The following is a 72,089-nucleotide window of genomic DNA, read 5'->3' as shown; positions in this document are numbered from 1 at the left end:
CCAAAACATCACAGGTGGGATCAGGTGCCGTGTAGGAGTGAGCATGCCCTGCCGACCGGTCACACCCGACGTGTGCTTCTTGTCATGATCGGGAAATAACGGGAAAATCCGTCGTCAATTCAGTGTATAAATAAAGGACTAACAATTAGTATGAAAAACGTCAGTCAGCATTTGACTCAATGAAAAATTGTATTTGCTAACAAGGTCATTGTATCGACCATAGAACTTACGAAATGATGACTTTAAACGAGCTGAAATTCTTGTTGCGTCAACTTCTTTGTCAATAATTAACTCGTTGTAGAAATTGTTCATACGTAGAGCATGCTCTTGCGATTCTAGTCAACTGAGATATGTTAAATCCGTATGCAGGTGATGAAGGTATATTGCTGCATAAGTAAGGGTAGGTGAAGATAGAAAAGTTAAAGTCATCACGTTTATCATAGAGTTTGGTTGTTAGATTACCATTAACGTCTTTTTCAAGTAAAATATCTAAATATGAATCAGATTTTTCAGACCATGCGGTATTTTTCATCTCAAGCTCACCAGGATATATCATTTCGACATAAGAATGGAAATTACCATTGTTAATTGACATTACGTTGTCAATACATGTATATCTAAATGTCGAGTTGAAGGCCACAGCAAGTGTTTTCTTCTTTTCACGCATAAGATTTTGCACAAATTCTGCTTCATATGAATACAAAAATAGGGCTGCTAATAACGGGGCGCAATTGGTACTCATGGGAACTCCAATAGATTGTTGGGAGACCTGGTCTCCAAAAAACAACATAGATATTGTCAATCAGAAACTTAAGCATCTTTTTGATGTCGACTTCAGAGTACTTGTGTGTACAATCAGAATGTTTTTTAACAAAATAATTTTGCAAATGATCAATGAAAAGGCAAGTAAATTTTCGAGTTCCATTTTTATTGAAAAAGCAGCTGTCAATGATATCGAAAAGATTGCAGGGACTTTAATTTATCATGGGGAATGGTTGTGTATGAAGTTGAAAAGTCGTAAGTTTTTAAGCTGTTGATTTTGATAAAATCTTGTGATTTCAAATTGTCCAAAAGTTCCTTGGAATTTTTAAGTAACAACACTTCTTGAACATATTGTTGCACAGTACTCTTGAAGTTTCTCCTTCATTACTGTTAATATCTTAATGAGGAGTAAAGAAAGAAGTTGAACAATTACTGGAACCCACTATGTATCTTTGTTTTTAAGGATTCTTATGAAGTGTCGGAATGCAATATACGAGGACCAGTACGTACTGATCGTGTAATCTATCGAATTCTTTTTTTTTCACTTCTGGATTATTGAATATAGAAGGAAAGATGGTTTTCATATTTCCCCTCAGTCTTTTAATACGCGATTTTAACATGGATCTGATGCATGCATTTAATCCATTCTTACAAAGTGTCAACGTCTTCTTTTTCATACATCGCCCATCTCCTGGCGTCATCTTCAACATAATCCATAATATTTATTAAATTCCGACGCCAGTGGAAGGATCAGGGCTCCCTATATTTACGACCTTTTAAAATGAGTGATCTAAGGTCCTCGTTATCAACTATATTTACATCGCCTGTAATAATGTGTCCAGCAGGACTATAGGTATAGGGTGAGGAAGAACATAAACACGATGGAGGACATGTAGGTGTTAATATACAGTTGTAAAGTATATCATTGAGGGAAGTCGGTCGTGCCTCGGGAAATAGATTTGCTCTTGGGGAACTGGATTCTTGCTGACTCCCCCAATTATACACTTTAATGTTTTATTATACAGATACCAATATAAGGCTTTTTACACTATCCGTAACTGCAATTTTATTTTGAAGGCAATGCAATTATGAGGTGTGCAATGGAAATATTTATTAGTCAGATAGTAAAAATTATTATAAATTCAGTAGACAGTCTTTTCGTTTGAGTCATTGGTTAACATAAACATATCTTTTCATATGAATAAAAGAGATCGCTAAATAGAGGGACTATGAAGACTCCTCTTTAGTATGATTTAATATCATAATTGTTACATTAAATGAAGTTAGATCCATACGTGCACTCTATACAAATAACAAGCGAAAATATAATTTGCATAATTGAATTATTAATAGAATAAATGTGTTACTATTGAAGTCAAAAGAAAGGGATATTGTTTTGAATTCATTAAAAAGAAAAATATTCTTCCCTTGTTTTCAGACGAAAGAATACTTGAAAGTGCTGACGACATGTTTGGATACAACACTCTGTTGACACTGTTTCCAGATCATGATTTGGGCATTTTCATAGCAATGACTGGAGAGGATAAAGACGATCTCTTCCGAACAGCCCTTAGTAGTTACATCTCGGATCTTTACCTTGGTAAACAGGTTTGGCTGAACGCAACTCTTCTATGCAGCTTCCCTGCACCGTTCATGCCTGCTCCAGCAGAAGATACTCCGAAAACACACCCAGAAGTCCCGATTGGTAGAAATTTGGATGATTTTGTTGGTAACTATACAAGTGACATTTATGGAGCAGCAAGAGTAGTTAGTGACAATGGAGCTTTAAAATTTATATATGGCTTTGGAGAGTTTAATTTGAAAAGAGAAGAAACTAAGTCATTGAAGTTTAATATGTTTCCAACGGGATTGATTGAACATATGATTCCTGTGGACGATTTGCGGTTCAAAGAGGACTCAAAAACAAATCAGATCGAATCTTTGAAAGTAGACAGGTTTGATGGCGGTGAGTTTACAAGAGAAATGCCGACTCCACCTACAACCACCCCCGCCACAGCACAAACCCCAGCCTCAGCTGGCGGTTTAGCAATACCGCTCTAGTAGCTGCCAGGAACAATCCAGAATCAAATGTTTTACTTTCCATGTTCTGTTATATACTTGATTTAATTTGAATTATGATTTATTGCTATTACAGACAAAGTCTACAGTTTTATCTTAATAAAAGCAGTAAACCTTCTGTGAATGTGAATTTTGATACAGAACATGTCAAATTCAGCCCTGAACAAGCAAATTCAAAGAACTGTGGTCCCCCACTTTTGGTGTCTTTGTGGGTGAGATATCACCATTTATGGCATATTATGTCAAAGATGAATGCCTTATCCTATGTCATTCAAAATTTATCATCAACATTGATTTTTTTCAATTAGGTCAAACATGAAGGTCAAGGTTAAGGGGTCAGAAATCATTAATGGCATGCTCGGAAATATCTTGTCATAGGTAATGCACCTGTCAAATATGAAAGCCCTGCCTCTATTCAACAAAAGTTATCAAGAAAAAATGAAATTTTCGAAAATTTAGGTCATGCACCATGGTCAAGGCCACAAGGTTGGAAATCCTAGTATATTTAGAAAAGTCTTGTAACTAGTAATATACATGTGAAAGCCCAATCTCTTCTCATTCAAAAGTTGTGGCCAAGGTTAAAAGATTTGATAAGTAGGTCACATTTCAATGTCAAGAGGTCAAAATTCATAGAGTATCAAGAAAGGGCCTTGTCCATAGGTGCTTGGGTCAACGATACTGCATATTTTCTATATAATGTATTGTCGAGGAAATTCGAACTACATGTATACTCGTAACTTTTTTCCAGTGCGAAGTGTTAATTTTTAGTTTTTTTGTAAACTTTCTGCTTCTTATACACTATAAATGTCACGGAAATTTGATTTTATGCACGCTTTATAAATGACATATCCCACTGTATACTAAAAAGAAACAAAGCTTGCAACTTCATTTGCCCCTTTCCGTGCCCCCGACACGATTTTTCTTTTAAAAGTTATATGCACCACTTACCAGTTGAATTCCAGATAATTCCAGATATATAATTCTTATATAATGAAAAAGAAAAAAAATTACTTCCGTTTGGGGTTATAGATGTACGATAAAACCAGAGACCTCGGCATGAATACTCGGAAGTCTCTGGTTTTATCGTACATCTATAACCCCAACCGGAAGTAAATGTATCTTATAAGATGTCTTACTTTGTATCGAGGTAATTTTTGAAGAATAAATGAGTGGTTTACGATAAAGAGTTTCGACCAGAGACTTCTGAAATGATTCAATTGACAAGAATAGAGTCTTCCGAAGAGAACGATGTCATTTTAAAGTAGGTTAATGATAAATATATAATACAAAATACGAACTTGAAGCGGGGTGCCTGAAATTGAGTTAGGTACCTTGTGGTAAATATAAGTAGGGGGTACCCCGTATACGAAACAAGTACCAGAATTACATATTACGTTGATATTAACATAAAATAAAATGATAACAACAATGTCAACATTATACATTTATTGACTGAGTTCGAGGACAACATGCGTTTTGTCGGACCCAAGAACCAAACTGTCTGCCTGCATGATGCCGTTAGGCCGAAGGCAGACAGTTTGGTTCGAGGGTCCGAAAAAACGCATTTTTGCCCGAGAACTCGGTCAATAAATGTTTTGTTATACCTTTGATTTTATTATTATTTTTTTTATGTATATGTATTTTGTATTGTCTTTAATGAGATTAAGCTCCACCCATTCTGTGACGAAAGCTATCCAACATCTCACCGACCGGTTCAACATGTCACTCAGCGGTCAAATATCGATTTTTTATGCCCGCTCAACAAAACATTAGAAATGTTACACTTTTTATGGATAGATTTGTATAGGAACAAATTTTCAAAGGTATTACAATAAAATAGTGTTGTTTGCTTTCTCCAGACTCAGGATGAAAAAAATTGGGTCGGTAAGTTGGTGACTTTTTTATCTCAGAAAATGTGTGATGGTACATGTAAATCTTTTATAGAATCTGCAAATACTCCAGTATGTCTCCAGTGGAAACTATACAGTCTTTCTATTTTTAATATGAACTATTTGTTTGATACCAAAACTGAGAATCTGAAGACTGTAAATATGACATTATGTCAAATAACCTGAGGATTATCCGAGGGGCACCGAATGAACTATCTGAGTCTGCGTCCCTTATAGACTCAAGAGTGACACCTTTTTTATACTGGGCAATGCGTCTGCCAGTATTTTATCGTTATTCTTTGTGCTCATGAATGAATAGGTACCGAACGACAAATATCCTCGGGGGCAGACTACCAGTTCGGTGGTTAAAATGAAATTTATGGAGATAATGAACAGTATCCGAGCTCAAAAGTCCCTTAAGGACCCTCTCTACACTGCACCCTAATTTCAGGGTACTTGCGTGTAGTTAGACTGAGCCACCATTTGACATAAAAAAAAGAATAAATTGTAATCTGCACTGTATGACAAAATTTTAAATAAATACATGTATTCTAAACATTATGTTAGACCAAGATAGAGTAATTGAAAACTTTATTTGCGTGTATTTTCTCCATTTGAATAATCAAAAGCAATTTTTCTTTGTCATTACTTCACTGTCTTCAAAGATTTTTCCTTGATAAAGAAGGCACGCTCCCTATACTAGAAATGGATTAGTTTATTTCAAAATAGCCTCCTTTACACTATATAATTTTCTCAAAGTCCAAAAAACATTTTCCGTCAGTGTATAGAGGGTTCTTAAAAATAACAAAATAGGAGTGAAGCAATCATGGGCCTGCAAAACATCAGAGGTTAAATCAGGTGCTATGAAGGAGTGAGCATCCTCTGCCAACCGGTCACACCCGCCGTGTGCTCCTTGTCATGATCGGGAAATTTATAACGGAAAATTCGTGGACAAGCCAGGACAGCCCAGGCGCAGTGGTAAGAGGGTTGGGCCACAGTGGGACGATCAATGTTTTACATAGGAATATATTGAAAAATCTTCTTCTCAAGAACAGCAAAGCCACGATTTATCATATTTATATGGAAGCATCCTCAGGTAGTATAGATTCAACTTTGTTCAAATCATGACCCCCGGGGGTAGGTGGGGTCACACTGGACAATCAAAATTAAACAAAGGAATATATAGGAAAATTCTTTAAAAATCTTCTTAACAACAAGTCGCCCGTGTGATGCAGTGGTTAGAGAGTCTGTTCTAGAGTCACGAAGTAAGGAGTTGATCCTTACGTCGCGGGTTCTAATCCGACTGTGGGACGTGGAGACCGGTCCTTCGAATGAGACCGTATAAAGCGAGGTCCCGTGTAGGTGCTGTCACGAAAAGATCCCTTAATATTCAATGGCCCTGAGTGCCGAGTATAGGAAAAAATTTGCGGCTATCTCCTGGCAAGTGGTGGCGTGGCGTCTCCATATGAGTGAAAAATTCTCGAGAGGGACGTTAAACAACATACCAACAAACAAACATACATGTAATATTAATTTCGCACAAGAGGTTCCTTATATTTTTCTTGTGTAAAAATAAGCTGCCGAATGTAAAAGGCAGTGATTCTTGCAATAAAGTTCATAAGTAGTAGTACTAATCAAAAGAGAAGCCTTTCGGCTTCTGTCGAAATATATTAATATATGTAACAAGCTAATAAAATGCCTCTATGTTCCCCTCTTATGGAAAAAAATAGAACAAGCGCGGTTCGGGCGTTGGGGTCAAATGGGGGGGGGGGGGCACACTTTAAGAAGGGCAGGTGGGGCCATAAGGAGTTATGGTATAAAATTTCATTTCAAAAGCTTAAGAGCCTCTTCTAATATCGCCCGAAAATGAAAGTTTTACACACACAGAATTTATGAATTTACTACCTCAACCTTTGACCTTTTGACCTCAATATAAATAGGGTCTTTCCGAGGCCAAACGGAGTTGTGTAAAATTGCAAAAGCTAGAAAATTTCTTGAGATATCGCACGGAAACGAAAGTTTTACAGAAAGACAGAAAAACGGACAGACGGGTGGAAAGACCGATATTTATATCGTTTACTTTCAGTGAAAAAGGGGGGGGGGGTATGCTTAAGACACAAAGGAAAAGTCAATATGGTTCCAGACTTCGTTTGAGGAACATATATAACTGCTCGAGGAACGTTCGTAATCCTGAGCAGTGATTTGACGAAAACACTCAAAACAGGACACTAGTGTGCTTAAATACTGTATTTTACTTATTTTGTAACTGAAGGTCTTTTTTTTATTATAAGATTACCTATTTCATTTGACATATAATAACAAATTTAAAATATTAAATAGGATATTCGCAGTAAAACATGCAGTGCAAAACCAAAATGGGGGCCATAAGAAAATAACTAATCACTGTGTACTTTCTAACCGCCATCTAGATACTTTTACGTTTGTAGTCTTTTTAATTTTTATTTTATTTCTATTTATAATCTTTTCCATCTACGTCGTACATGCATTATTTGACAATTCTCTGGCTATTTATCAAATAAATGTACATATGAAAATTGAAAACATATACTCGCCTATAAGTCGGTTGTGTTTAATAAGCTTATATATCAGAGGGACTGACCTCATATAATACCATTCATTTTATAGCTCGCATATAAGTCGGATATAGAGTTTTGGACAAGAGATTAAATCCCAAAAAATCCGACTTATAGGCGAGTATATACGGTAAGCTAATTTTATCTGCTTAATATTCTGCCGGCTGCCACATCATGTTCTGGCGGAGGAGGGGGCTCCGCTTTTTTCCAACCGTAGCATTTTGCTATTGAAAATGTTGAAAGAATAGTTGCTCACTCCCTCATTTTTTGCTGTATTACCGTTCAGTCATAGTAATTTATTTGGTAATGTTTTAGAAAATGATTAAAATGAGTGAAGTAAAACCCCCCTCCACCATCAAATAGGAATTCTAATTGTGAGTCCCCTACTTTTTGCTTGTCAAAGATTTTAAAGATGTCGAACAATTTTTTTCCCTGGTTACCCCACCCCCTTCTTTCAAAAATGTTCTTAAAAGTCCTGGTTGTCCCAACCCATACAGGGAACACAATTATTTGGCGGTTATGGTTGGCCATTCCACTGACAATTATAAATTTTTACTCCACTAAAATTATTTTTACTGCAGTAAAAATAAAACACTGGCCATTGCTACTGGCAATTTAATATTTTTACTCCAGTAAAAATAATTGACTCCTTTATTGGTGTAGAAATGCAATGTGGCCATTTAACTCAATTTACTTTTACTCCTGTAAAAATATTATTACTGCAGTAAAAACTGAACACTGGCCATATCTACTCACAATTAAATATTTTTACTGCAGTGAAAATTAACTAATCACAGTCCATGTTAGAAATTCTGTGACCCACAGGTCAACAAAGAAATTTCCCGGGCTGCTTACACATGACGTTTAGAAAGGGAGAGGTTTTGTGCACTTAGTATATGACATGACCTAGAATATACATGTAGTTCATTTACAAACATCCAAGTTATACTTCAATATGTTAATCTAGCTATAAACAAATACAATTTTCACCAATACATTACAATTTTTTTTTCATCTCAAAGAAGACCACTTGGTATATGTAGAATTATTGAGTATATACCTGATTACAGATTACTGGAAAACAACAAAGAAATCTTGGATAAAATACATAGTTATATAAGAAATTCCTTAGGTTTAACTTTGTCTTTATATACTTGTCTTTCTTTATTAGCTCACCTGAGAAGAAGGCTTAAGTGAGCTTTTCTGATCAAAATTGGTCCGTGTCTGTCGACGTCGTTGGCGTTGTTGTTGGTGTCGTTGTCGTTAATTTTTCACATACTCATCTACTTCTTAAAAACTACTGGGCCAATTTCAAATAACTTGCAACAAAGTATCCTTGGGTGCAGGGGATTCAAGTTTGTTCAAATGAAGGGCCAGTCCCTCTTCCAAGGGGAGATAATTATGAATTAGTGAAAAATTATTGGCATCCTTTAAAATCTTCTTCTCAAGAACCAATGGGCAAGGAAAGATGAAATTCATGTGGAAGCATCCTCAGGTCGTGTAGATTTTAGTTTTGTTCAAATCATGACTCCCGGGGGTAGGGCGAGGCCACAATGGCTAATCAAAGTTTTACATAGGAATATAAAAAAATCTTTGAAAATCTTCTTCTCAAGAACAGCAAAGCCATGATCGGTGATATTTATATAGAAGCATCCTCAGGTGATATATATTTAAGTTTGTTCAAAATATGACCCCCGGGGGAAGGGTGGGGCCACAATGGACGATCAAAGTTTAACATAGAAATATATAGGTAAAATCTTAAAAAATATTCTTCTCAAGAACAATGAAGACATTATTGGTCATATTAATATGGAAGCATCCGCAGGTAGTGTAGATTCAAGTTTGTACAATTCATGACCCCGGGGGATAGGGTGGGGCCACAATGGACGATCAAAGTTTAACATAACAGAATATGGGAAAAATCTTCTTTTCAAGAACAGCAAATTCATGGTTTGTCATATTTATTTGGAAGCATCCTTAGATAGTGTAGATTCAAGTTTGTTCAAATCGTACCCTCATTACCCTTACCCCTTCTGCCTTTTAGAGGTAGGTCCGGAAAACTCATGCTTTCAAGCTTTTTAATACTAATATAAACTGATTTTTGCTTTTTTCCTAGCCACTGTACTACGGTGAGTGATGTGGCCCCTGGGCCTCTTGTTCAATTTTCCTAAAGACCGCATGTACAATGTAGCATGGAATGCATAATTTTTTATACCCATTAGACACAGTATTGTGTGCTAACCCTAGAGGTGTATTATCATTGTATAATTTTGAATATATATATCAGAAAGTAATTGATATATTGATCTATATCTTATTGTTCGAACATACGTCTACAATACCTACACTGTATATGATACATTCGACATTATCTGGACTAAAAAAACTACTAAGTATTACTCTGGAAAGAAAAGACACATAAGGAGGAAAAGGCTGCTAAACGGCAAACGCACACAGTCATTGAATGTGTGTTTATTTCTTCCTACAAATTCCTCTTTCATATGTTCCGTTTCTTTGTGATGTCCTATTTTTGTCATGCCTTTATTTCCCTTGTTTTAAGTTTCATCTGTACCATACTTTGTTATTGGTTGATTTTTTCTTCAGAAAAAATATTTAATTTTTTAATTTTGTAGTAGAAATGGCCAGTGTTATATTTTTACTGCATTAAGAATTTGGATGGCTTTTACATTATGAGGTTGACAAAAGTTATAACATTAAACTTGCAAAATTTGAACGTTCAAAGTTTCGAAATGGCTGAGAAATCGAGGTTAGAATCTGTTAAGACAGGATCGGCATTGTTCGAAAAAGGGACGTTTTTGGAAAAGTTGGAGCAGAGAACAGTGGTAAAATTCTGCGTTGACATCGAAAATACACCAACATAGACCCATAAATTCTGTAAACAGTCGGGAAAACATAGCAAAGGAAGCTGTTCTTTAGTATTCAAAAGACATAAAAGATTTTTAACAGAAGGAAACAGTTTAAACAGGATGATATGCGCGAAGTAAAACCAACATTCCAAGATTGCAGTGCTGTAAAAAATGAATTTCGTAACGTGACTTTGTCGTATTTCCGTAAAAAACGTCGTTTTTTACACGGACAGAGGATTAATGATTTGCAGGGTCTTTGAAAGGAATTGTTAAATATTATTTTACTTATGAAACCTGAACAGTTTGTGCACATGATGACTGATTAAAGCGACTTAAGAAATGTAATGAAATAAACGGACACTATATTGAGAAAAGTTACATGTTTTAAGCTTTTGACGTCGGGTAACGTCAAGGATTTTCGTTTTTGATGCGCCGAGTATGAGTGTGTCTTTTTTTTATATCTGATAAAAATATTACTATTTGTGATTTGTTTTTGTTTAAAATAAAACATGAAATGAATGAAAATAATAGTTTCATTTATTTTATAAATACTTGTCAGTAATTATCAATGTTGTCCACGAACTTTACGGACAACCCTCCTAATAATGGATTTCAAAGTGTAACAAAAATTTGAAATTTGATGCGGATTTATTTATGGGTTAGATGGTCAGTGTTATGTTTACTGCAGTAAAATGAATTATTTGTGAATAATGCGGCCAAAAAGTATTCTTACTTCAGTGAAAAAGTAAAGGATTTTTACTGAAGTAAAAATAATTTTACTGGAGTAAAATATTTTGACTGGGGTAAAACTATTTAATTGTGAGTAGCAATGGCCAGTGTTTTATTTTCACCGCAGTAAAAAAAATTAGTGAAGTAAAAATAAGTAAATGTGAGTAGAACGGCCATCCATAGGCGACCGCCAGATATAATAGTTTTTTTTTTACTTAGCACAAACCGGCTTCCGTAAAAACACGTTTTCAGGATAAAAAAAATATTCTTCTATTTTAAAATAGGTGCCTCTTTCAACTAAGTTGTCGTACCTGTTTAGTTATATGTCTTTATATTTATTACAACTCAACAAACTTTTTAAACTCACATGGTTTTTCGCACAAAATAAAGTCACATTTTTCTTACAATAAAACTTAAAAGTTATCGAGTTTCAGTGCGAGACATAACCGTTATATCATTAAATGTTTCATGTTAAAGGTGCATATTCTCTAAAGATCATTATCTTATGTTTTAAAAGTGAATGTTCTTAAAGGGAATTTGTTTATAAATTGTATGATGTTAAATGTGTATGATTCTATCACAGGTATTAACAAAGTAATTAATCAAATATTCTTTGAAACAATTTGGTTGAAATGTTCAAATTGACTTCTTACAGGTGCATATTTTCCTAGGCACTTCGCACATTTTCCATACTTTCCTTGGTTTTGTCGAAATGCAGCGCCGAAAAATGATAAAACTGCATAAAGAAATCATGTGAGAGAATAGGATAATAAAGTATTGTTTATCTTTCAACACAGTAAATTGTAAATATTGAACAGAAAATTCTTTTACATTTATGGTCTGAAATTTTGGAAATTTTGCGTTGGAAGGGATCTTTCATGATGCTAGATTCCAAGAAGTTTAACTGAAAAATGCCATCTTTTTAACATGGAAAGCAGCCTAACAGATGATATATACTTCTATCTTCTCGCGCCTTAGTGTCATGTTTATGTACAGAAAATACAGAAGTTACACGAAGTGCACTGTTTATGTATTAAGGCAAGGCAAAGGTATGCTAAAAAATAAGCGGATACAAAGACGGTTGCATTTGAAGAGAAAACGTGAAAAAACCAATTGGAATCTCTCATAATATATCAGCCAAGAACATATCAAAATTCTACCAAATATTATATGTGAATTATGTTTTAAGTAATGGAATATGATCAAAATTAAGTTATAAATCAATTCTAAAATATATTTTGTTGTCACAATACACAGTTTTGCAATATAACTATGTGACCTTAATTTGTGCGAAAAACTATGTGAGTTAAAAAAGTTTGTTGAGCTGTACATTAATATTACATTGTATTTGATGAAAAATGGGAAAATGAAACATAACAGCAAATTAATTTTGAACAGTCAAAATATTCAGAGTATTTTTACGTAGAGTTTTCAAAAAGATTTGTATGATAATTTTTTTTCATTAACAGAAATGACTTTCAATTAATTTTTTTCTTATATGTAACTTTTCTGTGAAAAGGATAAAAAAAAAATATTCCTTTGCGATAAATACAAATGTATCGTTAAAGAAAAATCACAAATTTCTTTTTATAAAAGTACACCAGAATGAAGTCCTCTTCCTTGGCAACGTCCAAAATTTGTTGATAATTAGGAAGGGAGGGGCATAATTTTAAAAAAAAGCATAGATAAGGAAAAATATTTTTATATTGTTTAGACATTTTGATTCATTAAAGTAGGAAAATGTTATGCTAATTGTATTCAAAAGTAATGTTCGGTTTAAACCATTTAAAATTTTTACGAAGTCTTTTGAAAGATTTATATCTTCATGTCGAGACATCAGGCTTCAAAATAACCACGCCTATGCAAGGGAGTTCATATGCTAATAAATGCGTTTATTTTGAAGATGAATTTTATAAAGCTGTTCTGTTTTTGTATGATTTACTGATGTCATTTTCCTTCAAAGAATAATTCTTTGGCCAAATCTGTAAACTGTTGACAATAGAAAAGGTCATTTATAACTTTTTACATGAATAAGCTACAGGTGGAACAAGCCTGTTTAAAATAACAACTAAACCCTAGCCTAACCAGATAAGAATTATGTGTTTTATTGTCGTATGTCATTCCTTAATAGTCATACTAATATGGAAGCATCCTCAGGTAGTGCAAAATCAAGTGTGTTCAAATCATGACCCCCGGGGGTAGAGTGGGCTTCAACAGAGGATCAAAGTTTTGTACAAAAGAGGAACATTTTTTTGGATCTTACTCTAAAAAACAAAAAGAAAAGACAACAAAGAAAACAACAATCATAACAAAAATCAGGACAATGATTAGTCGTATAGATATGAAAGCATCCCCATGTTGTCTAGATTCAAGTTTGTTCAAACCATGAAGTTGGGGTGGGGGTTGGACTACGCAATAGATCAAAGTTTTACAGAGGAATCCAAAGGGAAAAAATCTTGAAAAATCCTCTTTTTTGTGAACAGCAAAGCCATGGCTGTAGAGTGGGGCTACAAATCGGGATCAACGTTTTACACAGGAAAGGGTATGGAAAAAATCTCATGTATTGATTTTTTTTTTTGGGGGGGGGTGCTTTATTTTATAATTAAGCAGCTATAGAAATAAATCATTTTCACCAAAAATATCATACTAGTATATATGCACGTAATAATTGACAGATTTTATAGTAAATTATTCAAAATGACGGATAAAAATCATAATAAATATGTATTTCCGTTTGATTTATTTTTACTACAAGCGCTTCTAAACCAACATATCACTACTGACATTATACACAATGTAAACATTTTAATAATGTCTCCACAATACGTGCTACATGTAACACTCAGATTACAAGTCTCTTATCATGTTTGACATTCTGTAGCAAAAAATAAAAATCAAGCATTTGGCTTGTTTAGAATCTAGATATCATTTTCACAAATATTTTAATCATTTAAATACATAGGTAAATTTAAAGAAACGAGAAATTCCCAATGAACATACTTGCATAGCCAAAAAACGTCCAAGTCATCTGGCTCGTCTTACCCCCCAGATTATTTTCGCTCGCAAAAAGTTCAATTCTTCAAATGTCTTTTTTTTTTTATATTTTCTATAAAATTTAAAAATGTTAATAGAAAATCTAATCAGAAGGCGAAATATTAAATTTGTTTTAAAATTGATCAACCCTAGATTTTTGTCCTTTACATGCCCCCGTATATGAAGTATATAGGGTGTATAGTTTTTGTCGTGTCCGTCCGTCTGTCTGCATGTCTGTCTGTCTGTTTGTCTGCAAAAAAACTTTAACCTTGCCCATAACTTTTCATATTTCACTTGTGTATTCCTTGTGACAAGACCCTTTTAGGTCACCTGAGTAAATTCAGGTGACCTATTGCTATCCGTTTTCGTCCGTCGTCGTGCGTCGTGCATTAACATTTGAATATTTTCAGCTTCTTCTCTGCAACCACTCAACCAATTTCAACCAAATTTGGCATAAGGCATCTATGGATAAAGCGGAACAAAAATGGTGAATTTCATGGTCCCTACCCCCCTGGGGCCTGAGGGGTGTGGCAAAAACCACTAAAATTAAAGCAATCTTTAAAAATCTTCTTCTTTACTCCTGGACATCAGGCAGTCAAACTGTTTGCATGATTGTAATCAGCATTGAGTCCTCTACCAAAATTGTGAAATGGCCCTGGGGTCAGAGGTTCTAGTGCTAGGGTGGGGCTAAATATATTATATCGTGAAAATGCATTATTTCTTTGAAAACCTTCTTCTTTGCTCTTGGGTATTGAATAAACTAAATAAGTACATAGTTATGTTGAATAAGGCTGCCTCTTCCAAAATTGTGAATTTCATGGCCCCAGGGTCAGGGTTTCTTAGGTGCTAGGGCGGGGCTATATAGATTATATAGTGAAAATGCATTATTTCTTTGAAAATCTTCTCTGCTCTTGGGTATTTAATAAACAAACCATATACATAGTTATGTTGAATAAGGCAACCCCTTCCAAAATTGTGAATTTCATGGCCCAGGGTCAGGGGTTCTTAGGTGCTAGGGCGGGGCTATATAGATTATATAGTGAAAATGCCTTATTTCTTTGAAAATCTTCTTCTTTGCTCCTGGATATTAAACAAACTAACCAAGTACATAGTTATGTTGAATAAGAGTGCCTTTTCCAAAATTGTGAATTTCATGGACCCAGGGTCATGGGTTCTGGTGTTAGGGCGGGGCTGTATTGATTATATAGAGAAAATACATTAATTCTTTAAAAATTTTCTCTTCTGCTCTTGAGTATTAAACCAATGAACTATGTACATAGGTATGATGATGAAGGATGCCTCATCCAGATTTGTGAATTTCATGGCCCCAGGGTCAGCGGTTTTGGTGTTAGAGGCGGGGCTCTAATGATTATATAGTGCAAATGCATTATTTCTTTGAAAACCTTTTCCTTTGCTCCTGGGTATTATGCCAATGTTCTAAGTACATATTAATGATGATGAAAGGTGCCACTTCCAAAATGGTTAATTTCAGGGCCCCTGCGTCAGGGTACTTGGGGTGGGGTGGGGGTTACATAGTCTGAAAATAAATTAATGCTTTGAAATCTGCTTTTTAGTATTAATCAACCATTTATGATGTAATAAAATTTATGATAAAATTTCCAGAATTTTGAAATATGTGCCCCCAGGGTCAGTGGTTCCTTGGGTGGGGTGCACAACTGGTTATAAAAAATGTGGAAATGTATATTCTCATTGTTAATCTGATCTACCTCTGGGTATTAAGTAACCAAAGTAAGCATGCTATTTGGTGTATGGTTATGATAAACAATGGTGCCTCTTTCAAAATTGTGAATTTCACGGCCTCTGGTTTTAAAACATGAACCAAATTCAATTGTTGGAAAGTTGTTACATGATACTCAGGTGACCTATAAGGCCCAAAAGGGCAAATTTGCTGGTACCCCCAAAAAAGGAAAGGTACATACTAGGACTTTCATACCTCATGTATTTTTGTGACAAGACCTTCCACTGGATACCAACAACTTTGACCCTTTGACCTTGACCCTGGAGATAAACGTATTTTAAAAACTTTAACCTCGGCTATAACTTTTGAGCGGAAAGGGCTAGGACTTTCATACTTCACACATGTAATTCTTGAAGAACTTTACCGCTTTGACCTTGACCTTATACTTTGATCTTTTTAAAAAGAAACCTTGACAATAACTTTAAGGGTCAGGGCTAGGGCTTTCATACTTCACATGGGTAATCCTTTTGACAAGACCTTTCATTAGATACAACTTTGACCCATTCACCTTGACATTTGAGTTTGTCCTACTAGTACTTTAAAAAAAAACCTTTAACATTGTTCATAATTTTTGAACGGTTAGGGCTATGGCTTTCATACTTCAGATATGTAATCCTTGTGACAAGATCTTAATTTAGAAACCAACAACTTTGACTCTTTGACCTTGACCCTGAGTATTATAAAGGAATCAATTTCTGTCTACTCTTAAGTACTTTTATTACATTTTTAACAGTGAAATACTGTAATTTATTACACCATCTAAATGTAAATACAACGTTTTAAGCGCAAGAATTTTGAAAATCTGTCTAAAACTAGAGGTACTGTGAGCAATGAGCCCACTAAATGATACCCCCGCCTCCCATATGTATGAAATGGCAGTGTCCATGTTTTGGTATGTGAAACCCAAAATATGTGTCGGATCAAAAAGTAAAATAGGAGGTGCACAATGGCAATATGAAATAAAGATTCTGTGAAAGTTTCATCAAATTTCATTCAGTGGTATAAGAGTAGTTGTGGATAAGAGATTAAAGTACCCCAAAGCGTAACAGACAGACGGACGGACGTACAGACAGCTAGACGGCTAGACGTACAGACGGACGGACGTGCAGCTGGACGGACGGACGGACATACCGATTACTATATACTAGTACCCTCCCGCTTTTCAAGCGGGAGGTATAAAAATGAAATAATATGCTGAGCAAGCGCAAATACCCATTCAGTTTTTTTTTGATCGGGCTCGTCAAAGCGCACGTGACATTTGCTAGACTCTGACGGCACATGGCGTCGTATGTATGTTGCATTACCAAACCGAAGTTTGGACAGTGGTTATAATAGTATACCCCCGCTTGAAAAGCGGGAGGGTATATAGTAATCGGCATGTCCGTCCGTCCGTTTGTTACGCTTTGGGATACCCATCTCTTATCCGCAACTTCTCCCATACCACTGAATGAAATTTGATGAAACTTGTACAGAATCTTTATTACATATTGCATTGTGCACCTCCTTTTTACATTTCGATCCGACACAAATTTTGTGTTTCCCATAACAAAACATGGTTACTACCATTATATTCATATGGGAGGCGAGGGGGGTATCATTTAGTGAGCGTATTGCTCACAGTACCTCTAGTTTTAATCAAGAACGTTTAATTTATTTTTTTTCTTTGCTACATATCAAGAAAATCAAGTTGAATTTTTTTCTTGCTACCGTGAGAACGTAGTTTGTGGTGAGATGCATTTCACGGAAAGTTTGGATCAATGTGCAAAATCCGAATTTTCTCTCCGTCCAGATGTTCACAACGCTCGCCATAAAATTATTTATTCTTGTATACCATACTATTGAAAAGAGACCTGTCTTTCAGTAGGACTGTCTTAAAAGGGAATACGTTGATAGTGACACGTAATTACGACATTTACATGATATAAATTTTTGAATAAGGTTTTCCTATTATGTCAAAAATGTAATAAGTTTCACTGTAAACCCTGAAAAAATGCTGAATCACACCAGAATCAGTTATATAACATTTGTTAATAAGTTTTCCCATTATGTCACGAATGTAATAAGTTTCAATATAACATTTTTGAAGATGTTTTCCCATTATATCACAAATATAATATTTTTATCCATATGCCCTGAAAAACTGCTTAATCACGCCGGATATAGTTATATTTCACCGGAAACAGTTATATATTGCCCTCCCGATCACAGTTATGTTCCCTCATGTGCAATCATTCTGCATATAAATACGTCGGACTCGAAATTCAAAGAGGCAGTTGCTACGCAAACGTAAACAGTTCCGCGAAATTGCGATTTGTTTAAATTAGGTATTTTAACTGAGGAGAAAAATTTTTTAAATACAACACAGGTTATCAATAAGAAATAAGGTATCATTTTTAAACATCTGTCGGGATATAAATACGGGTTGGTCAGGAGATCAAATTCCATGAAGCCCGAAGGGCTTTATGGTGAATATCTCATACCAACCCGTATTTATAGCCCGATAGATGTTTTAAAATGATACCTTATTACTTATTTTTACATTTGTGACTTATTCATATTTTATATTTGCCTGATTAAGACTTTTAATGCGTGAAATGTTTTATTTTTCAAACCCAACAGCATATATGTGATCGCTTTCAGTAGTGTTATGTAAAGGAAAACATTTGCAAATGTAAATATTTTGGATTATTTGTCTAAACTTCAACGATTTTAATTTTAAAAATGTTATCAAGCGGCTTCTTGGGACACTATACCAGAATATTTGCCCCTCGGTGGCAGGAAAGCCTTTGCCTTCGGCATCGGGTGACATAACACTCCAGGGCTTTCCTGTCATCTTGGGGCAAATATTCTGGTATGTCATCCTCGAAGCCATGTGTATGGTGTCCGGATAGGGCCATTTGCTAAAGCTCAACAGCGCGTTCAGAAAAACACGCTGTCAAGCTAACACGAGTTTGCACAACACGCTGACGCGCTAACACAAGTTCGCACGACACGCTGTCACGCTAACACGAGTTCGCACAACACTCTGACGCGTGTGTGTTAGCGCTTCAGTGTGTTGTACGAACTCGTGTTAGCGTGACGCGCTGTTGAGCTTTAGCATATGGTCCTATCCGGACACCATACATGTGATATATTTACAAAGCTTTGGTTCAAATCTTGAATGATAATTTCTATTAATATATTTCGTTAGAAATTCAATGTACTTGGTTGAAATTAGTTCAGCAGTTCCAGAGAAGCTGAAATCAAAAAAATATAATTATCATACAATCATTGTTGTTTTTGAGCTCAATACGATAATTTAGCCAGCTGAGTGGTACAATATTAACCGAGCCCGAAAGGCGAGGTGAATATTGTACTTAGAAGGTGGCTAAGAAGAAGAAAGCAGAGTTATAATGTACACAAACATTACCAGTGGTATTATTCTAAAATCTTTAAATGTATTTTATGAAAAAAAAATATAATGGAGGATTAGCAGAGAAAACTGTCAGCTGATAAAAGGAAAAGTTAACGTTAAAAGTGTCAGAGGGGGAGGGAGGTGCTCCCCTGTGCCCCCTCTTACCACCCCAATCCCAGATTATGACATTCCCTAATGTTAAGTTCACATGAGGAAAAGTCAGTAGCAGGTCAAATAGGTTTCCAGAACTATTTGTATCAATTTGGAATTCCCTTATCTATTTTAGATCAATATAGAGAAAAGAGACCTTATATTCGCCTGAAACGTCACGTGCAGGTCAATATAACGTAGTATTTTTTTTTTTACATTGCTGGATCTCAGCCAAGCAGAGAGATAGGAATTATTAAATCATATAATAATCTGTATTATTGTGTATATTTCACGCTATGAATTGTCTTCTCAAGCGCCAAAAAAAAAAAAAAATAATAGAACCTTTCCATAACACCTCCAGTTGTATTCATTCTGTATAAAAAAAAAAACATTTTTTATGGAATATATTTTGGAGAATGGCTTTTTACACCCTGGTACAGTAAACATAAACGTAAACTTTTATTGAGTGCATGTGTGCATGTGCTGATAGACAATTCAATAGGATTTTTTCTGATATTGCTTAAACTGTTTCTAGGTTACCACTCGATCTTGAGTTTTTCTGAAATGCTTTTAAAAATGAAAGAGATATTAGTATTCAATAATCTTTTTTTTTGTTTTGGTTGTAAACCCTCAATTAAGATGTATACCAAATGACGTTTGCTTCTCAAAATTATGGTTTCATCCAGTTTACGTATATATCGCAAAGTTTATGTAAATTGAAGGAATAATTTTGGTTTAAAACCGCAACATTTCTGACAACCAACAGACAGGTCGACCGAGAACAGGCCCTCGCCTGGCAATTTAATTTTATCTCTCTACGTAAATATTCTGTATTTTTATATTTAAAAAAATAAGTTTAAAAATATTCACAGAATTCAAAATCAAAAAAACGCATTTGAAGGAAAAAGACAACATGTCTGAAAATTTCTTTTTCCTTCGAGTTTGTATTGTTTATTAGGAAATCTCTCTCTCTCTCTCTCTCTCTCTCTCTCTCCCTCTGCATATAACATGTATAATTCAAAAGTTAACTCTTTCTCTCACTCCTCTCTCTCCATCTCTCTCTCTCTCTCTCAATGAAATTTCTCATATCATTTTATGGATACTTTACCTCATTTAGCTGACAATGTGTAACTTATTGAAAGTTTTTCGCTTCAAGAAAAAACAAAATCTTAAGGCACCCTACTACCTATTAGAATTCGTTAACCAAACCAAATCTTAAGCCATGAAGATTCATATGTATGATTTAAGTTTAATTAAAAAATTAATAGGAAAAGTATGACTTCATTTAGTGGGTGTGGTTAGAAGCATATCTTCAATATTTATTTTCAAGAACACGTATGAGAGTGTTCTTTGCACGACAGAAAAAATAAGCAGATTCCTGACTCCTCATCCCGACTGTCAAACTTAATGGCTATCTCACCAGTTGTCAAGTTTTGCAGATATGCATCATCATAGAATATATTAAAACTAAGTATATATTTACAATTCAAGTAAAACGTGCGTGGAAAACACTTAAGCAAAATCTCAGCCATGGCGGCTCTGCGATTTTTTCTGATTTTTGCTTCTGTTTGGATGTGTCAAAGCCAGCAATTACTTCAAATGTATTTGAAAACGACTCTTGAAAATGCCTACAGAGCATGTCGTGCCGGGGTGAATCCTGGATTAGCCGTGGCCGTTGTGAAGGATGGACAAGTACAGTTTACTCATGCACTTGGGGTCAAGGATAAAGCTTATCCGATGACCTTAGCAAATAGAGTGACTACCAACACAAAATTTGGAATTGGATCTCTTTCTCAAGTTTTTGCAAACGTTTTAACGTTGACGGTAATGAATTCAACTGAAAGATTGCGGTAAGAACTTTTGAGCTCCGAAAAATCATTAAATAGACATTGAATCTGCCATCTTTACATTAGTTCATTGTGCCACAAAATATAATCCAGTAAGAAGAATTTTTGATAATTGATATTTTGATTCGAAATTTTTCATTTCAATTTGAATTTAAAGAAACCCATTTAAATAAAAGATAAGAGTATTATTTGTGGGGGAAAAAATTATTTTCGTATAAATGAGCTTTAATGCTTTTCCTAACGTACAGGATAAAAATTCCATTTCTAAATAATGACTGAAGTATCAATTTTATGTCAATAGTAATTCATTACCTTTTTAATTTTCTTAATTTATTCGAGTTTTCGCGATTCTTGAATTCAGATAGTCTGCCCTGAAAAAGATTTGTTGTTACCTCACAAACTACTACAAAAATTCAATGAACCAATAAGAAGACTTTCCAGCATTTTAAAACATGTGCTAAGAAAAATGAATGGTATATGGAGAAAGATTATTAAGTTTTGAGGAGTTTATGAGTTCATCATTTACTCGAAAGTTCTTTCTATAAATACTACATGTAATTGCAATATAATAATTCTACATAAATTCTATGTCATTTAAATGTAAAAAGCTGAACACTTGATGTTTACTTTATAGAGGTTTGTCTCTTTGTCTTAACTGTCATACTACAAAACACTACCCTTTGAAAAAGAAAAAAAAAATCACAATCCCTCAGTAAAAAAATTCAACTACACATATTTGTAACCTTCTAAATTTTGCAGCCAATTGTAATAGTAATGTCCAAATTGTAGAGTAAGAATTTCCCAAAAATACAGAAGTATTAATACAGACTGAAAGCATAACCCACATTTATTTTTTTTCAATTTTTTTTTATTTCAGGCTGTTGTCTTTTAAGATAATGTCAAAATATTATGATTACAAATAATGCGAAATAACGACTTTCTGCATCTACCAATATTGCAGGGTATTTTTATGGCTGAATGTAGAAAAAAAGTAAATGGTTAACCTAACAAGAAAAAACTTTATGACAAAAATGATTTAAACTTTTTCCTTGTCAAACTTTTTTAAATTTATCTACACGTAGCACTGTTGTCATCTGTAAATGGAATTTTCGTCGCATAGTTGATTCGATACGCAAATTGCTTTTTTAATAATCATAGGTAATTTTTTGCAAACAAAATTAAGAGGAAGGGGCCCCGAAACTCCTTTCTATGTCTGCTAGAGTTATAATAACAATTCACATCCAGGAAAATTTGAGTCTCATCCTCAAGCTTTAAGAAGACAATGGCTCCAGGGGGAGGGGGGATCAATGATTAATTTGATAATTTCCTTTACCCATAAAATAATTATCAATTAATGTGGAATATCACATTTATATACAATTTTATATAAAAATTCTGATCAGTCAACAATTTTTGTTTATTTTACATGCTCTTTAATGCAGGAAAAAGGGTATTGATACAACGCTAAGGAACTATTTCCAACATAAAGGACTCTTCAAGCACTCTTACCTGCGTTCTCGATACGCTACCTTGCTAGATCTGATGACGCACAGAATGGGATTTGAGAACCACAAATACCTTCGTCTAAACCTAACGATGACCAGGGACAAGATCATGATGTAAGTTGATTTGATATATAATTCAAACTTTTGAATGATGCAGTCTCATAAATGCAACGGTATGTGTAAACTTAGTAACGCGCGTCGCCGCTGCAGTTACGAGACTACATGTACGTCTTCCAAAAAATATATATACATATATAATCACCTATTTTCGTGGGGTCAAATTTTCGTGGTTTTAGTGAAAACTCTTTGTTCGTGAGGATTTGAATTCGTGGATGAAGAATTGTTGAGTAGTTATGTAGGCCTGTGTAAAAGAGGGAGGGCGTACTAGGCGTGGACAATCCCCCCATCTGAGAAAATATGTTTCTAAATTTTCAAAATTCACGGGAAAGTTATATTTTTCTAAAATCATGTTCTCAGTAATGTCATCTTCAAAACAGTTTATTATTTTATTTTACTGAACGACTTACTATTTGAAAATCTTTTTTTCAAAGTTGACAGTTAAGCATGGTTTTACTAGAGCCATACAAAATGAATTTTGAACATGAATGGGTCAAGTCTCCATTCTTCGTTGACGCTCAAATAATGGAAACGTAAATGTGAAATCTATTTCATCTGTCCAAAAATGGAATCTGAACATATTCTATATGAAAATCGAACATTTCTTTAAAAAATGTATGCTTCAACAAACCATTTAAATCACACTGACAGACATTAATAACCCAAATACTTCGTAGCGTTTTGGTTAACGCGGTAAGTCTAGCACCAAAACCTGCGCTATGGAGAGAGAGTTTGAATCATATGTGAAGCTTTTTTTTTTTGTTTTCACATATCTAAAAAAAATGAGTGAACAATAAATTATTAATAAAATATTAAACAATGAAATACAGAATTAAATGTGTAAAAGATGATATGAACCATATAATTTTGAAAAATAAAACTTTCAGAATTGAGAAATGTCTTTTCTCAGAGCGGGGGATTGTCCTCGCCTTGTACGCCTCCCTTCTTCCAGATTTAATAAATGTACCTTTAACTTCAAACAGTAGCTCGATCTTACCTCATGTAAACAAACATCATGGCTGCCATAGCTTTCATGAACTTTTAGAATTGAGAAAAATGTCTTAATTCTCAGAGCGGAGGATTGTCCTCGCCTTGTACGCCTCCATTCTTTTACATTTCGTTGTGGACATGAACTCATGGGTCTTTTCATACCTTGAAAACAACAAAAATTAGCCCCCCACGATTTTTTTTTATTTCACAGTACACATGTTTATATAAAATTCAGTGGTTATACGAGGGTTGTCCCAGAAAATTTTGAATATTTCAAATATTAGTCAAACAAAACTAATAATGTTTTGTATGCTGTTGGAAAATGATAATTTTGTTATTTTGAAAAATGATACAGGCCTGTGATGTCATATGCATATAAAAACAGCATTTAAAGTGTGTTAAATATCGGTGGTCGGTGCTGGATAATTTTTTGACCTTTACTAATAGCATTGTCAATGAAGCTTTTTTTGTTATCAGGCGATACGGAAATATCGTCATAAAATTATTGTACTAGTGATTTTTAATTCCCTGTCTTGTCTGCAAAGGTAATTCATATTTCAAAAACTCTGTGTTGCCTTCATGTGTTACAAATGGAAATAAAGAACATGTACTTTTTATACCTTAGGACATAAAAGAACGTAATATTATCCAATGGGAAATAAAGAACATGTACTTTATGCAATAGAAAATATAGAACATTCATTATTTTAAAATGGGGAATGAAATAACCTGTACTATGATACAATGGGGAAAAAAACATATACATGTACTTTTATACAATGGGGGAAAAGAACATATACTTTTATACAATAGGAAAAAAGAACATGTACTATTATACAAAAGGAAATAAAGAACATCCATATTATGCAATGGGAAATAAAAGAATATGTACTTGTATAAAATGGCAAATAAAAGAAAATGTACTATTATTATACAGTGGGAATTAAAGAACATAACAATTATACGACAGGAAATAAAGGAAAATGCACTATATAGGGCACGCCAAATTCACAAAAATGAGCAAAACATAGTTTCACAGTCGATAAACTAGGTTTATCGGTTGTAAACTATAGTTTACTGACTGTTAACTATAGTTAACAACTTTAATCTATATTTTACATCTGTAAATCATTGTTAACGCGATAATCTATGTTTCACAACCGTAAACTATACTTAACACCAAAAACAATCGTTTGCGATCGCAAAACTTAGAGTATCTGATAAATACAGTTTCACGATTTGTAAACTTTGGTTTACAACTCTTAACTATAGTTAACGATCGTAAATTATAGTTTACAGACGTGAATCTATGTTTATCAACAAAATCTATTGTTAACGTTTTATTACAGACAGATAAACTTAGATTAGCATTCGTAAACTATAGTTAACAACCGTTAAATATAGTTTTACAGATGAAAACTATAATCAACGAATTGTAAACTATAGTTCACGGTTTGTAAACTATAGTTTACAGTCGATAAACCTAGTTTATCAATTGTGAAACTATGTTTAGCACGCCAAATTCACAAAAATGAGCTAATCATAGTTTCACAGTCGATAAACTAGGTTTATCGGTTGTAAACTATAGTTTACTGACTGTTAACTATAGTTAACAACTTTAATCTATATTTTACATCTGTAAACCATAGTTAACGCGATAATCTATGTTTCACAACTGTAAACTATACTTAACACCAAAAACAATCGTTTGCGATCGCAAAACCTAGATTATCTGATAAATACAGTTTCACGATTTGTGAACTATGGTTTACAACTCTTAACTATAGTTAACGATCGTAAATTATAGTTTACAGACGTGAATCTATGTTTATCAACAAAATCTATTGTTAACGTTTTATTACAGACAGAAAAACTTAGATTAGCATTCGTAAACTATAGTTAACAACCGTTAAATATAGTTTTACAGATGAAAACTATACTTAACGAATCGTTAACTATAGTTTACGGTTTGTAAACTATAGTTAACAGTCGATAAACCTAGTTTATCAATTGTGAAACTATGTTTAGCTCATTTTTGGGAATTTGGCGTGCCATAACTATAATACAATATGGGAATTAAAGAACATATGATATTATACAATGGGAAATAAAGAATATATACTATTGTCCAATGGGAAGTCAAATGTACTATTATACAATGGGAAAAAAAGAACATATACTATTATACAATGTATCATACTATGGGAAATAAAGAACATGTACAATTCTACGATGGGGAAAAAAGAAAATGTACAATTATACAATGGGAAATGAAGAAGATGTTCTACTATACAATGGGAAATAAAAGTACTAGAATACAATGGCAGATGAAGGAAAATGTACAAATTTATTTAAAAACGTGTCTAGAATTAAGGAAGAAAAGATAGTTGATTTACCAAAGTTGGAAATTGGAGAAATTCTTCCAAACAGTGCGCAATCTTGCGCTGTAAATTGCACTTTTTTGCATTACGGGATCTGTAGTGTTATAGTCAAAGACTAATATATATAGAGAATAATACATACCCTTTTCCATATCACATCCTGTATCAGCCCGAGACACCAATATCAGCCAGAGGGCCGAAGGCCCGAGGGCTGATATTGGTCGAGGGCTGATACAGGATGTGATGTGGAAAAGGGTATGTTTTATTATATTTATTACATACTTAGTAATAAAATACAGTTGAGAAGAAAATAAGTAAATAATCATGCATGGACTTCTTACATACATGTACATAGTCTAATGTCTCATAAGATTTGGGTTTGTTTCTATTTCTATTTCAATGCACTTGATTCGTAATTTGAAAATATTCTATAGTATTACATGTATTTGTAAATCAAGATTAACCTTATTTTCAAAAAGTTAAAATTAAGAGAATATGAACCCACCAAAAATTGTGTATGAGTACTGTTATTGTGGTTTAATTTACTAAGGGTGTGATATTGACGTCACAATAGCCGTATCAGCCCTGCAGGGCTGATATGGATTTGCAGGGCTGATACGGATATCAGCCCCGCAAATCCATATCAGCCCTGCAGGGTTGATACGGCTATTGTGACGTCAGCCATATCGCATATGCAAAAAACCTGTATTTATTACTAAGTGTGTAATAAAAAACCATAATGCTACAGTTCTGCAGTTACTACTGTGACATGGGACCCGGTTTTTAAGGTCTCATCGAAGGAACTGTTGCTTGCTACCTATTTTTAAGGGCGGCGAATTCAAAAATCTACGGAGATATAACATCGCCTGATTGGCTGTCACTTTAGATATTTTGTTTCTGTATTATTCGGAATTTTCCGTAGCCTTTCATCAGTGGGAGCCAAAGTATCTTAAAATTTCATGTATTTTGAGATATGTTACAATAAGTGGTGACATTTACACTGTTTGTCAGACTATATAAGTATATCTTTTTGTCCTTCCTGACAAAAATAATATTCGATTAAAAAAAAAATCGCAAATAAAAAGATTTGATCTTTGCATTAACTCAAAATAATATAGTTGCTGTTTCCTACAATAAAATCAGTGTAATATAATTTTCATATCATTTTTTCATTTGTAGGAGAGTGCATCATATGAATCCAAAAGGCCGTTTTCGTGACAGTTTTTATTACAATGATTTGATGTATGGAATCATCGCTAAAATATCAGAAGATATTGATACTCTTAGTTTAACGTGGGAGGATATGTTAAGAAAATATGTGCTTAATCCTCTTGGAATACCGTCAACCACTTTTTTCACAACTCTAAACCCACTCATGGAAGATGTGGCCCGAGGCTATGTTGAGGACGAGGGACTTCTGTACCCCGTACCGTACGAGTTTCTAAAGTACGATTCATCGATACTTACTCAAGTTTTCTTTCAGAATTTTAATGTTATTGACTTTTGTTAAATCTGTTCAGCATTAATGTTGCTAAAGTGTTCTTTCAAAATTTCAATTTCTTCATCCTGATAACTATAATTGTTAAAACGATGAATAATAACCCAATTAAAGCTGAAACTCAGCATACAAGGATAAGAACAGTTTATATCGTCAACATTTGTTTTATTCTCATACTCACAAATTCAATTATTTTTATTTTTTATATTTTACAATGGCTTGTACAAATTTTAGGGTGTGGACTCGTTTCTGTGGAGATTCATGCGTTCTGAGTAGTGCAAATGATATGGCGAGATTCATGATCTTCTTACTCGGCAACGGTACTATCCCGGGCTCATCTGTGCCACTCATCGATCAGGAAGATTTTAAATATATGTTCAAGCCATGGAATAGAATCCAGTCACCAAGCGTTGAGGACTATTTTTCAAAAGCGGAGGGTGTCCCGGTGACACGTACACATTCAGGGGTCGGTCTTGGAGTAAAAACTGGAATTTACAGAGGTAACAGTTCTCAGAATAAATATTTACTGATTTAGATTGTAAGTACCTATCCTTCAGATTTTCCTTAATTTGAGCATCAAATCTTAATTTACTTGAAAGATTTTCTTGCTATATTTTAGGTTGGAAAATAGTGGAACAAGCAGGGGATCTATTTGGTTACAGCACAATTATGACATTATTTCCAGAAACAAACCTAGGAATTTTTATCGCCATGTCAGGTGAAGATAAACATGACTTTTTCAGAACAACCCTCGCTTCTTATATTGCTGATCTGTATCATAAGGAGACGCCCTGGCTAAATTCTACCTTACTGTGTGCCTTTCCTAGTCCATGGAAAGTTCCTCCTGCACCAAAAGCACCACTCAATATGACGGAAGTGCCGCTAAATCGACCTATTACTGATTACGTTGGTACTTACGTAAACGAGCTCTATGGTGCATTGGAAGTTAGAGAAGTGTTCGGAAGACTTGAACTGAACTATGGACTAGGTCAATTTGACTTAAAGCGTAAAGATTCCACGAAACCGAGATTTCACATGATTCCAAAGGGACTTAGTAAACACGTCATTGATATAAGCTCAATGAAATTTAGAGAACAAAGAGGAACAAATCTAATTGAAAGTGCAAATATAAACATGTTTGAAGATGCTGATTTTATGAAAGTTGGCGTTCCTGCACAACCATAATCGCTTGTGTAATAAACTCTTTACGCTTTTTTGAATTATAGAGCAAAACTTTGGAATTAAAGAATGAATAAATTTGCGATGATTTTCTCGAATAAAACACTTTTTTGCGTTTTAATGCATTTCGAATAAACTGGGTACTTTTATAAGTTTCATGACCTGTTCCCCAACATGGGCGTGAATAAGAAAAAGAATATGTGGTTGTAAAACACTTATGACCCCCCCCCCCCCCCCCCCCCGGAAAAAGGCATCGTAATTATTGCGAAAGTTTACAACTAAGTTTCTCAAATGCACGTCAGACTCCAATGTCAACGTTAAAATGTCAACAAAATGGTATTAGAGGAAGGTCTTTTCACACGGAAACACTTGTGAAATATGAAAGCTTTTGTACTACCTGTTCAAAACTTATTGCTAAAGTTAAAGAATTTTTTCAAAGTGTGTCAAACTTTAAGGTCAAGGTCAAAAATATTTATACCCATTGACGGATCTTGTCACAGTGAAAACTGATGTAGAGTATGAAAGCCCTAGCACTAACTGGTCAAAAGTTATGGCCAACGTTAAAGTTTGGTTGATTTTTTTTGTCCAAGGTCAAGTTCAAAAGGTCAAATTTGGTATACTAAGAAAGGTCTTTTCACAAGAAATACACCTGTGAAATATGAAAGCTATAGTCCAATTCAGTCAAAAGTTATGGGTAATTTTAATTTTTTGCGGACAAACAAAAAAGCAAGCAGACAGACAAACTGACAGGGCAAAACTATATACACAAGAATCTTCGATTAATCTTCGGGGCATACAAACAAATCGTATCGATTTTCCGGATGTGAATGCTATACAACTTACAAAGGGCTTTACAAGAATATGTTTTTCTATAAAAGGTTAAATATGTAGTTTGAGCTTCAAGATGTGGTCACGCCTACACATATTTTTGCGTCTCTCATTCCACCTAACTTCGTTGGCGGTGGTTGTCATTTTCAACGGACAACCATTCGGCGGTTTTTCGAGACGCCTTCCATGATATAAGTATTTTTTTCACAACTTCTGCTGAGTATCTGCTAACACAGTACCAGCTTAAATGTTGTCAGTATTCAAATCTTCAGGACTTGATAAGGATAAGGATACAATGTTTATAAGAATAAGGATATAAAGTTTATAAGGATGAGGATAAAAGGTTTATAAGGATAGGGATATAAGGTTTATAAGGATAAGGATATAAGGTTTATAAGGATAAGGTTTATAAGGAGTTATGTTATAACGATTAATAAAGTATATATTGTATTATGTAGGTCGTGGCCACAATCGCCAAATCAAAATAAATGATTTTAAGAAGTTATATTTGTCTTCATCGTCTTTAATAATTGAGAAATTGGAATCAGAATTGAATTTTTCATTAGATATACTGCAGTTTCAACCCAAAAAAGATGTGTTTGTGAAAAACTGATGCCCCTGTATGGCAGCATATGGCGAGAGTTGACTTTTCTCAAATGCATGTCAAACTCCAAGGTCAAGGTCAACAGTGTTGGTACTCAAAGGAAGGTCTTGCTACTTGCAATACACCTGTGAAAATTAAATGAAAGCCCTAGTTCTAACTGTTCAAAAGATATGGTCAAGGTTTAAGTTTTTTAAAAGTGGGTAAAAACTCTTTTGTTCAAGTTCAAAGGGTAAAATTAGTTAAAGCCTTATATATTATTTTTTTAAGCTTTGCATAGATCTATTTCATTTGCTGAATACAGAAACAGTCATGTTCCAATTGTACACAACTGTGAACACTGAGAAGTACGAACCATTGAGACCATAATGTAGGTGTTGAATTTTTACCCTAGTCCGTTGAAAATTGAGTCGCTTTGTGGAATTTTAATCATGAAAAATGTCCTTAATTCAAACACATAAAAAGAACACATACATTGTAGTCCACCAATTCTTTGAGATCACAATTTGAATATAAATTCATTATTAAATGTATGTGTTCTTTTTATGTGTTTGAATTAAGGACATTTGGTTCAGAACTAGATACACATTTACCGGATTTCAAAAAAAATGATAACATTTTCGAGTGGTCTTTCTAGGATATATGCACAAGGAAGTTAAAAAAGAACCATGTGACCTAACCAATGTGTCTTTCCTTGCAAGAAATTAGTTCGTAATATGAAAACAGCTTACATGAAAGTAATGAAATAGTGCAACTGAAATCTTAAGGCTATCATACATGAAAATAAATTCTGGCAAAAACTTAAAGCTCAGGAAATAGTAGTTTCCGACAAAAAATGCATGTGATTACTTTTAATTAAATCTACTAGACTAGAGTACTTGAAGCTTTGAATAAACGATTTTAACAATGACTCCTTTGGAAACACCAAATCTTGTTCAAAGTTCGTTCATATAATTAATTCGATGCAGGTGTCTTTGAAACGCTTCAACGATACTGCAACATAATATTAATGCCTACAGATAAAGAAGAGAAACGAAAGAAAAAATTCCAATCAAAAATTTACGGTTTCAATACTATTATAAAAAACATAAAGAAAGCATGTGCATACAGCACCATTTATATATTGTATGCCACAATGTAACAAAATAAATTACAGCAAAGTAAAATTCATGAACTTATCAAATCCATGTAAATGCACATGGTCCTAAGAAGCATTAAATGTTTTTGGGGGTGCAATTTCAGTTGGGAGGGGGCACAACCAAAGAAAAATGTCTTGAAATGAATAAAGAGGAAAAACATAAATTAGGTACATTTTATTTTTGCTATTGTATATTTTTGGCAAATTATTTGGGGGGGGGGGGGGGTGTTATTGTTCTGACTGGCCGGATATAGTCCAAAGGATTGCTCCATCTCTAAAAACCGTTTTCTATAAATATACTTCGGTTTTTAGCCAAAATACATACTGTCGCAAGTTTCACTTTAGACTTAAGACAAGTATCTAGTTGTCTTAAGATTATGATAGATCTTAAGATTATCATAAGATATGACAGTTTTGTGAAACGGCTAAGGTGCGATCTTACGATAATTTTCGGTCTTAAGACAGATCTTAGTCATAAGATAGTTTTGTGAAACGGGTCCCAGGAATATGCATATCTTCTGTCATCAAAAATTAAATCTAAAAACTTTTTTGATTTGTCTAAAAGACAAAAGCCAGACCATAAACGATAAACGATAATGTTTACACAGTCTAAATGTATATGTATTGATTCTAAGAGAGGGGCTTATGAGGTGAAATTTCTTGTATTTTTTTTATCTCAGAGTCGTCCTTTGAGATAAGCAGGATATTTTAAACTACATTCATGTTATTATTGGAATGCTTAAAAAATTATATAAATATTTATTTTCATCAGGTAAAAATGCCTATCATCGAACAGCAAGGTATGCAAGAGATAAAAAGAGAGGTTTTTCCAGTTCCCTTATATAATGAAGACTTTCAAATTGTTTTAGAATGTACTGAGATAGCCTAAGAAATTATAATAAAACATGTTTCAAGAAAGAAAATGTTAATACCCTCACCCCCTACTGACACAAGCAAGAAAGAGAGGGGGAATAAGTGGGGAGGGAGGGGTGAGAGAGAAAATGGATAAGATGGAGAGAGGGGGAGAGAGAGGGGGGGGCGGGGATGGAGAGAAAGACATACAGACGGGAGAGGTAGAGCGATTGAATTCTACTTCTGAAAATTGCGTATATACATGTACACAGCTGAAATCAAAAGGATGCTAGAGTTTTCCATTGACAACATTGATATAGTGTTCGGAGACAAAGTTATCCAGCACACAGATTAAGATATATAATTATATTGTGAAAGTCTATACAAAATTAACCCCGCCTCAAATTTCCTGGTTTTATATTCCACTTAAATTATTTTACACCTCTCTCTCTCTCTCTCTCTGTGAGAGTGTGAGGGAGAGGGTGTGTGTGTGAAGGGAAAAGAGAGAGTGTGTGTGTAATGTTTACAGAAGAAAAAAGGATATAATATTTAAAAAGGAAATAAAAAAGATAAAAAGTTGCCCTCAAAAATGTGCGGGCAAAATAATGTGGAACAATAACAAGATTTCATCCTGCTTTTCTTTGATGACATTAACAAATTAAGACCTACAATTTACTTACGCTCAGCTATAAATTTGAATGTGAAAGTAATTTGTTAAAAGACAGTAAAAGTCGAAATGCTGTAATCAAAAGTTGTCACGGTGCTTCATTAATTACCATCAACCCACCTCGCAATTAAATTATAATCTCCATAAAATTATGCTTATGCGAACATTACCAGTTTTGTTCCATGCGACATTAACTCTGACAAATACCTCAGTTAATTTTCATTTTATAAAAATTACTTTGGAACAGTAAACCTCATCTTTTGCATGGTGATTGAGTATTACTTTAGACCTGAAGAGACATAATGAAAATCTACAGCTGCGGTAATTCAATGAAGTTTTGTTCTTTCCAGTCTGACACTGTCAGGAAAATGACACGAATATGCAAATTAAAATAGCAAGATTTATTACAAATCATACTAGCTCACTGTTTTATTAAATTATTGACAACATAAGAACGAATGTATTCGATGGAATTCATTACATCACATTGTTTGAGGAATTTTGTGTTCCTTCTGGTATTTTCTTCCGTTACTTCGGCAGAAATGAGCACGAAGACCAAAATCTATAGCTTGCTGACACCGGTTTTTACAAAATGTCGTCAACAAGTAAACCCAGGCATGGCTGTTGTGGTGGTCAAAAATGGCAATGTTGTTTTTGCAGAAGGATTTGGTGTCGAGGACTTAAAGACTAAACAACCAGTGACCACAAGAACCTTATTTGGTATCGGGTCACTGACGAAAGTGTTTACCAACTTACTGATCCAAAAATACTTTGGCGAGAATTCCAGGTATGGAAAAATTGGAAATACATAACGATCAAGCTGATCGGAAAGATATCTCAAACAGAGGAAATAAAAATGGAAAAAATCATTCACGAATAATACCGGTAGACATTTGAGATAAGCTTTTTATATCAGTGCTGATATAGGGTAAAGCACAGGGCTTTAGATCGCTTAGAAAAAAAAATTGAGGTGTTGAAAAAAAAAATAATTTTAACACACAATTTTTTTAAGCGATCCAAAGGCCTGTGGGGTAAAGTATGTATTTCTGAGGGTCAGATTTTCAGCTTAAATATATCATAAGAAAGACAATTTTGTATTTGTTTTATATACTTTACATGTATATATAAGAAAATCAACAAGGTAAAAAATATTAACTTGTCTAAAAATAAACACATTTATTGTCCCCCGCTTTCGCGAAAACGAGGGGACAAGCTTTCGTAAAAGCGAGGGGCATTAAATCTCATTTGTCTGTCCGTCTGTCATTCCGTCCGTCCGTCACAAAAACCTTAACCTTGGTCATATCTTTTGAATGAGAAGAGATAGGACTTTATACATGTATATCACCTGTGACAAGGCCTTTATAAATACACTATGATTTTTTGTGCCGCAACCTTGACTTTCAAGTTTGATCTACATTCAAAAAAATTAAACATTGCTTTGAATTGGCCATTATTAAAATGTTTTATCTGTGACAAGACTTTTCTAAAAACACTGATTTTTGACCTCATGACCTTGAAGTTTGACCTACTTTTCAAAAACTGAAACCTGGGTCATGAATTCTGAATGAGAAGAGGTAGGGCTTTCATATTTTACCTGTGTATTGCCTGTGACAAGACTTTTCTAAATACACTATGACTTTTGATCTTTTGACCTTCACCTTGAAGTTTGATCTACTTTTTATGATAAATTTTTCCTTATAACTTTTGATTGAGATGAGATAGGGCTTTCATATTTGATATGTGCATTATGCATTACCTGTGACAAGATATTTCCGAGTATGCTATGATTTCTGACAACTTGACCTTGACCTTCAAGATTGACCTTATTTTAAAAAAATTCAACTTCGGTGATAATTTCTGAATGACATAGCGTTCATATTTGACACAATATATCATATCAATGACATCTCATCGTCAAAGACACCGAAAGCGGGGGAATCTTTGAATTTGCCTGTTATCATTAATTTGTATTTATTTCAATTTCTTATACGTTTAGAATGTGAAGTCACTTGTACTTCTTATAAAGAGTTTGGGTATATTGCTGTTACACTGTCCACCTATCACACTTTCTTTTTCCTCAAACCCCTGTTTAACTTAAAGCTATCATTTATTTATCACTTGGAAAAGGATAAATATGGTCCTGTTAGATGATTCACCATAGGGGTCAAATGAGGGTAAAAGGTGACTTTTTTAACACAAACCGTCAGATTTGTGTTCCTGATAATATTTCTTCTTACGGTTTGCATAGAAGCAAAAAATGACCAAATGTATATTTATCAACCCACACTAAAAATACAGGTAATGAAAATTGATTCTATGTCTCAGCATATGTATTTAAAAATGTCTAAATTCTCGTACCTGCCAAATATCTCGTTGATATCTCAATTCACAAAAAATGTTATGCCCAAAAAGGCTAAAATTGTCAGAAGCGCAACTCCTTTTTGTGACATTTTGAAAATTCAATATTTTTGGAGATCTGTGAAATAAATAAAAATGGTTTATGTTGAAAATACAGACTTTCCTGATAATATTAAAGTATTGAGCTTTAAATGTGAACTGTAGTAACTTTTGTTTAATCAAGTTTATATTTAACAAAATGTTATACCATGTCAGGAGGGCAATAGAAATCAAAGTACTCAGAAGTACTGAAAGCCGGGCTCATTTACAGGGTAATGAACAAAGACCACGATGACAGTTTAAAATCAAGCTGATTCAGCCATTGAAAAGATGATTATATATATCTATGCCATATATATAGCATTAAAAAGGTTTAAAATTAATTAAAATGTAGCTAGAATTTAACAGCGTAAAATATTTGTCACATGTATTATTTCGGGGTTTTACATACCAACAAAAGTAAATAAACACTGATGCAGCAAGATTATTTAAGGTCACACAATTATGCACAGATGGGTCCTCAGCGGGGAGTTTTGCATTAAAGCGTACATCAAGTCATTAATGATGTTCCCCGCATTTGTATCAGCCTGATAGTACACCCTTTATTTATAGAATATGACGCAGACAGGGATACCTGTTGAATACCTTTCGCATACCGGTATTTTAACCAAATAGTTAATCAGCGAAAACGATAGAAAGTATTTTACAATAATTATTTTTTGACAATTTCAGTTAACTATGAAAGTTTAATTCAGTGTCTGTATTGCCTCAAAGGTGATTGCGCAGACGTACTATATTCTAACTCGTAAATTTAATTTGGCGGTGAAGAAGCAGCATTTTCTGTTGCTCACCGTCGCAATAGCCGGGCATTTCTCTACGAGAAATGAGCCCGGCTAAAAATGTAGTGTTGCCAAGAACATTAACTAGTAAATTCTGAAAGAAAATTAAGACAAACAAGATTTGTTTGTGGAACACTGAAGCCCCGTATGACAGCTTATGGTGAAGGTTTAATTCTCTCAAGTGCATGCCAAACTCCAAAGGTCAAAGTTAAAAGTGTTGGTACCCAGAGGAAGGTCTTGTTACTAGAATACCCTCTATTTCTAACTGTTCAAAAGTTATGACCAAAGTTAATTTTTTTTTTTAATGGGTCAGACCTTTAGGTCCAGGTCAAAAATATTTATACCATCTGAAAGGTCTTGTCAGAATGAATACACACGTGGAGTATGAAAGCCCTGGCTCAAACTGTTAAAAAAAATATGGCCAAGGTTAAAGTGTGTTTTTTTTTTAATAAAAGAAAGTCAAACTATAAGGTCAAGTACAAGAGGTCAAATTTGGTGGTACCCAAGGAAAAATCTTGTCACAAGGAATACACTTGTGATATATGAAAGCCCTAGTTCTAACTGTTCAAAAGTTAGACAGTGAAAATGATGTTCATCTGCCTTTGGGTCAATATTGCAGAAGTAGCTAGGACATTTGAATAATTTTCAGTACTCGCACTCTAACAAACTATTTTCTCGACCGATCTTGGACCTGCCTTTGGGTCAATATTGCAGAAGTAGCTAGGACATTTGAATAATTTTCAGTACTCGCACTCTAACAAACTATTTTCTCGACCGATCTTGGACCTTGTTAAACCCACCTTACATTAAAGTATCCCAGTCAAATATTCGAATATTTCAATAAATTATATGTACCTGATCAATTAAAAAGTTTTTATAGATTCTTGGAAGGTAGAGGAAACGAATTGCTTTGCAGAGCAGGTTCTATTTTCGCAACATGACCCAAGACCCTAATCAAGTAGCGTTTCTCCATTGCAATGGGATTATTGAAATTGACATGGGAGACCTCGTGTAATTTAAATCTATTACAAGGTGATCTACATTTTTAAAATCTAAATTTACAATTTTATTTCACAATATAAGGAATCACTGTCTAGTAAGTAGTGTATTCCAGGGACATCAACGTTATGCAAATTATCCCACTTTTCCAACCATCGTTGATGTCCTGACATACTCTACTAACTAAACAGTGATTCCTTAAATATTAAATGAGGTAATGAATAGTACACGAAAAAAAAACATTTAATTAAATAAAATCATGAAATAAATGATAAATCATATGTATTCAAGAACAGGTTACTAACGTTGGTAAAAAAAAAATTCCTTCCACACATAAAAAGAAAAGTTCTTCTACACATATTGCAAGTAATCATTTCACGATGTTGACAAGTCATTCAAGTGTATATAGCTTTATTCTTTTGAGAATATTCCATTATTTGTTTTAGATAAGTTTCATGAATCTTTTTTTTCAGACACAGTTTGACCACAACATTAAGACATCTCTTTAGGAGAAGCGACCTCTTCAATTACTCGGAAATTCGAACGTTTTATGCGAACACACTAGATTTGATGACTCATAGAATGGGCTTCCCGAGTCATAACTACCTGCGGCTTGATAAAACATTAAATAGGAAGAATGTACTGGAGTAAGTGGCAGTGTAAGCTATTCTTTAATATCATGCTCAGGCACGTTTACAGGCACGTAGCATCAAAGGGAGTAGGGGGCAGGGGCAAATTAGCCCCCCCCCCCCAATTTTTTTTTAAACACAATTTATTTTTTTTTTTATTTTGAAAATGATTGAAAGGCCGGTTGGCCTCATACTTTTGTATTAGTTTATGAAAAAATACGAAGAAAATTTAGTTCGGAAAGAAGTTGGAACCTAACACTACCCCCCACCCCCACCCCGCTACAAGTAGGATTTTTGAGTTCAGCAAATTTCCTTCTTTTTCTGGCTTGTCAATTTTCGCGGTAAGTTAAGCAGATCCCCCCATCCACTTTCAAAAACGATGCTACGTCCCTGGTATATAATTTCAATGTTTAAGTGTATTAGAGCTTAACTTGATATGATATTATTCATATGTCATCTTATCTTGTTCCTGCATTAGTGACAGTTAATTATTACAAAACAGCATTTCAACCCTGTTTTAATGAATGACAGTGACTTAAATATGCTTTTGTCTTGTTTTTGCATAAGAAAGTTACCTTAATATGATCATATCTCGTTTAAGCCTGTTACAATTTACTAAATTTATAATCTTATTTTGTTTTGACGTCAGTGAGTTAAGTTAGTTATGTTTTTTTTTTTTTTTTTTTTTTTTGTTTTTGTTTGTTTGTTTGTTTGTTTAAGCATGAGTGACACTTGATAACTGATTAATATGATTTATAACTTGATTTAGTGAGTAACAGTTGGCTAGTATGATCCTATCTTGTTCTCGCATAATTGACGGTTATTACCGTAAAATACGTCAACGTCGTACAGCCTGTGACAGTTAATTTGATATTTGTTTTTGCTTAAAAAAGGATGATTTCGTAATAACAAAAGACATCAATGTTAATTCAAAACATTATGATTTCATTTTGTTTTAGCGACTGACAATTGCATCTAACTTTATATAATTTTACCTTACTGAGAGTAACTGTTCATTAATTAAAAGCCTTTGGATCGCTTAAAAAAAATTGTGTGTAAAAAAAAAAAATAATGGTATGGAACTCTTACACTGGGTACCCAATTTCGCTAATAAAATATTTTTTATTCTAATGCTCTAAAATTCTACTTTGTATCTAAATCTATTCATAGATTAACATTCTTCAATTCTACCGAAGCTCATTCCAAAATTCCATATATTTCTTGAGATATTCTGAAATCAATTTCAAAAATGACCTACTTTCTTTTACTCGACATTAGCTTGGGCCCCTGGTCATTCACATGTAAACAGACTGTGTTTGAAGTGTAGCGAAGAGTTGCATGGTATTTGCAAAATCTTTCAACAATTTAAAGTGGATTTCTTAATCCAGATTGTAACGTTTATTGCGTAATAATTCCTTTCGCGAAAAATTAATTTGAAAACGTCGACATCAACAACTGCACCGCCATGTTGATTATGAATGTAAATGAAGCCATGATAGAACGAATTTTCCCCGGAATGCATTATATACCATTCGATTTTCAAAACAATTAGACCGCTATTTATTTGTGACTTAGTAAGATCATATGATCAAATTAGAGAATATCTTGTAAAGCTCGAATGTAAATGAGCAAATATTCACGAGTATAAAATAAATTCCGGGGAAAATTTGTCCCGTCGTACCCGCTCTACATTAGTGAAGGCCCAAGCTGATGTCGAGTAAAAAAATTAAGGCCAATTTGGGAATTGATTTCAGAATATATCGAGAAGTATAAGGAGTTACGGAATGAACTTTGGTAGTAATGAAGATTGTTTATATTTTAATAGATATGGATAGAGAGTAAAATTGTAAAGCATTTGATTTAAAAGAATTTTATTGGCGAAAGTAGGTACCCTATGAAAAGAGTTCCATACCTTTATTTTTTTTTCAACACCTCAATTTTTTTTCTAAGCGATCTGAAGGCCTGTGATTAAAAGTTAACTTCATTTGATCCTACATGTATCTCATTTAAACTGTGCATCATCTTCTATCCTTTAAGTATATGACACCTGTAGATCCTCTTCTCTTCTTTATGCCTGTGGCACCTGTATAAATCATTTTCTGTCCTTTATTTATTTGAAACATGTACATCATCTTCTCTCCTTTATACCTGTGACACCTATGAATTATCTTCTCTCCATTAAGAATGTGATACCTGTACATCATCTTCTCTCCTCTAAGCATGTGACACCTGTACATCATCTTCTCTCCATTAAGAATGACACACTTGTACATCACCTTCTCTCCATTAAGAATGTGACACCTGTACATCATCTTCTCTCCATTAAGAATGTCACACCTGTACATCACCTTCTCTCCATTAAGAATGTGACACCTGTACATCATCTTCTCTCCTCTAAGCATGTGACACCTATACATCATCTTCTCTCCATTAAGAATATGACACCTGTACATCATCTCTCCATTAAGCGTGTGACACCTGTACATCATCTTCTCTCCTTTAAGTACGTGACACCTGTACATCATCTTCGCTCCATTAAAAGTGTGATACCTGTACATCCTTTTCTCTCCATTAAGAATGTGACACCTGTACATCATCTTCTCTCCATTAAGAATGCCATACCTGTACATCCTCTTCTCTCCATTAAGCGTGTAACACCTGTACATCGTCTTTTCTCCTCTAAGAATGTGACACTTATACATCCTCTTCTCTCCTTTAAGAATGTGACGCCTATACATCCTCTTCTCTTCTTTTAATATGTGACACCTGTACATCATCTTCTCTCCATTAAGCGTGTGACACTACATCATCTTCTCTCCATTAAGAATGTGACAGTGTAAATCAATTTTTCTCCTGTAATTATGTGACACCTGTATATCATCCTATCTCTATCAAGAAATGCGACACCTATACATCATCTTCTCTCCTTTAAATATGCGACACCTGTACATCATCTTCTCTCCTTTAAGTATGCGACACCTGGACATTACCTTCGCTCTATTAAAAGTGTGACACCTGTACTTCCTCTTCTCTCCTTTTAGTATGCAACATCTGTACATCCTCTTCTCTCCATTAAGAATGTCACACCTGTTCATCATCTTTTCTCCTTTAAGCATATGACACCTGTTCATCATCTTCTTTTCATTAAGAATGTGACACCTATACATCATCTTCTCTCCTTTTAGTATGCAACACCTGTATATCCTCTTCTCTCCTTTAAGAATGTCACTCCTGTTCATCATCTTCTCTCCTCTAAGCATTTGACACCTGTTCATCATCTTCTCTTCATTAAGAATGTCACACCTGTACATCATCTTCTCACCATTAAGAATGTGACACCTATACATCCTCTTCTCTCCATTTAGCATGAGAACCTATACATCATCTTCTCTCCATTAAGAATGTGACACCTGTTCATCATGTTCTCTTCATTATACCCGCACTTTCTAAAGAAAGTTCGGGTATATTGTTGTTACTCATGTCCGTCCGTCTGTCCGGAGATGGTTGGTGCTGTCATGTAGATGTGCAGTAAGGTTTCGGAATTTTGATTTTGCCCCAGGGGGTCAAATGGGGGTCGAAAAATGACGTTTTTTATGCTAAAAGCATCGTCTTCCCGGAACTCCTCTTACATTTTACTCAGCAGCCTAATCATCTTTTGGGAGATGATTGATGGGGTCATGTAGATGTGTAGTAAGGTTTCGGAATTTTGATTTTGCCCGGGGGGGTCAAATGGGGGTTGAAAAATGATGTTTTTTATTCAAAAAGCCCCGTCTTTTCTAAACTCCTCTTACATTTTACTCAGCAGCCTAATCATCTTTTGGGAGATGATTGGTGGGGTCATGTAGAAGTGTAGTAAGGTTTCGGAATTTTGATTTTGCCCCGGGGGGTCAAATGGGGGTTGAAAAATGACGTTTTTTATTCAAAAAGCCCCGTCTTTTCTAAACTCCTCTTACATTTTACTCAGCAGCCTAATCATCTTTTGGGAGATGATTGGTGGGGTCATGTAGAAGTGTAGTAAGGTTTCGGAATTTTGATTTTGCCCCGGGGGGTCAAATGGGGGTTGAAAAATGACGTTTTTTATTCAAAAAGCCCCGTCTTTCCTAAACTCCTACTTCATTTTACACAGTGGCCTAATCCTCTTGTGGGAGAGTTCACTCTTTTGAAATTTTGGTTAAACATCAAGGTCAAGGGGTAAAAAATCATAGCATGTTGGGAAACATCTTGTTATGGGTAATGTACACGTGAAATGTAAAAGTCATATCTCTTCTCAATCAAAAGGAAATACAACATTATTGAAAAGTAAGTTAAACTTCAAGGTCAAGGTCACAGATCAAAAAGACATGATACATTTGGAAAGGTCTTATCACAGGTAATATACATGCACGTATAATATGAATGCCCTTTCATTTATCTTTCAAAATGATCAATTTAAAACAATTAATTTGTTTATGACAGTAGGTCAAACTTCAAGGTCATGGGTAATAAAAATCATAGTGTATTTAGAATGGTATTGTCCCAGTTAAATACTAATACACATGTTTAATATAGAAGTCCTGTCTCTTCTCATTCAAAATATATGACTATGATGACCAAGGTCAAATTTATTGTGACAGATGGACAGGCTGACAAACAAATGAGATTTAATGTCCCCTACCTTTAGCGAAAATGGGGGACAATAAATGTCCTTGCTGTTCTTGAGAAGAAGATTTATGTTGGAAAAAGTCCCCTGCATATTTACATGTACATTGGTTGAAATTGGCCCAGTGGTTCTTAAGAAGTTAAGAATGTGAAAAGTTTGCAGACAAACAGATGGACAACAGAAAACAGTACATTTCAGAAACCAGTATGCTTGTAAATAGTTAATTAAGGTGCTTTGGGTAGCAAAATAAAGCTAAACTGGTATATCTAATTCATCCGCAGAGCTTAGTATATTTTAATATGCACAACCTTTTCAACTCTTATAATAATTATTTTTAAAATATTTATATCACCATGTCTGATTCAAGGAAGAACTAGAGATATGACCAGAAGTATATCTGTTGAATATAAAAAATGTGCATATATACTGTGTTTTTCTTAGTAATTTGTTTGTTTGTTGTGACAGCAACTGTTATGGCAGCTTTTGGCAAAGGTTGAAGTTTCTCAAATGTAAGTCAAACTCCAAGGTCAAGGTCAAAGGGTCAAAATTGTTGGTATCAAAGGGAAAGTCTTGCCACAAGGAATACACATGTGAAATAAGAAAGAAATCCCTAGTACTTCCTCACCTGTTCAAAAGTTATTGCCAAGGTTAAAATTAAACTGGGTTCAACTCTAGGGTCAAAAATATTTATGCCTGTTTAAAGTTCACAATGTTTACATATGTTAAGCATGAAAGTTCTAGCACCAACTGTTCAAAACTTAGGCCAAGTTTAAGGTATTTTTCTTGTAAAAGTGGGTCAAACTCCAAGGTCAAGAGATCAAGAGGTCAAAATTGGTGGTACCCATTAAAAGGTTTTGCCAAAAGAAATTTACCTATGATATGTGGAAGCCATGTGTGTAGCCAAATCCACTTAAAACTTATGGGCAAGGTAAAAGTTTCTGTGGACAAACAAACAGACATAAACACAGGAAACAAAATATGTATATATCGTCAAATGGAAAAATTTTCTACTATTATGGAGTCATAATATCAGGCACAGGGAGTCAGTGGCTAGGGAGATCAGAACCCCCCCCCCCCTGGAATTTGCAGTTATTTAAATAAGACTATTTACTGAAAAGAATAAAAATGACTTTGGACAACCTCCCCCTTAGAAAACATGGACCCCACCATCATTGTTTTCATTATTTTTTTTTATTTGCTTCTCAGGAAATCTTGGGCTGGATTTTTTTGTCTGAGGTGTGACCCCCCCCCCCTTTCCGAAAAAAAAAATTCTGGATCTGCGCCTGTATATACTGAATGTCCGCAACGGGAGATAACTTGACAATGTGAAATTTGTCGACTGTGGCATGCGATGATCTTTGACCCTTTTTGAACTTCAACCTAACCATTTGTTTATGCAGTCTATACTAAATCTTGTACTTACCGAATGTCATAGGTCTTGTCAACGAATTCATGAAATATAATCCATATAATCCAATTAAAAACAAATAATTTTAACTGACCACGCTGCACCGTCAGCATACATGTGCTAATAATCTCATTCGACAAACCTTTGCTGATTCCGTCGCCTTCATTAGATGAAGTATGAATCGGCCGAGGTGTGCCGAGTGTTGATATCTAAAACTATGATAATGGGTGACGCAAACCCAATGTGAATGTAGAAATTTTCAATAAGATGTTCACACGTAAAACTGTTTAGTACAAGAACAAATTTCAAACTATCATAATAAACGATGTTTTAACATAACTTTGCCATCTAGGTCTATTTTAAAACATGTGAGGGAGAGAGAGAGTGTGTGTGTGGCGGGGGGGGGGGGGGGGGGGGGGTAGGCATTGACAAATTAATTGGGTTGTATTTTTAATGGGTTTTTTTTTTCCTGACCAAATACTAAAACCAGTTTGCACATTTTGATAAATTCATCAAAAACGCTTTGTACTAAAATAATAATTTATGTCGTTGAGTAGGTAAATTTAAAAAGTTCCAAATTATGGGCAAAATATTTATCAGAATCTAATTAAGTAATTTACTTCATTAATTAAAGTCTGTTATTTCAGACTGGTAATGAATTAAGTATACAAAATACATATATATATATGAGGCTCATAGATCATATGGTCACCTGAAAATTTTATGCTCAATTTGAGGAATACATGTACGGTGATAATTATAGAATTATTTTGACTTTTTCCTTGGAAAGTCCCATATGAAGGAGTGTGTATTTAGAGGCAAACACCTTAGTGCGGGTATTACTGTCTCATGACAGCATCTAGTTAAGAATGTGACACCTATACATCATTTTCTCTCCTTTTAGTGTGCAACACCTGTACATCCTCTTCTCTCCATTAAGAATGTCACACCTGTTCATCATCTTTTCTCCTCTAAGCATGTGACACCTGTACATCCTCTTCTCTCCATTAAGAATGTGACACCTGTACATCATCTTCTCTCCATTAAGAATGAGACACCTGTACATCATCATCTCTCCATTAAGAATGTGACACCTGTTCATCATCTTTTCTAAGCATGTGACACCTGTACATCCTCTTCTCTCCATTAAGAATGTGACACCTGTACATCATCTTCTCTCCATTAAGCATGTGACACCTGTGCATCCTCTTCTCTCCATTAAGCGTGTGACACCTTTTCTTATGTACAAATTCATGATAGCAAAAATTTATTATAAGTCAAAACAACACAAATGGCAATATTTTATTTCTTATGCAACTTAAATGAAGAACTCTCCTAGAAATTTGATAGATAATTTATCTTATTACAAAGTTATGCTTTAGCCCATTTTTATTTTATGTTTCATCCCATTTAAAAAAATCAACATTTATTTTTCCAGTAGCGAAATATTTTTAAAGGTAATGACATAATTTGGCCATGCTTCTTAATAAATCAACAATATCCAGGTATAATTTAAATCAAAAAGTTCTAAAATAAAGCTTGAAATTGAAATCTTTTCATGCAACAATTTTCATTTTATGCATCTTTTTGTGATGCAATGTTCTTTGAAGTTTTTAACTTATAAAAAATTGATGTTTGTACCTCATAGATGTATTTTAAAATGACATATTTTAAGAAATCAAAGTTCCTTTACTCTAGCCTTTGATGTTAATGTGTATTAGTATAATATGAAATTTTTTTTAAAAACACGTCTGATTAATGGTGTTTTGCAATGAAATGAAACACTTTATAAATATGCATAATAAAGTGATTGAAGCGAAAAGGAGAAACTTAAGAGGGTTGGGCGGTTATGACCATTTTTAAGTTATATTGATGTCCTTTAGGTGAAGATATCCAAATAAAGATATACAAAAGTGAAAATTTTTAAAATTACATTGATTTTTTCTTTGCCAAATGATGGTAGACAGAGTAAAATACCATATCTAAAAATTAAGTTATATATGATGGTTTATTTATTGACCCCAAGCCTCCTGAATACCATATATACCGGTAAGTATAAAAATAAAAAATCATCACAAGCCGATACTTATTATTTATTTATTTGTCGTCCTAAAATCTATTGATTAACACTTTTCAAGTTTTCAATTAGGATATGCAAAGTAGGTGATTTTATTCGCATTTCCTGAAAATTTATTACAGATGTACTATTTTTCCATATATAATATATGATTAACTTTAAAGATGATGTTTAAAAATACCATGGATAAATACACATTACTTTGAGAATTCATAAGCATTTCAATTATCCATTGCCTGATTTTCTAAACCTGAGGATCGGACTACCTCAATAATTAATAGTGGTTGTACAGATCCGCGCTCTTCATAGGCTCTCGTGATTTTTTCACAAAAATTAGTCTAAAAAGGAGCTTTCACAAATTAAACTGTATCTTTCTTATTGGCTAAAAGAATAATTTGAAATTCAAAACAAAGGGATTAGGTGTAGCGTTTGAGGAACATCTGTGACGACAAGCCTTACAGTACGATGTAGTTTATTTTTTGGTGGTGATCTTCAAAACTTCTTGAATTTTTTTTTACGAAACACATTATAATAAAAGTGATCGGGAGAACCACCGTCAATACCTGTTAAAGGGGCATGGACACAGTTTCAGCCAAAAATTTTCATTCCATTTTTTATATTTGCAAATACTTAACTAAGATATTTCCAAAGATCATCAAAATTTTGAATTTCAGTTGTCAAGATACAAAACAGATTTAGAGCTCCAAACCTTTGTTATGTAAACAAGGCCCGTGCCATGTTTTTGTTTACATAGGTTAAACATGCTGATATATGTTCTTTCAAAGCAGATTTTTTCAATGAATAAGTTAATTCTAAATACAATCAGACAGTTTCTAGTGATTTGCTGAATCATGTTCTTTTATAAACATAATATTTTTTATATGTACACAAAAACAAGGCACGAGCCTTGTTTATATTATGAAGAATTCTTAGTTCTGAATCTCCTTTGTAAATCAACAAATGATGTACAAATTTTTGCTGATCATTAGAATAGCCTTAAGTATGAATTGTAAACATTAGATTTGGTAAAAAAAAAAAAGTTAAAACTGTGTCCATGCACCTTTCAAAGTCTGATATTTCACTGCATTATCGGACATAAAATTTGTTCCTGGTAAAGAAGAGAACACAACAATTATTGTCCCCAGCTTTCGCGAAAACGAGGGGACATTAAATCTCATTTGTCTGTCCGCCTGTCAGTCCGTCACAAAAACTTTAACCTTGGTCATATCTTCTGATTGAGAAGAGATAAGACTTTCATATTAAATATTATATTAACTGTGACACATCTTCGCTAGCCAAGGGCTTCCAATCCGAAATTTACTCTACAACCCTTGGCAGATTTGGCTGAAAATTTTAGAACTCGCACAAACGAATTTGATTGGCTGCGAAGTCCCAGTCTACGCAAGGTTTTTACTAATCGATGATTTCCGGCTGACTTAAAGTCTGTTCGTGTTTTATGCAAAAGAAGAGTATTATTTACAAGGGATGAAAGTTAGGACGTGATTGATGCTAAAAAAACAATGGAGTAATTAATTTGAAATGTTTTCTTTTGATTATATCTGTTTTCAAGAATTATTGAAAGGACCACGTAAGTCCGTGTTCCGCATTTTAGATGCATCAATTGAAGCCAATCAAATGTCACTGCTCTTTGATAATAATTGATACGGCAGCATGTAGAAAGCGCTGTCAAACTCTTGACAAAAATCACGAAGAACGATATTTTCTACCACTTTTGAGGTGTGCCAACAGCTGTATGGGCTGTTGGGTTATATTCCATATCAAATTGCATGGATGTCGCCATATTGTTTCAAACGTCATATTGATTTACGTCTCTTACAGTTATTTTCATTGGACGAATATTAAAGAGCTTCAAGGGACTTAACTCAATTACGGCGATAGGCGGCGCAATTAAAGTTCCCGTTTGATAGGACTAAATCTGCCAAGTGTTGTAGAGTAGATCTCGGATGGGAAACCCTTGGCTAGCGAAGATGCCTGTGACAAGGCTTTTCTAAATTTATTATGATTTTTTGACGCTGCAGCCTTGACCATCAAGTCTGACCTACTTTAAAAGAAATTAAACATTGTTTTGAATTGGCCATTACTTTTGAATGAGAAGATATAGGGCTTTCATATTAAGATGCTTTACCTGCAACAAGACCTTCCTAAAAACGCTATCAATTTTGACCTCATGACCTTGAAGTTTGACCTACTTTTTAAAACTTTAACCTTGGTCATGAATTCTGAATGAGAAGAGATAGTGCTATCTTTTGCTTTTGACAAGGCCTTTCTAAATACACTATGATTTCTGATCTTAAGACCTTGACCTACTTTTCACCCACTTTTCAAAATTGATTTATTGTTTTTCAAATCCAATTTCTATATAAGAGAGACAAGGGTAAAAAGAATTTGTCAGAAGTGAAAACTATAAGGAGGATCATGACAGATCCTTTTTGCTACAGATATAGGTATGTTGACCTAACGGTAAAAGACCCTCCCCCAGCTTTGTCCGTTTGAATTTCATTGGCAATGCATCGAAAATATTTTGATGTAATATATTTAGACACAAAGTGACTTATACCGGTATTAAATTTGATTTACTGGGGCGAGCGAAATGCATGAAACCTGCAGAACACCAAGACATATACTAGTATATAGAAATAGCATTCTCTTAAATTTTGTATAAACAAATGATTTTAAAATTTAGAAAAAGAAAACGTCTTAAGGGCCAAAATGCAAATCATGACAAGGCCAATGATCTGATACTCGTGACTTTTCTGACCGTTATCAATATAAAAAGACAAACCAAAATCGGAAACCGATGGAAAGGCATATTCACTATGTGTACCGTTCATTTCCTGACAGAATCATGAAACATTCTCTCAGACATGATTTTGAAATTGTAAATATATATTTCATGCATGATCTTGGTTAAGAAAAGGGCGTTGTTAATAAACAATGTCTAATTTAAGCCATGTTATCTTTCGAGATTTGAGTGGCCTTTAGAAATGTACTGTTGGTTTGACAAACACTTTGATACAATGTTGGTGAGTCGAACTCAGTATAACAAAGTTCTTGATAAGCACTCATGAGGCTATTTAATCTATACTGATTGACTAAAGCCTTATATAGTACATAGTCTGAGCCTAAGTGAAGTTTAGCGAGAATTTGCATAAAATCATTGAGTAGAAGGTTAGGGGGAGATAACTTGAACATTAATGTTAGTAATATGATGAAAAACTCAAGACTGTGCTTGTGGATAAAAGAAATCATTTTCCTTAATTGATCTGCGCATTATCATTTGTTAAAAATTTCTATCAGAAAACAACTTGTTTGTAAATATTGGAAGCTTTTAACAGAATAATAAATATGTGCAAAAGATATGCGACATGTAAAGGGAAACTGAAGACGTTTCGGGGTTAAGATAAATTTACTTTACTACACTTGGTCATTGGTCAAAAAATATAAGAGACGAGTGTTGCTTCCTTTGATTTAAGATGCTGGTTATTAAAGAAACTTAGTTTCAAAAGTGATAGTTTACTGTTAATGACAAGTACTCAAGGTATATTTACTGCTCTTTTATTGACTGAATAAAGCCTTCTATAGGGAAAAAATGCCGATTCATGAGTGATGTTGACTAAGAAATTATATAAAACCAAGAAATTGGAAGTTGTGGAAGATAATTTTCACACTTGAAATATCAATATTTAAAAAAATAACCTTCCAACAAAAGCAGATAAATATTTTTTATGCATGTAAATGTATTTAAACAATTTCAAGGCTTGTAGTTGCAGGTTTAAAATCCTTTACCTTTAAAAGCTTTACTTAATTATGAGTGGATTATAGATTGAGATAAGAGGGATGCATGATTCTGCACAGGATAAGGCATTAATACCGGTATCAAAGTAGATTAATACATGGTAGTTGTATATCATTAAAAATGCTTTAAATAGAAGGCATCCCCTCCCAGCGAGTGAATTTTTAGAATTTACAACAGGCGAAAGACCATTTTGATTGATAAAATAAGAGGACTGTTCTTTGATTTAGGAGGATTCCAATATAATTGACTGCACTCTCACTTAGAAAGTCAGAAAACTTTATAACCCATGATTGTATGAATTGTTTTTTAATCCAATTTCTATATAAGAGAGACAAGAGTAAAAAGAATTTGTCAGAAGTGAAAACTATATGGAGGATCATGACAGATCCTTTTTGCTACAGATATAAGTATGTTGACCTAACGGTAAAAGACCCTCCCCCAGCTTTGTCCGTTTGAATTTCATTGGCAATGCGTCGAAAATAGTTTGATGTAATATATTTAGACTCAAAGTGACTTATACCGGTATTAAATTTGATTCACTGGGGCGAGCGAAATGCATGAAACCTGCAGAACACCATTACAAATAGATAGAAATAGCATTCTCTTAAATTTTGTATAAACAAATGATTTTAAATAAAATTTAGAAAAAGAAAACGTCTCAAGGGCCAAAATGCAAATCATGACAAGGCCAATGATCTGATACTCGTGACTTTTCTGACCGTTATCAATATAAAAAGACAAACCAAAAATCAGCTCATTATTTACAAGCACCGGAAACCGATGGAAAGGCATATTCACTATGTGTACCGTTCATTTCCTGACAGAATCATGAAACATTCTCTCATTTATTTTGAAAATGTAAATATATATTTCATGCATGATCTTGGTTAAGAAAAGGGCGTTGTTAATAAACAATGTCTAATTTAAGCCATGTTATCTTTCGAGATTTGAGTGGCCTTTAGAAATGTACTGTTGGTTTGACAAACAGTTTGATACAATGTTAGTAAGTCGAACTCAGTATAACAAAGTTCTTGATAAGTACTCATGAGGCTATCTAATCTGTACCGATTGACTAAAGCCTTATATAGTACATAGTCTGAGCCTAGGTGAAGTTTAGCGAGAATTTGCATAAAATCATTGAGTAGAAGGTTAGGGGGAGATAACTAGAACATTAATGTTAGTATTACGATGAAAAACTCAAGACTGTGCTTGTGGATAAAAGAAATCATTTTCCTTAATTGATCTGCGCATTATCATTTGTTAAAATTTCTATCAGAAAACTGCTTGTTTGTAAATATTGGAAGCTTTTAACAGAATAATAAATATGTGCAAAAGATATGCGACATGTAAAGGGAAACTGAAGACGTTTCGGGGTTAAGATAAATTTACTTTACTACACTTGGTCATTGGTCAAAAAATGTTAGAGACGAGTGTTGCTTCCTTTGATTTAAGATGCTGGTTATTAAAGAAACTTAGTTTCAAAAGTGATTGTTTACTGTTAATGACAAGTACTCAAGGTATATTTACTGCTCTTTTATTGACTGAATAAAGCCTTCTATAGGGAAAAAATGCCGATTCATGAGTGATGTTGACTAAGAAATTATATAAAACCAAGAAATTGGAAGTTGTGGAAGATAATTTTCACACTTGAAATATCAATATTCAAAAAAATAACCTTCCAACAAAAGCAGATAAATATTTTTTATGCATGTAAATGTATTTAAACAATTTCAAGGCTTGTAGTTGCAGGTTTAAAATCCTTTACCTTTAAAAGCTTTACTTAATTATGAGTGGATTATAGATTGAGATAAGAGGGATGCATGATTCTGCACAGGATAAGGCATTAATACCGGTATCAAAGTAGATTAATACATGGTAGTTGTATATCATTAAAAATGCTTTAAATAGAAGGCATCCCCTCCCAGCGAGTGAATTTTTAGAATTTACAACAGGCGAAAGACCATTTTGATTGATAAAGTAAGAGGACTGTTCTTTGATTTAGGAGGATTCCAATATAATTGACTGCACTCTCACTTAGAAAGTCAGAAAACTTTATAACCCATGATTGTATGAATTGTTTTTTTAATTCAATTTCTATATAAGAGAGACAAGGGTAAAAAGAATTTGTCAGAAGTCAAAACTATAAGGAGGATCATGACAGATCCTTTTTGCTACAGATATAAGTATGTTGACCTAACGGTAAAAGACCCTCCCCCAGCTTTGTCCGTTTGAATTTCATTGGCAATGCATCGAAAATATTTTGATGTAATATATTTAGACACAAAGTGACTTATACCGGTAATAAATTTGATTTACTGGGGCGAGCGAAATGCATGAAACCTGCAGAACACCATTACAAATAGATAGAAATAGCATTCTCTTAAATTTTGTATAAACAAATGATTTTAAAATTTAGAAAAAGAAAACGTCTTAAGGACCAAAATGCAAATCATGACAAGGCCAATGATCTGATACTCGTGACTTTTCTGACCGTTATCAATATAAAAAGACAAACCAAAAATCAGCTCATTATTTACAAGCACCGGAAACCGATGGAAAGGCATATTCACTATGTGTACCGTTCATTTCCTGACAGAATCATGAAACATTCTCTCAGACATGATTTTGAAATTGTAAATATATATTTCATGGATGATATTGGTTAAGAAAAGGGCGTTGTTAATAAACAATGTATAATTTAAGCCATGTTATCTTTCGAGATTTGAGTAGATTTAGAAATGTACTGTTGGTTTGACAAACACTTTGATACAATGTTAGTAAGTCGAACTCAGTATAACAAAGTTCTTGATAAGCACTCATGAGGCTATCTAATCTGTACCGATTGACTAAAGCCTTATATAGTACATAGTCTGAGCCTAGGTGAATTTTGGCGAGAATTTACATAAAATCATTGAGTAGAAGGTTAGGGGGAGATAACTTGAACATTAATGTTAGTAATATGATGAAAAACTCAAGACTGTGCTTGTGAATAAAAAAATCATTTTCCTTAATTGATCTGCGCATTATCATTTGTTAAAAATTCTATCAGAAAACTACTTGTTTGTAAATATTGGAAGCTTTTAACAGAATAATAAATATGTGCAAAAGATACAATGTATGCTACATGTAAAGGGAAACTGAAGACGTTTCGGGGTTATAATAAATTTACTTTGCTACACTTGGTCGTTGGTCAAAAAATGTTAGAGACGAGTGTTGCTTCCTTTGATTTAAGATGATGGTTATTAAAGAAACTTAGTTTCAAAAGTGATTGTTTACTGTGAATGACAAGTACTCAAGGTATATTTACTGCTCTTTTATTGACTGAATAAAGCCTTCTTTAGCGAAAAAATGCCGGTTCATGAGTGATGTTGACTAAAAAATTATATAAAACCAAGAAATTGGAAGTTGTGGAAGATAATTTTCACACTTGAAATATCAATATTTAAAAAAATAACCTTCCAACAAAATCAGATAAATATTTCTAATGCATGTAAATGTATTTAAACAATTTCAAGGCTTGTAGTTGCAGGTTTAAAATCCTTTACCTTTAAAAGCTTTACTTAATTATGAGTGGTTTATAGATTGAGATAAGAGGGATGCAGGATTCTGCACAGGATAAGGCATCAATATCAAAGTAGATTTATACATGGTAGTTGTATATCATTAAAAATGCTTTGAATACAAGGCATCCCCTTGCAGCGAATGAATTTTTAGAATTTACAACAGGCGATTGATAATGCGTTAGGATTGATTGATAAAATAAGAGGACTGTTCTTTGATTTCAGAGGATTCCAATATAATTGACTGCACTTTGACTTATAAAGTCAGAAAAATTTATAATCTATGATTGTATGAATTATATTGTTAATTTTTTATATTTGACATGTGCATTACCTGTGACAAGATAAAAATGACTTTTGACCCACAAAGACACCAAAAGTGGTGGACCACAATTCTTTGAATTTGCTTTTCTTAATTTAATTTTTTTCCTTTAATCTATTTTAAGACGTATACAGAAATTCGAACCTCGTGGAAGTTTTCGAGACAGTTTCTTCTACAATAATATTTTGTATGGGCTTCTCACGAACATGGGTGAACGATTGGGTGGAAAACCTTGGGAGGAGCTGATAAAGCAGGAATTCTTTGAGCCTGTTGGTATGACTGATTCTAGTTTTTTTACAACGATGAATCCGAATCTCATCAACATTTCAACTGGATACATACAGGAAAATGAACATCTTTATCCCGTTTCTTTTGAGCTATTAAGGTATTCATTATAAACGCTGAAATAAATTCAATATTTTTTCTCAACCTTTTTTTTTATAAATGAGTGCAAGCATCAAAGAATATTTATTTAATCTTTTCAAACTATTAATATACAAGAAAATGGACCGAGTTATGCGGTGCTGCTTGCATAACAGTCAGTGCTGATGACATGGCACAATTTATAAAATTCCTGTTAAACGATGGAATCACTGACTCTGGTAAAAGACTCGTTGGAAAAGAAGAGATGAAGGACATGTTCCTCTCTTGGAATCTTTTGCGATCATCCAAGATTGAAGAATATTTCACAACTACAAAAGGAGTACCTTTCTCAAGAGAATACACAGGCTATGCTCTTGGTTTAAAGACTGGAATATACAGAAGTAAGTAATTATACAATTTTGTTGTTTATTGTTTAAGTCATATGATATTGAGATAATAAATATCATGTTATGTGAAAGTTAAAGAAAGTGAAATTAGCCAAAATGCATAATTTTATTTTTCAGTTTCTTTGAGGGAATTTGATTTTTTTTCATGGCATATTACAAGTAATTTGATTTAAAAATTACACTGTGTGATTTCAGATCATAGAATTTTGGAAGAAATGGGGGATATTTTCGGATACAGTTCAATACTGACCCTCTACCCCGACCAGAACTTGGGCATCTTTATCGCCATGACTGGCCAAGACAAGGACGATTTGTTCCGGATCTCTGTCAGTTCCTACCTCGCTGATTTATACAACAATCAGGAACCCTGGCTAAACGCCTCCACTATATGTACCTTCCCAGAACCTTTCAACAAAAAGCCTATCAGGAAAAGAAGTGAGAAGACTTATAAAGAAATTCCTCTTGATAGACCAGCAAGTGATTTTGTTGGAAAATACCACAATGATTTATATAGGGATATTACAGTCACGGAAAATAATGGTTCGCTAAAACTTCAGTATGGATATGTCGTCTTTGATTTGATTCGAAGAAATTCTAAATCCTATAAATTCAACATGATAAGCACGGGAATTGCGTCCCATGCTTTCAAAAAGAGATCTGTGGAATTTGAAGCAAGTGATTTGACTAGACCAGGCTACATAAATATGGCACATTTACGGCATTTCGAGAAAAGTGATTTCATCAGACAACCACACTTGACCTATGGTATATATACACTATTATAGTTTTTTTTTCTTTCTTAAAATCACCTCAATACAACATTGAGTTTAAATCTATTTAAATAGAATAATTAGTCCTTTTATTTAAAAAAAAAAAGAGGCCCATGGGCCTTATAGGTCACCTGAGCATCATGTAACAACTTTCCAACTATAGAATTTGGTTCATGTTTTAAGCCAGATGCCATGATATTCACAATTTTGAAAGTGACACCATTACTCATCAGACCTATACACTCAGCAAGCTTACAATGGTTACTTTTAAATACCCAGAGTAGGCAGAGTAGGGGAACAAAAGATTAATGCATTTCAACTTATTAGTAATATTCAGAAATAATCACTAGTGCCTCCACCCCACAGGAACCCCTGACCCTGGAGCGACACATTTCACAATTTTGGAAAAGGCACCCTTGCTCAACATAAATGTTTGACTAATACCAAGGGGTATATTTCAAAGCATTTATTTACTTCATTTTCAGAGTATAATTAGACCCCTCCTTATGGTACCCCTGACCCAGGGGCCTTGAAATTTACAATTCATCAGAAGAATCTTTGCTCATCATAGTTACATAGGTAGTCCATCTGCTTCGTACCCAGGAACACAGGAGAAGATTTTCAAAAGACTCATTTTCATTATATAATCAATATAGCCCCACCCTAACACCAGATCCACTGACCCTGGGACCATGAAATTCTTAATTTCAGAAGAGGGTACCTTCCCAAACATAACTATGTATATAGTTAGTTTGTTTAATACCCAGAAAGTGACCGTGATAACTTCATTCATAAAATTAAAAAAACAAACAAACAAAAAACAACAACAATAAACGGTCTTACTCTAGTTTCCTTGAGTGCAAAGCTATATAATGAAAATAGACCAAAGAATTGCGAACGATAGTATTGTTCTCCCGCCTACCTCTAAGTCAATTTTCAAAAGTTAACATATTCGATAAATTTTTAATATATTTTATAGATAATTATATGGATTTTCAATTAACATTACTTATTTGGGAAAACAAAGAGAGATAACTTTAAAATTCTGGTAAAACTTGTGTTTTTCACTATAGAAATCAACGGAAAACGGAAAATATTTTTAAAACATCTTTCCCCCCAGTGTCACAAAAATTCCTTTTTACTGGTTATATGGAATGTTATTTCGCAAGTTCATACCAAAGCTTTTTGTGTGACACGGGGGGGGAACATATATTTATTGACAAAAAATGATAAAAATGCTTATTTTTCACCAATTTCAAAGCGATTTACAACTGAAACATTATATTTTATTGATATATTTATGTTTTATTTATTTGGTCTCAAATCTGCAGTAGTTTTAAAATTTTAATATACAGATGGGTTAGTCTGGAGGAATGAGATATGTTTAAAGAACTTTAACAGAAATGATATATGCTTGGAAAAACTCTTCCTCTTTTAGTTAAACCGGAAGATAATAAAATGAGCAAGGAAGGCATCTTAGATACTACATTACAGGCGACATTTGAGGCTTGTCGATGGAATCAAAATCCAGGCATGGTAGTAGCAGTTGTTAAAGACGGAAAGACTGTCTTCTCTAAGGCGTATGGTTACAAGGACTTGGAATCTAGACAAGCAGTGACATCAAAAACTGTTTTTGGAATTGGTTCTTTGACAAAAATATTTGCCAATCTTCTTATACAAAAGTATATGAGTAATGATACAAGGTATGATACGTTTTCAATAATATAACTTTGTTTGTTTGTTGTTATTTGTCCCTTACGAGAATTTTTTACCCAAAGAGACGCCGCTTCTTGCCAGTGGAGGGCTGTAAAATTTAGTTTTACAATCGGTACTCAGGGCCATTGAGAAGTGAAATATTTTTAAATTCATTTAAGGAATGAATTTAATAGCTACCCATTTTATACGGTATAAACTTGGTTGGGGCAGTTTACGCTTTATAAACCGCGAAGCGGTTTATAAAAAAGCGTAAACTGTTCCAACCCAGTTTATACCGTATAAAATAGGTAGCTATTAAATTCATTGCTTATAATTTAATTTTCATTCATTTGATGTAAGAAAAAAAGAAGATTGTTCTAACAAAATGACTTCAATTTGTACAAAATTTGAATGTAACGTCAAGCGGATTGATACGTTTTTGACGAAAGTCATTGTGACGTAGGCAACCCATTTTATACGATATGAAGTAAATTTTTTATCCAATCAAATACAGCGTTACAACCAGAATTCAATTATTGATATTTAAAATTTTAAGTTATCATCATCATTTCTATCTAAAAAATAAACCACAAATCATAAATTTTATTTTTTGATAAATTAGTAAAGTTTTTGTAAGCAATGGTTTGTCCAAGCGGCGCAACCTCGAAACGACGTTTTTTCGACCTAAGTGGAACTAAGATAAACTTTTTTGATATGAACATTTGACATCCGAAAATCCCGTTACAATGTACTTCAGGTATGTGTTGGGACACTATTGTTCCATAAAATATGAAATGTTTACCTCTTTCTGGATGTTCTATGAAATTTTATTGTAAATTTTACATGGCGTATCCAAACAAATATTGCCTTGAAAATGACATCAAAATGGGGGAGGGGTTGCCTTTTCCAACATTAAAATAAAGTCACAATGTGAAAATGACGTCAATATGATAGTAGTACATGATAAATAACGTTTTGCCCGGTTTCATGATTGTGACGTCACAATGTGAAAATGACGTCAATGTGTAAGTAACTTGTAACAAAAACTGGTTGAAACACTCAGTCTTACTCGAGAAACGAACGGCTGTAAAGTTTTAACTTATAACTTAGCCTAATTCCTTTGCAGGCCAGTAGCATAATTACTTAATTTGAAACCACTGAATCAATCTCTACCCAGAGTTATCGTACCACTTATACTTCTATTGTAGCGAAGCGAATGATAACTCTGGGTAGAGATTGCCACTAAGTAACTTGTACAAGGTTTATGAAGACAAAAGACTTTCCAGGACTTCAATCATTTATTTGATTGATTTTTTAAGTGAAAGAATTCGAGGGAAATGGTTTTAAAAAAAAAATGACACTCTGCTGCCCAGTGAAAGAGATGTGTCCTTAGTTGCGTAATCTGATATGAAAGATCGCCAAGTTAAGCTAGAAAAATAGTTGAATATCTTTACAATAATGTAATTATTAAATCCCTAAAATATAGTTTACTTTAGATTTAAAAGGTATCAGATTCAATTACAAGAATGCGCCCGTTCTATACCCATACCAGGATAAAACGCCGTTTCTTAGACGGAGGACTCAGGTTGTGATGGCAGGGGCGGATCCAGCAATTTTTGAAAGGGCCCCGGGGGGTTCCAGGGTTGTTCCCCTCTTACCCCCCCCCCATACATACTCTCAAGCAAAGATTCACAGACTTGTATGGAAATATCTAAGGTTGTGCTAAATACTATCTTTGTTTTATGGCCTTTTTTTTTAAAAAAAAAAGCGTACCCCCAGTACGAACAAAACAAAAAATACAAAATAAACAAAACCAAAAAAAAAAAAAAAACACGTTTCAAAAACTACGGAAGCCTTAAAATTGAATGGATTTGTATCATTTCCGAAGAGTATAAAAAAATTTCTTTAAGAATTTGAAAAAACTTTTTGGGGGGTGGGATGCGGGTGGGCTTTAAAACAGAGTTACATGTTAGTTCCTTCAGTAGATCTAGATATGATAAAAAACGGTACAAGTATAGCCAACACAGCCAAAGATCGCGGGAATCCAATATCATATTAAACTTCGCATGCTACATACAAGATCTAGATATATAAAAATAAGTAGAATATTTTCTACCATTCTCTCATAAAAAAGTATAATAGAGAAGGTGATTGGAGGAAACTTAATGTGTGAGAATCTCTGTATTCAATAAATAAGTGGGACGTACAAATACAAATGTATATAATCTCGGAAAACGTTTTATCCCCTCGCACTCTCCAAAAATAAACCCCCGGAACCCCCCCTCTGGATCCGCCAATGGATGGTCACCATGCTCTTTCTGGAGAATGATCACCTTCCTTTTCCCAAGATTAGGCCATTTCTGACAGACTGTTCTTGTTATAAAGAAATAACTAACATGGTAACATTTTAGCCTCTATAAAAAGAATGCTATGAAGCATGTCACGTGACTGCTTGGATCACGTGATTCGCGCATAGGCAGAACGGTAAACCACTGAAACCCAATTTTAATTGTTTTATGGAAGTTTTTTAATTAGTTCGCAAACTTTTTGATCGCCCCTTGTATTGCTTATGCAATACTCTTAAAAATGCTTGTTTATGCAGTTATATTCAACTGTCACCTATACATACCATGTTTATATGTTCCAACTTAGTCAATACTCAAGAATATGTTCAATGAAAGATCAGTTCTTGGACCGAGGCAGTCTACGGACTCTGAAGTTGATGCTGTAGGGATTAAAGTTTTGTATATTCTATGGTCCTTAATAGCGAACATAATCTATCATTGGGTCGAATTTTAGTTGACATGTTTCACTTTAAATGTTAGGCCTTTGTTTCTTTATAGAATATGAGTAAGAATTTACCTTCTTCCTGATTATAACGTAGGGATCATGACGGGTGTGACCAGTCAACACGGGATACTTACTCCTCCTCTAAAATTCCCGGAGTTCCATGTGTATGCCCTGTTCACAGATATGTATACGATCGTAGTTTTTAGATCTTTGGAGACTGAACGCTGTTCTTTATGTTCACCTTTTATCATACCCCAAGCAACAAGTTGCGCGAGGTATAATGTTTTTGACCCGTCCGTCAGAGTGTCAGTCAGTCAGTCAGTCAGTCCGTCAGTCAGTCAGTCAGTTCGTCAGTCCTGTTTTTTGTCAGCGCAACTCCTCTTTAACATCTCCACAGAATTTCATCAAACTTTGCAAATATTTAGGACACAATGTGTAGATGTGCATATTACGAGGAAATTCCGATTCCTTTATTTTTTTCGGGAATTTCGGCACTTTTCAACTTAGATTTTTGGCCATACCTTGAATATAGAGATGAACAGTTTGTCAGCGCAACTCCTCTTATACCGCTGCACAGAATTTCGTCAAACTTTAGGGATATTTAGGACACAATGTGCAGATGTGCATATTACAATGAAATTCCGATTCCTTTATTTTTCTGGGAATTTCGGCTCTTTTCAATTTAGATTTTTGGCCATGTCTTGAATATAGAGATGAACAGTTTGAACTCCTCTAAAACCGCTGCACAGAATTTCGTCAAACTTAATAGATATTTAGGACACAATGTGTAGATGTGCATATTACCAGGAAATTCCGATTCCTTTATTTTCTATGCGAATTTCCGCACTTAAAACTTAGATTTTTGGCTATACCTTGAATATTGAGATGAACAGTTTGTCAGTGCAACTCCTCTTAAACCGATGCACAGAATTTCGTCAAACTTTGCAGATATTAAGGACACAATGTGTAGATGTGCATATAACCGGGAAATTCTGATTCCTTTATTTTTTCTGGGATTTTCAGCACTTTGATTTTTGGGGGAGCGTGGGGTATGTGAGCTTGCTTACTTTTTTTTCATTATTTCAGATATGACTTGAACACTACACTTCGACATCTTTTTGGTAACAAGGAACTTTTCAAAAACTCTTTTCTTCTCTCCCAGTTTGTGAATACTCTTGATGTAATGACCCACAGAACGGGTTTAAGACCGTATAACTACCTCCGACTAGATAAAGATCTCAAACGGGAGAAAGTCATAGAGTAAGTGGTTTTATCCTATTATCGATAATACTATGCTGATCTACTATTCAAAAGTTACAATCTTTAAATTCTCTTCTTTGGGGTGAATTTTTAAATATTTCACAGTACAATTATATATTGTCACTTACTTAAGACTTTTTATATATTTCTTATAAGAAAAAACCTTTTTATGAAAAACTCTACACAAATGGCTTTATCAGACTATTTTGAATAGATAAATCAAGTTATATATTGTACTCATTTCAAGCTACATGTATATAGCTGAATCAAGAGATTATGTTGGACCTGTTTATATTATACAATTATTGCTGTTTTTAAGGTCAATACGATGATTTAGACACCTGAGGAGTATAATATTCACTGAGCCGGAAGGGCGAAGTGAATATTGTACTTCGAAGGTGGCTAAATCATTGTATTGACCTTAAAAAACAGCAATAACTGTTTTATTATCAGATGATTAAATAATAGCAAACTCCTACAGGACTGTTTCTTAGCTTTCATTGAAATTTTTTTAACAAGAAATTTCAACAAGAACACATTGTAACTGAAAAAATGGAGCAGGTCAATAATTCCTTAAATTGACCTGCAATAATTCCTTGTATTGACCTGGAACGTCACGTGCAGGTCAATACAACGTAGTATTTTTCTAACATAGAACTTTGTATCTCAGCCAATCAGATAGAGGGAAATTATTCAATCATATAATAATAAAGAATACTGTAAACAAAAAAAATATTACAAAAAATCATTTTATTTTAGACGTCTTCAGCTTTTAAAAACAGAGGGTGGATTCCGCGACCATTTTAGAACAAACAATCTCATGTATGGAGTATTAACGTACATGGGAGGAGACTGAAAATCTTGTAAAAAAGGATTAACGTAATAATCTTGTAAAAAAGGAAATGGGAGTGCACTTTGTGTCAAACATGGGAAAATCTTGTAAAAAAGGATATTTTTGCTCCACTAGGGATGAATTCTTCTTCATTTTTTACCGAACTGGATCCGGATGTGATTGATGTTGCGACAGGATATGTCTTAGATGAAGGGATTCTACATCCTGTGTCTTTCCAATTTTTGCGGTACGTGAATTTTGTATTCAGCTTCAAACATGTGAAATGGTGTCTATTTATATAATAGTGTTTTGTTTTGCGTGCACTATGCCTAAATAGTAGTCAGGGTTTGACACATGGTGCACGAGCCGCAGGCGAGTGCACTTTGTGTCAAACCCTGACTACTATTAAGGCATAGTGCACGCAAAACACAACACTATTGTTATTATTATGCTGACTGTTGTTATTGTATACATAAAAACGGCAATATTTTCTTCATTCCCAATGTTCATTTTCATCACCTGTTACATTCGTCTACTCTATTATGACGTCACCTTGTGCAACATGTACGTCATAATCTTTTTCTTTAGTTTAAAACGTTCCATGCTTTAGGTATAGGGTGATTTCACCATGCATCGGACACATACCTTGCTTCGGACAACTTTAGACAATAAATTCTCTTTCAACTTAAGAGTTCCATGTATTTATTTGTTTCTATCTTAAAGCTGAAGATTTAATTTTTTTAATGATACCGATTGTTATTATCATGTTGTGATAAAAATACCCCGAGAATGTTACGTCATATTTTACATCATCAAAGGGGAATAACCAGAAATTTATGATTTTGCAATTTTTAGAGTTATCGTTCTTAAAATTCGACTTCAACGGAACGAGTCAGACTTTGGTGAATAAAGTCAAAGATTGGTAATTTTACATAAATTTTAAAGAAATTTTACTTCAATGTTCGTATAATTCTTTTTAGGGCTGGTTTTCACTAGTATGTTCATTTCTCCGTACATCGGACACAAATTAACCATGCATCAGACACTTTCCGATGCAAAGATAAGCACTACCATTTTCATACAGAACCCAGCTGATAGCTGTTTTTTGTGGAAAAAGAAAATAAAAACTATATTTTTAGTGAAAATACAAGTTATCGATATATGACGTCTGGAATTTGACTCAATTTATTTCTACAAACCAGAGTATGATAAAACCATGAAAAAAAGACGCGAATTACCGTATTATAAGCATTTTAAAGCATTTCTAAGGCAGAGTGAGGTCTCTTGAATTGTTCTACATTTGTGCAATTATATCGTCAATTAAATTTAAGTTGAGGGCTATTTCTTAGATAAAAGATAAAAATATATCCATATCAAGTATTATAAAGCACTTTGATAACGGTACGATATTTTTCCGGTCAAAATACCGATGCATGGTAAATAATGTCCGATCCATGGTGAATTTGAGTTAACCCTAAAAAGTCAATTTTTGAGGATATTTTCTCAATAAAGGGCATATAATTGTGTCCCAAATTGATAATTTAATCACAAACTAAACGTTAAACTCCATTTTGATAATTTTCCGTCGGTAGCGGTATCGCTAGAACTTGTTGAAGTACAAGGGTATCCGATGCATGGTGAATTCACCCTAATCTACAGATAGTTTTAGAGAATAGTATTTGAGTGAAGGAAGGGGGGTTGCAAGAAACTATTTTAGAAGAATTAATTTGTTTAATTTTAATCTTAAGTGTAAAATATTTGAAACTAAGTTTATATATATTACAAACAGAGAATAATACATACCCTTTTCCATATCACATCCTGCATCAGCCCGAGACACCAATATCAGCCAGAGGGCCAAAGGCCCGAGGGCTGATATTGGTCGAGGGCTGATACAGGATGTGATGTGGAAAAGAGTCTGTATAAATATGTTTATTACATACTTAGTAATAAAATACAGCATACATTAAGTTGAGAAGAAAATAAGTAAATAATCATGTATGGACTTCTTACATATACATGTACATGGTCTATTGTCTCATGCGATTTGGGTTTGTTTCTACTTCTATTTCAATGCACTCGATCCGTAATTTGAAAATAATCTATTACATGTATTTGTAAATTAAGATTAACCTTATTTTCAAAAAGTTAAAATTAAGAGAATATGAACCCACCAAAAATTGTGTATGATCACAAGTACTGTTTTTGTGGTTTCATTTACTAAGGGTGTGATATCGGCGTCTGTGGCGTATTCGGTAGCGCATCGGACTGACAATCTCGGGGTCGTGAGTTCGCTTCCCGGTATGGGCGTTGTCGGATTTTCCTCAAAAATGGATGCCGTGCACTATTTCGGCATAGTATGCCGTGCACTATTTCGGCATAGTATGCTTACGCTATATAAATCCTAAGAACATTATGCGAGAATAGTAGGGTATGGGTTATACAGAGACAAACTGACAGGAAGCATAATAATAATTCTTCGTATTGGGTATAATATCATTAACGAAATAATACAAATAAAAAAAAAATAATCGATTAATAGCATTTACAAATCAGTTAAACAAGCTAATTCAGAAAATCTGTGTCACTGCTTTACGGAAATCAAAGTTTTCAAGAGTACAGACAGCGGGCTCATTTACAGAGTAGAATTTTCTACATGAATCATACATGTACATTGTATCAACAGATAAACAAGAAAACATTGATGTGACCATCAATTGTCGCTCGGAAGTAAATGCAGTAAATAATGGAAATGAGTCTTGATCATCAAACCGCTTCGATATCATGTGTGAAAAAGACTTGTGTCTGAATGATGGAGACGATAGTAGAGAAGATTTTGAAAACTTATAGTCGGATAAAAATAGAACAAAAAAGATACCCTTTTAAACTTTACCAATTCCCCAAGTAAATGTTGGCTGCATAAAATATCAATTAAAATCAGACACATGCATCACCTATTTTCAAAAATATTTCACTGAGAGAATATAAAACACGAAATTTGTAACGTACGTTTTCATGCGATACATGTAAGTAAAATTCAATGTTCTAAAAAAAAAAAGGGGGACCTGTCATTTTTTCGATAGTAAATGATAAGCAACTTTAAATTTAAAAGGTGCATAGACGCGGATTTGCAGTTAATAATTTTTATTTTCTGTATAATATCACATCATTGCACTTTCACAAATTTTAATTTTATTCTTAATACTTCTAAAGGAAAAGTGGCAATCTCTTTTAATCATTTTTTTTATTCTTAATAATTATAAACATCTTTCCACCATAGCATTTTTTTATTTTTTGATATTCATAGGTTTTTTTTATTTTCATTTTTTTTAAAAAAAATTGCTTGTTTCCATAGTCCTCAGTGCTTTCTTGATTAACTAATTACTGCTTTGGTAATTATATTTTTGAAAATTTCTCCTAGTAAATCCTTTGCCACTCTAAATTGCTTTGAATTAGTTTTACACTATTTAATACAGAGATACACATAAGATTTGGAAATTTTCCGCGGATAATTTTTCTTATTTAGCATTATAAAAGATCTCAAAAAATGCCCCATTTTTCAAATTTTCAGAAACCATGTGAGTTTGTATGACCTTTTTCTTAAAGGAAAAATATTTCTGGAATTAGCGATTATATGCCCTATGTACCTTATATAAGTTCATGTTATTATATGATCTAGTAATTTTGTTAGAGTTTATTTGAAACTGGAAAATATTCATTTAATTAAATTTTCCTCAACTGTCATGTTTTCATTTAGTAAAAAATGGCCGAATTCAATGGATCCGTTTCCATGGCAACCGAGTGCATGCGTTGAACTTCCGACACCATATTTACTAGTTTTGTACAAGACACACCTATGGTGAAAATTTCATCAAAATGGGAGAAATGTCGTTTCTACAGTGTTAGAACAAAGTGATAAATGGATTATTCGTTGATATTTAAAGAAATCATAATTTTATCTTAATTTCTATTGATATATTATATAGATGACCATGTTACAAGGCTTCATATTGTTTTTTATAGGGGTCAGCTTTGTTTAATTGTCCCTCACATGATAATGTCAGACATATAAAACTGTAGTTTGCACCCTGTATAGCGATCTATGTGAGTGGATCAATGGATCTGATTTTAATCAGATTGAGAGCGCTAAATACGTTAGTGAATATTTCTCGAATACCCATGCTCGATTTCACGGTCGGGAATTCTGGGTAAACTACTATGCTCTGAAATTACACTGGCAATACCAGTCTAGATGTGGATACTGATTTTTTTTTTATTCATTGTCTAACCTACACACAAAAGTACAAGAAGAAGTTAGGTCATATTTATAATGCTACGATTCTAGACATCTTTTCTTAGTTATACTACCTTCCTGGACAATTCAGACAAGCCCGGAAACAAAACATTTCAGAGTATGTCATATAGACAGGTCAATTTTGTTTCATCTTCTGAAAATACATATAATCTGAATTTTCGAATTTTGTTGTCTGACCTACACGGAAATGTACAAAAAGTAACAGTAACAGTAACTTGGGTTCTATAAAATCAAGACCATTATTTCTAGAATTGTAATAAATACCTAGATTTTCTAATCTAACTTCACTGATCTTTCCGGAAAGCTCGGAAAACCGCGGCAACCTCGGTTAAAAAGAGTTATCTATTGCCGACGAGAAGCCCACTTATAGATTCACCATTCTGAATTGTGACCCCCCCCCCCTTTGCACCAATGTGTCTTCCTATTAAAAATATATCGATTAAGCAAATTAAAATATGGTTCAGATATCTTCTGTGTGTTATTATGCTATAGCGCTAGCTCACCAAGATAAGCTTGTAGAGTCTAAACTCTGATAGCACTGACCATCAAAAAGTCTTCCGCAAATGAACTCAGGACACGCTTGGGACTGAAGTTTTCAAAGTCATTACTATTGATGAATATTTGTATAGATAAAACTTCGATTTTATTTTTGTTTCTTTATTTAGCGTTTGTATAATCTCAAAAACGGTTGAGAGTAATTAATTATGCACTTTATTTTTACACGTAACTTTAATTTGGCGACTTTGGGGTCAAAATCAATAGCCGGATATTGGGCCCGAGTGAAAAGAAGACCATGCGCGGAACTAGAGGGAAGGTCAAAAGGGGGTCTTTAAGGGCGGAGCCATGGGGAGTTATGGTATGTAATTTCATTGCAAAAGCTCTTGAAATAGCTTCTTGAGATATTGCCCGGAAATGAAAGTTTTACACAAAGACAGTATGACCTTAGTTTGCTCTTTTGGCCTCAATCAGTTGGGACCTTCTTTAGGCATTAGGGAGTAGTTATGTAAAATTGCATTGCAAAAGCCGAAAGCTTTTCGAGATATCGCGGGAAAGTGTTATAGACAGACAGAAATACAGACGGATAGCTAGACGGACGGTCATACAAATCCAAATTAATATCCCTCACTCTCAGAGAAAGTGGGGGACAAAAAAAAATTCGAATTCTTCATTAATAGTTCTACTCTTTTCTCGTGTTTTCCTTCTTTCAGACAATGGACGGAACTCTGTGGTGCGGCTTGCATATTGATGAGTGCGGAAGACATGGCGAAATTTATGAACTTCATGTTAAATGATAGAAAGACGGACTCGGGCATCCGTTTGATGGACCGAAAGAAGATAGAAGATTTCTTTTTGATATGGCAACAACTGCAGTCCTCACGTACAGAGGACTATTTTGTAAAATCCAAAGGGGTCCCGTATTCTAGAACATACTCAGGATACAGCTTGGGGTTCAATGTTGGGAAATATAGAGGTAAACCTTAATCATCAATAATTTTCATCTTTGTATCAAAACCAAATTTTCTTAAGCCAATCAAAACGGTTTTTAAATGATGGAAATCCTTTTATAGAAAAGAGGATAAAAATTCATGAAATGCCAGTAAATCAGTTTAGTATGAAATGTAAATTATCGTGGACCTTTTATATAAGATACATTTAGTGATTTAACAATGAAGGGTTTACATGTTCTTTTTAATTAGATCCAGTGGGTCATTGTGTATTTTAGGTCACAGAATACTAGAGGAGGCGGGAAACCTCTTTGGTTACCGGTCACTTATAACGCTTTTCCCAGACAAACACTTGGGTATTTTTATCTCAGCAACTGGTGAAGACGACGACGAAATGTTCCGGATTTCAGTTAGTTCCTATATAAGTGATCTTTATAATGAAGAGGAACCCTGGCTTAACTCTACCATGCTTTGTAACTTTCCACAACCTTTCATGCCCCACCCTGTCAAGAGACGCCCCACTTACATCCCTAGAGACATTCCGCTAGAACGCCCGGTTGAGGACTACACGGGGACATATTTCAATGAAGTGTTTCGTGACTTGTTGATAACGTCCGAAAACAACCAATTAAAACTTACCTATGGTTACGTCACCTTTGATCTTCAGAAGAAAGCGAAAAATTCTGAAAAATTTTACATGATCGCTCAAGGGTCTGCAAAACATGTTCTTCAGACAAAATTCCTTCAGTTCCGAGAAAGTAAGATAAATGGTACAGACACTATAAATGCAGTGTATCTCAAGAGCTTCGAAGATAGTGAATTTGTTAAATTGCCGGACGTTGACATACTATCTAACCACTTCGACTTCCTCTGACAAGCTAGCGAAGAATTCAGGAAAGATTTTGGGGTATTACTTTACAAAAAATATCTCTCAGGATAAAGAAATATTACCGTTGCAGTGTTGCCTACACTTTATAAAACCGCGTACAGTTGCATATAGTAGTACATTGTTAATGTAAATAAAATCACGAAATAAAAATACTAGCTTTTGATTTTTATGCCCCCATAATCGAATATTTGTGGGTACCGTATATAGTTTTTGTGGTGTCTGTCTGTCTGTTTGTCCGCAAAACATTAACCTTGCCCATAACTTTTGATTTAGTGGAGCTTTGACTTTCATATTTCACATGTGTATTCCTTGTGACAAGACCTTTCTTTGGGTACCACCAAATTTGACCTTTTGACCCTGACCTTGGAGTTTGACCCACTTTTCTACAAACATTCCAAACTTTTACTTTGGCCATGACTTTTGAACGATAGATAATAGGACTTTCATATTTCACTGATGTATTTTGTGTGGCAAGACCTTTCATCTGAAACCAACAATTTTGACCTTGACCTTGGAGATTTCCGTACTTATGAAAAAACTTTAACCTTGGCCATAACTTTTGAACGGTAAGGGCTAGGGCTTTTATACTTCACATATGTAATCCTTTTGAGAAGACCTTCCATGGACACTAAGAACTTTGGCCTTTTGACCTTGAAGTTTGACCTACTTTTAAAAGATAAATCTTGACAATAACTTTCAAATGGCTTTCATACTTTACTATTTAATCCTTGTGACAAGACCTTTCCTTTAATATCAAGAACTTTGACCCTTTGACCTTGGAGTTTGACCTACTTTTTAAAAACTTTAACCTTGGCCATAAATTTTGAACGGTAAGGGCTAGGGCTTTCATACTTCACATATGTAATACTTGTGACAAGACCTTTCTAAAGAAACCAACAACTTTGACCTTGGAGTTTGACCTACCTTTCAAAAAATTATCCTTGGCCATAACTTTTGAACAGGTGGTGTGTTTTCTGTGTTTTCGTAGTCAAAGATTCGGGGGTATATAGTTTTTGCCTCTTTGTCTGCAAAAACTTTAATCTTGACCATAACTTTTTAGTGGATGGGGCTAGGGCTGTGTATTGAGCCAAAAATGTAATGAAATCATGCATTTAAAACTTATACCAAATTTTCAAACAGGTCTAATTTTTGGCTATTATTTGCCTCTTTTAGGAATATGTAAATTTCAAAAAATGAGTGTTTCTTTTGGCATTTCTCATTGAAATCTGCATGATCTTGACCTGTTCGAAAATATTATATAAGTTTTAAATTTCATTTCAAGGTAACGAGGTCGCCCTCGTGGCGCAGTGGTTAGAGTGTCTGCTCTAGAGTCGCCTAGTAAGGAGTCGATCCTTACGTCGCGGGTTCGTATCCCAAAATGGGACGTCGCAGTAGGTGCTAGCACAAAAAAAGATATCTCACTGATAAATGGCTCTGAGTACGGAGAATAGGAAAAGTTTTGTAGCTCTCCGCCGGCAAGTGGTGGCGTCTCCATATGACTGGAAAATTCTCAAGAGGGCGTTAAACAACATACAGTCAATTAAGGTGATGAGCGCATGGCGAAGGAACATTTGCTACACATTTTTTTTATCGACTTACGTCAGTCGCCGCCGAGATTCAAACTCACAACCTTTCCAACACGAATACATTTACTTTATAAGTTTGGTGTAAGGCAATTAAAGAATTTAAACTCAAGGGTGGTTAAATGTATTTCCAAATAGGGCGTTAGATAAAAATATATGACACAGAATTCATACTTTTGTGGAGGAAAGAGATTGACTTAAAAACATCCCCTTCTACAATTTAGGATTTACCGAGAGTAAATTTGTTTCACAGTTTCTGTGCAAATTTTACCGATCAAAAACGACAATGTTCAAAACATCAAATTTCCATGCTTTGAAATAGTTTATTGTTGTTATTACCCACCAACGTTTGCTGCTTTTGTTATGTAATGGTTCTTGGAAGTATGAACTAAATGATTTTAAAATTAAAACTACATACATTATCTTAAAACAAATTTTAACTGGCAACCGCGAGGCGATCGTCAACGACATGTATCTTTAATAAAGTGATCGTACAACACACTCACAAATCAGAGAAACTTGTTGTCAAAAAGTTTATTTTGACATACAATAAATAATCAAATTTAAATTAGGGAGGCAGTCATTGTTATATACCTTTTTAACTCTTAAAACTGTCCTACATTAATATAGAAAATAGAAATTAACTACGTAGATTAAACAGATACAACTGAAAAAGAGTTTGATGGGTAACAAAAATGTAAAGTAGAAATTTTACCTCAATTTTCATAACAGTGTCATCCCCCCCCCCAAAAAAAATAACCCTTGACTATATAATGCAAAAGAGGTACATCCAGCCTATTGGTTTAGCCCCCCCTCCCCCATTTCAAATTAGCCCCCCCCCCATCCATTTCAATTTGCTTCCGACGACTATGAAAGTAAGGTTTTCACCCCAACCCCCGATTCCACACTGTACATGTACGTGCATGATATTAAAAATAATCAATTCATTTTTAAAAAGTAATACTAATAATAATAACATTTTTAGGTAAATTAAAAATATATATATATACTGTAATACATAATGCTATTATATTAACACGTGCGTGTACAACACATTTTTTGTTTACTGAAAATTTTGGTAAAATTGCTAGGTATGCAAATTCCTTTGATCGTTATTTTTATAGTATTAATACATATCTTTTTTTTCCTGAAAAATTCAGTTTTTGATATGTATGCAAACCCCTGTAATTGAACTGCCATTTCATAGACAATAAAACATTTTTTTCTATAACGCTAAAATTCGGTCCTATAACACTCTATAGGTATCTGTTTTAAAAAATAAGCAAATAATATCAAGTTTTAGGGTTCCATAGAGTTTGGAGTTTTAAATTTTGTTCTCTTAAAATACGGACAACGTCAGTTAAATTAAATTCGCTCTTTACCTCTCGAAAATCAAAAGCTCGGTATCTCGTTCTATTTCGACTTTCCCACCATACCACATGGCTATCTATTACTTTATTTCATTAAAAGTATTTTCAAGCGGGGGTATAAAAATATTGACAGACCGGGGAGCTACAGGCACTGTCCATTGAAAAAAAAAATGTATATTTATTGCGCACAAAGAGATGCACTTGATTTTAAATTAATTTTTCCAAATTTTTACCACGATTGCAAGAAAAAAAACCCACCTAGATTTCAAAATATTCCTTACGTCTCTATCAAGTTTTCTCGTAGTTCACCTCTGTACGAAGCGCGTTGGACCGAATTACAAAATGGCAGTATAAGTAGCCGAAATTTTTGATGATTTAAATTCAGGGCCAGGAGTACGAAAGCCCAGTGAGCTCATTTTCGTAGGTTAAAAAAAATGATCGCGTTATAACGCGAAACTTTCGCGATATAACGCATAACTTTTGCGTTATAATGCGAAACTTTCGCGATATAACGCATATCTTTCGCGAATAAACGTGTAACTTTCGCGTTATTTCGCGAAATAATATGTATATAGTAATGTTACTCAGGAACATTGATCTTGACTGACAGATTAGAACATGTACACAGACGGGAAATCTCCAGATCTCATTTATAAAATATCATTTCCTCAGAAGATGTACTGGAGAAATGATGCGAGAATAGGATAGATTAGTCATCAGAATATTTTTTTTATTTTAAAACCTTACCATTGAATCAATAAAATGAGTTTTACTTTCTTGTACATGTTTTTCAATTGTTAAATTCTTTAGACTGATTATTTTTT

General features: G+C 34.0%; 3 protein-coding genes across 3 annotated transcripts in view; all 3 read left to right on the top strand.

Annotated features, from left to right (window-relative positions):
• Window positions 1–2,959, top strand: part of LOC134264635 (uncharacterized) — a 9,545-nt gene extending 6,586 nt beyond the window's left edge. Inside the window, exon 6 of the mRNA XM_062746910.1 lies at window positions 2,201–2,959. Within this exon, the coding sequence (XP_062602894.1) occupies window positions 2,201–2,823 (623 nt within the window). The 3' untranslated portion in view covers window positions 2,824–2,959. The remainder of the gene's footprint in view (window positions 1–2,200) is intronic.
• A 17,645-nt stretch (window positions 2,960–20,604) lies between these two features.
• Window positions 20,605–28,876, top strand: LOC134264637 (putative beta-lactamase-like 1). The gene is made up of 5 exons (XM_062746912.1): window positions 20,605–21,106; window positions 22,546–22,722; window positions 27,276–27,542; window positions 27,829–28,094; window positions 28,214–28,876. The coding sequence occupies exons 1-5, from the start codon at window positions 20,787–20,789 to the stop codon at window positions 28,777–28,779; spliced, it is 1,596 nt and encodes a 531-aa protein (XP_062602896.1). The 5' UTR covers window positions 20,605–20,786; the 3' UTR covers window positions 28,780–28,876.
• A 4,377-nt stretch (window positions 28,877–33,253) lies between these two features.
• On the top strand, window positions 33,254–68,462 carry LOC134264636 (uncharacterized). Its single transcript, XM_062746911.1, has 11 exons — window positions 33,254–33,646; window positions 37,568–37,741; window positions 53,671–53,931; window positions 54,048–54,310; window positions 54,512–55,081; window positions 56,525–56,789; window positions 60,658–60,831; window positions 61,591–61,685; window positions 61,757–61,910; window positions 67,187–67,449; window positions 67,702–68,462. Exons 1-11 carry the CDS (start codon window positions 33,318–33,320, stop codon window positions 68,295–68,297), a joined length of 3,144 nt encoding a protein of 1,047 aa, XP_062602895.1. The 5' UTR covers window positions 33,254–33,317; the 3' UTR covers window positions 68,298–68,462.
• The last annotated feature ends 3,627 nt before the right edge of the window (window positions 68,463–72,089 follow it).

The sequence above is a fragment of the Saccostrea cucullata genome, unplaced genomic scaffold (assembly GCF_032062105.1).
Source record: "Saccostrea cucullata isolate Sc308-1 unplaced genomic scaffold, CSIRO_AGI_Scuc_v1 ctg1225, whole genome shotgun sequence".
Classification (NCBI taxonomy): Eukaryota; Metazoa; Mollusca; class Bivalvia; order Ostreida; family Ostreidae; genus Saccostrea; species Saccostrea cuccullata.
The sequence above is the reverse complement of the archived record's forward strand: the minus strand, read 5'-3'. Positions and strand labels throughout refer to the sequence as shown.

Coding starts and splice junctions, on each gene's coding strand:
- LOC134264637 (XM_062746912.1), top strand. CDS start 20,787: ATGGCGGCTCTGCGATTTTTTCTGATTTTTGCTTCTGTTTGGATGTGT. Junction 22,723..27,275: donor ACCAGGGACAAGATCATGAT/GTAAGTTGATTT, acceptor TTTCATTTGTAG/GAGAGTGCATCATATGAATC. Junction 28,095..28,213: donor AAAAACTGGAATTTACAGAG/GTAACAGTTCTC, acceptor GCTATATTTTAG/GTTGGAAAATAGTGGAACAA.
- LOC134264636 (XM_062746911.1), top strand. CDS start 33,318: ATGTATTCGATGGAATTCATTACATCACATTGTTTGAGGAATTTTGTG. Junction 37,742..53,670: donor AATAGGAAGAATGTACTGGA/GTAAGTGGCAGT, acceptor ATCTATTTTAAG/ACGTATACAGAAATTCGAAC. Junction 55,082..56,524: donor ACAACCACACTTGACCTATG/GTATATATACAC, acceptor TTCCTCTTTTAG/TTAAACCGGAAGATAATAAA.